Source organism: Ursus maritimus, unplaced genomic scaffold (assembly GCF_017311325.1).
Source record: "Ursus maritimus isolate PB19 unplaced genomic scaffold, ASM1731132v1 scaffold_19, whole genome shotgun sequence".
Lineage (NCBI taxonomy): Eukaryota > Metazoa > Chordata > Mammalia > Carnivora > Ursidae > Ursus > Ursus maritimus.
The window spans coordinates 29,075,204-29,145,317 of record NW_024424341.1 but is presented as its reverse complement, the minus strand read 5'-3'; the positions used below and the strand labels follow the sequence as shown (position 1 = coordinate 29,145,317).

General features: G+C 46.4%; 4 protein-coding genes across 7 annotated transcripts in view; 3 read left to right on the top strand and 1 right to left on the bottom strand.

Annotated features, from left to right (window-relative positions):
• Positions 1-915, top strand: part of ADAT1 (adenosine deaminase tRNA specific 1) — a 21,641-nt gene extending 20,726 nt beyond the window's left edge. For all 3 annotated transcript variants that reach the window (XM_008689721.2, XM_008689719.2, XM_040633607.1), the window contains one exon: positions 1-915. This exon is cut by the window's left edge and continues 338 nt beyond it. The gene's annotated coding sequence lies outside the window, so the exon portion shown is untranslated.
• Positions 916-18,721: 17,806 nt separating this feature from the next.
• Positions 18,722-29,141, bottom strand: GABARAPL2 (GABA type A receptor associated protein like 2). Its single transcript, XM_040633608.1, has 4 exons — positions 28,979-29,141; positions 28,599-28,654; positions 27,248-27,420; positions 18,722-19,322 (listed from the first exon to the last, which is right to left on the bottom strand). Exons 1-4 carry the CDS (start codon positions 29,010-29,012, stop codon positions 19,232-19,234), a joined length of 354 nt encoding a protein of 117 aa, XP_040489542.1. The 5' UTR covers positions 29,013-29,141; the 3' UTR covers positions 18,722-19,231.
• A 5,079-nt stretch (positions 29,142-34,220) lies between these two features.
• On the top strand, positions 34,221-51,087 carry TMEM231 (transmembrane protein 231). Of its 2 annotated transcripts, XM_040633606.1 has the most exons (8): positions 34,221-34,678; positions 34,777-34,946; positions 45,109-45,237; positions 45,574-45,717; positions 47,223-47,304; positions 48,691-48,796; positions 49,165-49,213; positions 49,316-51,087. In XM_040633606.1, the coding sequence occupies exons 1-8, from the start codon at positions 34,540-34,542 to the stop codon at positions 49,343-49,345; spliced, it is 849 nt and encodes a 282-aa protein (XP_040489540.1). In that variant the 5' UTR covers positions 34,221-34,539; the 3' UTR covers positions 49,346-51,087. The 2 variants fall into 2 exon arrangements, with proteins under 2 accessions (XP_040489540.1, XP_040489539.1); XM_040633605.1 differs by having other exon boundaries at positions 49,165-51,087.
• Positions 51,088-53,123: 2,036 nt separating this feature from the next.
• LOC103662067 (carbohydrate sulfotransferase 6) lies at positions 53,124-65,506 on the top strand. Its single transcript, XM_040633604.1, has 3 exons — positions 53,124-53,570; positions 62,152-62,226; positions 63,083-65,506. The coding sequence occupies exon 3, from the start codon at positions 63,098-63,100 to the stop codon at positions 64,277-64,279; it is 1,182 nt and encodes a 393-aa protein (XP_040489538.1). The 5' UTR covers positions 53,124-53,570; positions 62,152-62,226; positions 63,083-63,097; the 3' UTR covers positions 64,280-65,506.
• The last annotated feature ends 4,608 nt before the right edge of the window (positions 65,507-70,114 follow it).

Sequence of the window (70,114 nt, the reverse complement as noted above, 5' to 3'; positions counted from 1 at the left end):
TCTCTCTGCTAAAATGGCATCTGGCTGATGACCTTGGCGTCTTTCCTAACTTGTGTGTTATTGCTTCTCTAAAATATGGAATAAGAATTTGGAATGTGATACTTTGAAAGGACTCTGCAGTGGCTCCATTTTGTGTGTTCCTACATTGATTTGGCAAGTATTTATGGGGCTGAGCTGATGTTCGAAGAACTTCCTTTGTTGTGGCCGACATGTCTTATATACTCAGCCTTTCTTCCTTGGGAGAGCCACTCTTTCCTGCTCTACCTGTGGGACTGGGGTGAAGCAAACCTTACTCCCTGGCCGTAGGAACGGGAGCCAGCCCTGGACAGTTCCGGAACTGCTGCGAAAGCTAGCAAGAAAGAGTCTCTCTCCTCTTGTACCAGGCACAGTAAGGGCCACATAATCGTGGGACCGCCTGTGGCTGCCTTTGCCACCACACACAGACGGGCAGCTTGAGAATGAAGGCAATAAAGAAGGAAACCAGAATCTGCTCCCATGACCTTGTCTGGATGCCAGTTCCCACCCTGGACTCCCAAGTATGTGAGATAAAATTGTATTGTTGTTTCAGTTAAGCCTGTTTGAGTAGGTTTTCTGTGGCTTTCAGCTAAAAGAGTTCTGTCTAAAAAGGCCAAAAGTCCGTATAGCAGATCAGCAGTGACCTAGCAACCCATCCTGTTTTAACCAGTATCTAATATTTAACTCTCAACCTCTCCACACCCTAAATTACTGACGAAAGGAAAGCTCCCCCTGTTGGGATTATTCAAGATCCTTCTCAAAGTTCTTCAGCATTTTTGTATAGCTTTTTTTTTCTTAAGATTTTATTTTTAAAAATTTTTTATTTAAATTCATTTTAGTTAACATATCCTGTATTATTAGTTTCAGAGGTAGAATTTAGTGATTCATCAGTTACATAGAACACCCAGTGCTCTTCCATCAGGTTCCCTTCTTAATGCCCATCCCCCATTAACCCCTTTCCCCTACCCACCTCCTTAAGATTTTATTTTTAAGTAATCTTTGCACCCAGCATGGGGCTCAAACTCACAACCCCGAGATCAAGAGTCGTGTGCTCCACTGACTGAGCCAGCCAGGCACCCTGTCATTTTTGTATAGCTTTGAAAGTTTTTTTAATAACAGCTTTACTGGGATATAATTTACATTCCGTATAATTTACCCATTTAAAGTATACAATTTAGTGGCTTTCAGTATAGCCACAGAGTTGTACAGCCATCACCACAATCAATTTTAGAACATTTTTGTTCTAAATTTGGGGGGAGGGGACACTCATCAATCCAGTAGGGTACCCATTTGCAGCCACTCCCCATTTTCCCTCAACCCCACCCCCACCCCAGCCCTAGAGCAACCAGTAGTCTACTTTCTGTCTCCAGGGATTTGCCTATTCCGAACATTTCATATAAATGGAATCATATAATATGTGGTCTTTTGCGACTGGCTTCTTTCACTGAACATAATGTTTTCAAGATTCATGATGTTATTGCACAAATCAGTAGCACGGATCAGTACTGTATTCCTTTCTATGGAATAAAAGTAACATTCACTTGTATGAATGTGTTACAGCTTATTTATCCCATCGGTTGATGGGTACTTCGGTTGTTTGCACTTTTTGGCTTTTGTGAATAGTGCTGCTATGAACATTCTTGTACCAGTTTGTGTGTGAACATATGTTCTTGAATTTATTTTTTTTTTAAGATTTTATTTATTCATTTGAGACAGAGATACAGAGAGCGCGTGAGCAGGGCGAGAGGGAGAGGGAGAAGCAGACTCCCCGCTGAGCAGGGAACCAGATGTGGGGCTCGATCCCAGGACCCTGGGATCACGACCCAAGCCAAAGGCCGACACTCCACCATCTGAGCCACGCAGGCGCCCCTTAAATTTTTTTTTAATGACAGAAGTAATACATGTTTGTATTATCCTTCAATTTTTAACAAATTTAATTTTAACAAATTATCCTTCAATTTTTTTCCATAAGAAATCTTTTTATTTTTTTATTATTTTTTTAAAGATTTTATTTATTTATTTGAGACAGAGTAAATGTGAAGGAGAGAGGGGGGAGAGAGAATCTGAAGCAGACTCTGCCCTGAGCACAGAGCCCGACACAGGGCTCGATCCCACAGCCACGAGATGATGACCTGAGCTGAAACCAAGAGTTGGACGCTTAACCAACTGAGCTACCCAGGCACCCCAAGAAATCTTTTTAGATAGCAGGAAGGAAAGAAAGAAAGGCAAAAATACCACTCCCTGAAGGCCAGGCTCTCCCATATGCTGCTTTAATCAGGGAGATTCTTTGCCTGACCCCAAATCCCATGTTTATGCAGCAGTTCAGATAACAACTAGCGGGAGCTCTTATCCACAGAGGGTTATGCCTCTCTGTCTCTCTCATGAGATGCTCTTTAAAGGGTAAAGATTTGTATGAGACTGTAAGGAGGTAGCGTCTTTTTATTCTGAAGTTTTATGGTAAATTTGTCAAATCAATACCCAGAAAAACCCCTAAATACAAAACTACCCCTACATTTAGACTTCAGAGCAGAAACTGGGAAAACCCTGAAGGCCTCAGACAAAAGGCAGCTTCACCTTGGGCTCCACCTGTTTTCTCAAGACGTGATAGGGTTGCTCAGACATCCAGCTTCCTATATTTTAATTTAATCTCTTAAAACCCTTATAATCTCACCTATGCCTTAAACTCACCTCTCTGAAATATTGGCAGGTTCTCAAATTTCATACATTTAATTAGATCATGTGTTTTTACTCATGTTTCTTAACCCATATTTGACTGATAACTGCTTCTGATTTTTTTATTTTTATTTTTTTATTTAAATGCAGTTAATTAACATGGTATATTATTAGTTTCAGAGGTGGAGTTCAGTGATTCATCAATCATTTTTGTTTTTTTTTCAAGATTTTATTTATTTAAGAGAGAGCAAGAGTAGGGTGAGGGGTAAAGAGAGAAGCAGGCTCCCCACTGAGCAGGGAGCCCAACTCGGGGCTTGATCCCGGCCGGGATTCCGGGATCATGACCTGAGCTGAAGGCAGACACCCAATTGACTGAGCCACCCAGGTGCCCCTCAGAGTCTTATAAATACACAGTGCTCATTATATCACATGCCCTCCTTAATGCCCATCACCCGGTTACCCCATCCTCCCACCTCCTTCCTCTCCAGCAATCCTCAGTTTGTTTCCTATGATTAAGAAAGAGTCTTTTATGGTTTGTCTCCCTCTCTGATTTTGTCTTGTTTTATTTTTCCCTCCCTTCCCCCGTGATCCTCTGTTTTGTTTCTTAAATTCCACAAATGAGTGAGTAATGGTAATTGTCTTTCTCTGATTGACTTATTTCACTCAGCATTTCATCTCTAATTTCTCATTTCATCTACATCATTGCAAATGGTAAGATTTCATTTTTTGATGGCTGTGTAATATTCCATTGTGTATATATACCACATCTTCTTTATCCATTGTTGATGGACATCTGGGCTCTTTCCATAGGTTGGCTATTATGGACATTGCTGCTATAAATATTGGGGTGCAGGTGCCCCTTCACATCACTATGTTTGTATCTTTGGGGTAAATACCCAGTAGCATAATTGCTGGGTCATAGGGTAGCTCTATTTTCAACTTTTTGAGGAACCTCCATACTGTTTTCTAGAATGGCTGTACCAGCTTGCATTCCCACCAATGTTGTAAGAGGGTTTCCCTTTCTCCACATCCTCGCCAACATCTGTCATTTCCTGACTTGTTAATTTTAGCCATTCTGACTGCTGTGAGGTGGTATCTCGTTGTGGTTTTGATTTGTATTTCCCTGATGCCAAGTGATGCTGAGCATTTTTTCATGTGTCTGTTGGCCATTTGGATGTCGTCTTTGCAGAAATGTCTGTTCATATCTTCTGCCCATTTCTTGATTGGATTATTTGTTGAGTGTTGAGTTTGATAAGTTCTGTATAGATTTTGGATTCTAGCACTTTATCTGATAAAACATTTGCAAGTTTCTTCTCCCATCCTGTTGGTTGCCTTTTGGTTTTGTCTGCTATTTCCTTTGCTGTGCAAAAGCTTTTTATCTTGATGACAAGTCCCAATAGCTCATTTTTGCCTTTGTTTCCCTTGCCTTTAGAGACATGTCTAGCAAGAATTTGCGACCAGGGTCACAAAGGTTTGCTGCCTGTGTTCTCCTCTAGGATTTTGATGGATGCTTCTAATTTTTAAATTCATTTTTTCTAACCCTTTTAAAACGTGTTGTAGAAAATTTTAAAAGGACACAAAAATAGACCAGTGCAGCAGACCCCCATGTATACATCCCCAGGACTTAACAGTCACTGGCTTTTATGCTGTTGTTACCTGATCCGTTCTCCCCTGCCCCTTCCAGTTGTTTTTCTTGGAGCTTTCTAAAGCAAATCCTAACCATCCTATTTCACCCAATAAAATTAACAGCAATTCCTTAATATCTAATTTGCATTTTGTGTTTGCTTTTCCCCTATTGTTTCAAAAGCATCTTTTGACTACTCATCGGTTCAGATTAGGATCCAAAAAGAAAGTTCCACACAATGCATGTGGCTCATTTGTCTTTTGTCTCACTAAATCTGTAACAGTTCTCTTTCCTTCTTAGTTCAAGGAATGGGTAATTTGTCCTGTGTAATAGCTCACAGGCTGGATTTGGCTGCTTATTCCCTCCCAGTGTTGTTTAACAGGTTCCTCTATCCCCATATTTTCTCCAAACTTGTTATGTGTAGAGGCTTGATCAGATTCAAGTTCAGCTGATTTGACATGAAAACTTCTTGGGTGGGGCGCCTGGGGGCGGGGGCTTAGTCGGTTAAGCATCTGCCTTTGGCTCAGGTCATGATCCCAGGGTCCTGGGCTCGCGTCCTGCATCAGGCTCCTTGCTCAGTGGGGAGTCTGCTTTACCCTCTCCCTCTCCTTCTGCCCCAACGCCCCCCTCGTGCTCTCTCTCTCTCTCTCAAATAAATGAATAAAATCTTAAAAAAAAAAAAAAAGAAGAAAGAAAGAAAAGAAAACTACCTAGGTGATTCTGCACACTTCTGTTGCATAATATGAAGAGGAACATCTGGTTGCCCCACGATCAGTGACTGAGCAGTGGGTTCAGTGGTGTCAGCCTTATCTACCCCATCATGAAGTTCCCTATCACCCTTTTACCTCATGGTTTTAGCAGCTGAGTCAGGGATCCCCACGACCACCCTCAGGTTTGATGATTCACTGGACAGACTCACAGAGTGAAGCAAAACTGTTATAGTTCTTGTTATTTCAGTGACAGGGTACAGATTAAAGCTGGCAAAGAGAAAAGACACCCAGGCTAAGTCTAGGAGACAAGGGGTGCAAGAGTCCAGCTGTCTTCCCTGTGTTAATCATGTGCATCTGATGCTTTGACATCTGGGGCCTCACTTACCCTGAAGAGACTGCCCCCAGGAGTCTAGCCCACTCCCAGAGATAGTAAAAGATTCACACCATGCACTCCAGAGCTCGTTGCCCAGCCACCTGCTGTGTGGGGCTCTCATACTCTGGGCCGCTCTCCCCCTGCCCTCCCTCATCAACTGGGTCCAGGTACCAGAAAACTAGGGACAGCCCTTGTGCCTTAGACACCACCGAAATGAGTCAAACTAGCTAATCCTAAGTCTGCTTACCTTGCCCCATCCCTCCCTTCCCCCTTATAATAACACCTCTTGCCCACATGTCCTCACTCCCTCTGCCTCCTGACCAACCCTAGTGCTTCTCTGTAAGAAGGAAGGGCTCCTTGTGGCCCAGCTTGTCCTCTCCACCTACATTTTCAGACTCTCTCCCAGTGGACTTGCACACACGGCACTTAATTCGCCCAGCAATGACGCATAACAGTACAGGCAAAGTGTTGCTAGCCTGAGCCTCGGGTGCTGCTGACATGCTGCTTGCACAGGCCACGCCCCCGTCACAAAGAATGATCTGGCCCAAAATGTCAGTAGGGCTGAGGTTGAGAAACCCTCATCTAGGGATTGTGTTTTAAAGTCACTTGAAGGGTACCTGGTGGCTTAGTCGGTTCATCATCTGTCTTCAGCTCAGGCCATGATCTCAGGGTCCCGGGATCGAGCCCCACATCAGGCTTCCTGCTCAGCAGGGAGTCTGCTACTCCCCTTCCCTCTGCCCCTCCCCCTGTTCATGCTCTCTTGCTCACTCTTTCTCAAATAAATAAATACATAAAATCTTTAAAAATAAATAAAGTCACTTGAAGTCGTTCCTCTTGTAGTTATTGCTCCAAATCTATACACAGTTAACTTTGTTTCATTTTGCTTTTTTGGGGGGGGAGAGTGGCTTTTCAAAAAATCATGTAAAATATTTATATGATTCCAAAGTTAAAACAAGTAAAAAATCAGGGGAAAAACAAGGTACATTCAGAGAGGTCCCCCATCCTCCTCCCCTATTTGTCGCTTGGCCCAGCACTGACCAGCCATTTTTATAAGTTGTTAGTGGACATTTCATTCTTTCTTTTTAAAATGCTCTGTGAATAGCCTCCATGCAATATTTTGCATTTTTGCCAGGGTATCTTTTGGATAGATTAGAAGTGGGATTTGCTGGGTCAATGGGTAAATGAACATAATTTTTCCTTATTGAAATCCATTTTCAAGTTTCTGTTTCTAAATACAGTGAGTGCAAAAAAAAAAAATGCAGGACAGCGTTAATACATTCCGTTTCTACAAAAAAGAAGGGTGAGAAGTTTATATCTGTGTTTTGCTTGTATATGCCAAACTATCTCTGCCTCGATACAAGAAACCACTAACCACTAATGCGGGGCCCACAGGGGAGGGTAAGAGAATGCCTGGGGCCCAGGAGCGGGAGGGAGACTTCTCACTGAATACCCCTTATATTGTGTTATTTTAAAATTTTGAACCATGTTAATATCGTGCCTATTTTAGAAATTTAAAAAATAGAAAAATGTTTCTGTATTTTAAGCAGTCAAGACCCCAGGAAATACTCAGAAGTGACATTGTTTAGGGAAGAGAGACTCTCCAACCTATTTTAGGCAGCTCTGAGTGTAATTCTACAGAATCACCTAACAGACCATCTTCTGAAGTGTGGCTCCTGGGGAACATGTACATTCCAGCGTTGCTTCTTTGTTCTGGGTGCACAAGTGGATTCTAATGTTACATCTGTGTGCATAATTTTTATTCTTTTTCTTTAGAATTTTTAAAATTCTGGCTCGATTGAAATAATTGTGCGTATATATTCCATGCAGTCATTTCTGCCTGAAAGCACGGGGCTAACTGCCTCATTTTATGGAGTTTGCCGGTGCCAAGCATTAGCTCACTGTCTGGGGAAACGGAGCTGCTACGGAGAAAATGACCCGCCCTGGCAGCCAGCGCTCTGCTTGGAAGAGAAGCAGGCCCCGTCTGATTTGGTCGTGTCTGTGGCTGGTGGAAAGCTGCCTCCACCTGGACCTTGGCAACATTCGTTGGCTTGGAGACTGTTCTGAGGAAGCCTTCGCCCAACTTGTCCAGTTTCTAAAACCCAGTTTCCTAGCAAGCTGGTTCAGTGGCTTAGGACAACGTTAGGTTTTCAGCGACCACTGTCCTCTTGAGATGCTGTGTGGGGAGGCCAGATGAGCTGGGAAGAGGAGGCCCCGCACAGCAGGGAGGTGACCGGAACCAGGAGGTGACCTCTCAGTAGAAAATGCTTATGTGCTTGCTCGCAAGGGCTCGGGCAGTTCTTCCTGTAGATACAAAGGCAGCTATCCTGAAGGAGAGATGGGACACGGAAAGAGCCAAGAAAGCAGATATGTTGAAGAAAACTATTTTCCAGAAAGCAGTGTTCTTTTTGTATCGCATGCTGAGGAATCGTAGTTGGCCTTCGTATCTCGTAAAACGTGAATCCCTTTAAATCTAAATTTGTCTGTACTGGGGTTAAGACTGACTTCCTGGAAGGCTGTCCACATGGATCCCAGACAAATGTGAAGTCGTACTTGTGGTCCAAAAAGGGGAGGAAAATTTGCAGACACACTTCAGGGCTGCAGGCAAAGTTGCACGTGTTCTGTTTTTAGTTCTTAAAACTGGGGCCCCAAAACTAATCAAGGGGGATAGAAATCAAAGAGTGGTTGTTGCCTGGTGGGGGGAGATGAGGGATGGGGGTTGAGTGGAAAAAGACCTAAGGGGACTTCCTAGGATTATGGAACTTTTGATTGAAGTGTTGATTACATGGGTGTAAACATTTGTCAAAATTTATTAAACTGTACACTGAAGATCTGTGCATTTTATTGTATATCATTATACCTCAACTTAAAAATGTAAAAACAAACCCTAGTCCTATTATTTGGTATAGTAGAATAAACTTTGATCAGGATATTCCGGTAATTATGTTCTAGTACCAACTCTGCCACTACTTGCTATGTGGATGTGGGGAAAGTATTTAATCTGACTTCTAACCTGTCACCTGTTCTACCAAATGAGGTCCCAGCGATTAGCGTGCTTGGTTTTTTCAACTGTGACATAGGATTTCTCATAAAAATTCTTAATTGCGTCAATAATGCAAAAAGAAATTTTCTCCAGGAACCTGAGTCCATTGATGCTTTGAGATACATATGGCCTCAGTTATGTCGGTGAAAGAGAGAGATAGAAATAATTCTTGTCTTAGCCTGGTCACTTGGGTCCTGAATTTGGGTGTGGTCTTTTTGTCCCTTGTACTAATGAGCCAGCCAGAGGTAGAAACCAGCTTTTAGCAGTAAGCGTGTTCAGCACTGCGTTTCAATTTCCAAATTCAGCAAAGTCTTAATAGGAAAAAGGCAAAGACAGAGAGTCACTCCAAGTGGGGACCCAGGCTGCCAAATGTTGGTCTCAAGCACATGTTCCCTGAACTTGGGCTTGGCTCCAAGAGGAGAGGAGTTCACAATGGAAACAGTGATGGCTGTTTGCTCAGGCAGCCAAGAGAATGAAAAGCGCTTTGAAACCCAGCAATGTCTCCATGGGGAGAGGTACGGTGGGCTCCTTCGTGGTGAAACCAACCTGTCAACAGAGCAGGGTAACAGAGCCCATTCCCACCATCTTCCTTCGCTTCAACAACAAGATCTTTCTGTACAACCTCAGGAAATCTCTGAGAACTTCTGCTGTGGGCACCCCATGCTTTGCTCAACAATACTTGCACACTCAATCCAGTTCACCCTGTCTTGGTTGAATTACATTCTGTTAACTGAGAGAAAATAGCTCTTCTCGAGGTATATTCCCTCATCACCGCCAAGATTTCACCCAATTCCTTTTTTATTGCTACGACTCTGGGCTATTTTGACTGCCAGTGAATATCTTTTCATCTGGGATTACCCTTTTCTTTTAATATATTTTTTTTAATTTTAAGTAATCTCTAAGACCAACATGGGGCTCATACATCCCCAAGATCAAGAGGCCCATGCTCCACTGACTGAGCCCGCCAGGTGCTCCTCAGCTAATATTTTCATGCCATACTTTTTGTTCTTCGTTTATCCAGTGCCATTGTGAACACACTTCTGTCCTAACCCATCCGTAACTGCCAAGCCAAGAAACCAGCCGGCAGTGGGAGAAACAAGGCTTCGGGGTGATGGTGGCAGCACATTCTCAACCAGCTCCAGATGACAGCACCCACTCACCTGAGCTGACACAGGCCAACCAGACGGTGCTTCCCACCTCTTGGCCTCCTTCACGAAAGATGAAGGGCACCATGGGTTAGTATTTTGCTTGCCTCCACTTTGGGGGAATCCTGTTCTAAAGTAAAGGAATGTGCAGAAGCTATGGTGCAAGGGTTGCAAACCCAAGTATTTCCAGGGGTAGGAAACTTAAAATAAGTGGAGTGAACTGAGAAGTGTATTCCTTGTCCAACGAGGAGCCATTATTTTGTTCCAACTGATTGTCGTCAGATCTTAAGAATTTTTTTCAGGAGAAGCAGGAAAGTTGGATTGTTACATACATGTCTAGGGGCCACACAGAGACACGGGCCTTCAATGCGTATCCTCTGGTCTAGCAGACCATCGGCCTAAGTCGGAACTGTGGCTCCAGGATGTACTGGTGGTGTGATCTTGGATAGGTCAGTACATTCGCAGAGTGTCCGTGTCCTCGCCTTTGAAATGAAGGCCCCACTCCCCCAGACAATAGGGTTCAGGGATACGGTGAGATTGTGGGTAACACGGGTGTGGGGAGGACTGCCTGCCTGGCACACAGGGAACACCAGCCTTGGTATTTCAGCTTGTAAGTGACTCTTCAGTTCGCTGATCCTGATTCCCAGAGTTTGCTAATCAACACGAGAGACTGTCCATAGGAGAAGCCTACTGGGCGAGCCTTTGTGGAGCCTCAGTCTGCGTACCAGGCACTGGCACGTTCGCTTGCCTGCACCGTTCCCACATCTGGAAGCCACGGCCCGTCTCCAGCTGCGCAGGGGGCGAGGAAGCAAAGCTGTTGATCACAGAGGTATATATAGATCCTCCCACCTAACTCTCGTGGCTTTGCCTCCCTGATGTCAACCACCAGGATTGTTTTTTTTCCTCCCTAAGGAAATAAAGATGAAAAGGGGAACCAATTGCCCTTTTTAAAGTGTTCTAACCTTTGGTCTAATGAAGAGCAAGTCTTTTGAGATTAAGAAAATTGACACTGCCGGGGCGCCTGAGTGGCTCAGTTGGTTAAGCATCCGACTCTTGATTTTGGCTCAGGTCATGATCTCAGAGTTGAGAGATGGAGCCTGATGTTGGGGCTCCGCACTGGGTCTGGAGCCTAAGATTCTCTCTCTTGCTCTCCCTCTACCCTCCTCCTCACTCTCTCTCTCTAAAAAAAGAAAAGAAAAGAAAATTGATACGGCCTCCTTCCAAATTCTCCTTGGAGATCCCAGGCCACCTTTGGGACTAGTGCCTGGGTGCCCAAAACTGCCCCATGCCCTCCGCATGTGGCCACAGTGTGTTTCAACCACTGCAAAAAAATTAAGATGCGTTAGCGCTGGGGCGCCTGGGTGGCTCAGCCATTAAGCGTCTGCCTTCGGCTCAGGTCATGATCCCGGGGTCCTGGGATCGAGCCCTGCATCAGGCTCCCTGTGCGGCAGGAAGCCTGCTTCTGCCTCTCCCACTCCCCTTGCTTGTGTTCCCTCTCTGTCTCTCTCTGTCAAATAAATAAATGAATCTTTAAATTAAAAAAAAAAAAGATGCATTGGCGCTTAAGTAGGCTGTCAGCCCCAGGTCGACCAGTCATATGCCTTCTGAACACCATCACTATGCCAGCCATTATGCTATGCACCCGAGGTTCCGGGATAGGGGACAATCCTCTTGTTGCTCCTTGACTGATAGGGAAGATGGGCAAGTGCCATCACAGTGGAACAGCGAAGTGTGAAGGTGGCTGTGATCTAGTTTGAACACCCCACCTGGAAGAGGGGCGTGGGAAGATCTCACAGGCCCAGGTTCGCTTGAGCAAAGAGACAAAGGCAGAAGGAAGGATTACGGGTTAGGGAACAAAGAGAAATGGTGCGTGAGGGACAGTTTGAGAGAAGGGTATTTGGGGCCAAATCACCATACATGAAGGCTGGAGAAGACGGCAGGGCACGGCTGGGCTGGTGGAGTACGAGGGGCTAGAGAGGCACTTGGGCAAGTTAGGGAGGACTTTATACACCCCGCGAAGGCGAATGGTTTTCTCCTGATGACTCCGCCATTCAGGGATTATGAGAAAAGGGTGTTGGGATGGAAGATGCACTTTAGGAAGATTACTCTCTTCTGTGGCAGGGAGGCTGGAACGGCAGGGGCGGGGATGGTGATGGAGAGAACACAGTTGAGGGGTTACTGGAGTAATTCAAGGAGAAATGACGAGGCCCAGAAAATGCTGGTGTTGGGAGCCCTAGGGAGGGGACCAGGGAGCTGATCTGCTGGTTGCGGGTAGGGCATGAGGAGGAGGGAGTAGAGCATGCTCCCAGGTCACTGCGCAGTGACAGGACTGTGGCACCATGCATCAGGAAAGAGGACCCTGGGGAGAGGAGCTGCAGGTCAGGGACAATGGGCTCAGTTTCAGAGTGTAGGCTTTCTGTGCTACCTGAGGATGAGGACTGGGGGTGGACATTTGCAGGGGCTAGTTTGGGGCTCAGGAGAGATGGGCTGCAGCTAGAGATTTAGGGGCCATCTATTTGTAGGACATCCTTGAGGACATGAGTTAGGGTAAAATCATCCAGAGGAAATGTGGATGGAATGAGGAGAGAAGAAGGGGGGTGTGGACGGAGCCCTGGAGGCCATGGAGGCTCAGGAGCAAGTGGAGAAGATAGGAAAGAGTGTGACTGGGAGGCCAGAGGGAAAAGACAGGAGCTTCGAGGGGTGGGGGGAGTAATCTAAAGGGTAGACTATATTAATAGAAAGAGACAAGGAAGGTAAGAACTTAAGAACCTTGTTCCCCGCCTCCTCCCCCACGGAGGGTCGAGGTTATTTTTGGCATCCTCAGCAAGTGCAGGGTCAGGGAAGTAGGAGGCAGCCTCTCCTGGGCTGAGAAGGGAAGGGGAAGTGAGAAATGGAGGCACCCGTGTGTTCTTCCTTGAGAAGGACCCAGTCTCTGTTCTCACTGATGTAACTTAGAAATAAAAAGTTAGGAAATACTTTACACATAACGATAAAAAGAATTAACACCAACCACACAATTAACAGTAAACATTTTGCTGTATTGGCTTCATGTTTTTATTTTCTGGAGAAATAAAACAGGACTAGTAGTATTTGAAACCCCACATTTACCATCCCCCATGCCTCCCTGATACTCTTCCCCTCCCTCCATTAGGCAGTCACCATCCTCAATACATTTATTACATAAGTTTGTATCCTTAAGCAATACATATGGTTATTTTGCATGGTTTTACATTTTTTAAAGATTTTATTTTTTTAAGTAAACTACACCCATGATGGGGCTCAAACTCACGATCACAAGATTGAGTCGCTTGCTGTATGAATATACAACATATTACCCTACCCCTCCATTCTTCAGCTGGTGAACATTTAGCTGGTTTCCAGTTTTTTGCTCAGGCAAACAAGGCTGCAGTGATCATTCTTGGACGTGTCTCTTGTACATGAGTGGGACTATTTCTAGGATATACCTAGACATGGAATTTGCTAGGTCATAGGTTATCTGCATTTTTATCGGATATTGTGAAATTTCTTTCCAATGTGATGGTACCAATTTACACTCACAGAGGCAGTTTATAAGAATGCCAGATATTTCACATCTTCCCTACCATTTTTTTAAGTAGGCCAGCGAGGAGCCCAGTGTGGGGCCCATCGTGGGGCTTGAACTCACGACCCCAAGATCTTGCTGAGATCAAGAGTCATACGCTTAACCAACTGAGCCACCCAGGTGCCCCTTCCCTACCATTTTTAAATGTTACAATTTGGCCAATCTGATGAGTGTGAAATGGTATCCCATAGTTTACTCTCCTTTGCATTTTCACAGGGCCACCAACCATATAGTATAAGATTGTATCTTTTAGTATAGAGCTTGTGCGCTACACAACGCTAGGGGGCACTATTCACACTGTAGTCTGAAAAGCACACCGTGAGTTGGTGCAATGTGCAACATATACAGTGGCCTTGAGTAATGTTAAGGATTTTTCTGTTGTTCTCCTTGGCCCACTGTTCTGTTGGGTTGTTATGTCTTAATAATTGGAAGAGTTCTTTATTCTGGATATGAATTCTTTAATCTATATCTGTTGTGAGTACCTGGGTAGCTCAGTTGGTTAAGCATCTGCCTTCAGCACAGGTCATGATCCCAGAGTCCCAGGATCAAGTCCTGCATTGGGCTCCCCACTCAGCAGGGAGTCTGCTTCTCCCTCTGACCCTCCCCCCTCTCATGCTCTCTCTCAAATAAATCTTTTTAAAAAATTTGTATCTGTTGCATATATGTCCACCTAATCTGTAGCTCCTATTCTGTTTATAGTGACTTTTTCCTTATGCAAGTCTTTCATTTTTTAATTAAATTTAATTTTAATGTACTTAAATGTATCCGTTTTTTCCTTTATTGTATTAAGATTTTATTTATTTGAAAGAGAACAAGCAAGAGAGAGCATGGGCGGTGGTGGGGGGAGGGGCAGAGGGGCAGAGGGGCAGAGGGGCAGAGGGGCAGAGGGAGAGGAAGGGGGAGAAGCAGACTCCCTGCTGAGCAGGGAAGCCGAGATACGGAGATACGGAGATACCGGCTCGATCCCCAGACCCTGGGATCATGATCTGAGCCAAATGCAGACACTTAATGGACTGAGCCACCCAGGCGCCCTTATTGTATTTTTGTATCTTGTCTAAGAACTCCCTACCTATTCCAAGGTCATAGATATTCTTAATTTCTTCTCTAGATTTTTTTTAAGTTTTGCTTTTCCACATTTAGATCTTTAATTTATCTTGAAGTTATTTTATGCATGGTGTAATATGGGGATCTATTTTTTTAAATATTTATTTAACTAATCTCCACACCCAGCATGGAGCTTGAACTCACAACCCCAAGATCAAGAGTCACACGCTGTTCCGACTGACCCAGCCAGACACCCAGGATCTATTTTTTCCATATGTATAGCCAATTATAGAATTGTCGATTAACTAGTCCATCATTTCCTTTTTGATTTTCATGCTATCACTGTTATATCTTAAACATTGGTCTGTTTCTGGGTTTCTGTTGTGTTTCTTGATTTATCTGTCTGTCTCTAAGCCATATGGTGCAGTCTTAATTACTTAACTACTGCTAAGATAAGTTTCCCCAGCTTGTTTTTCTTCGCACGTCTTTGTTATTCTTGGCCTTTTGCTCTTCTAGCTGGATTTAGCATCAGTTGTCAGAGTCCACAAAACAAAACAAAAACTGGTTGGGATTTTTATTGGAATCGCATAACCGGGGGCAACATGCAGCTTTACAATATTGGGCGTTCTCATCCTTGAATATGGTGTATTAGTGTATCTTTTTTATTTAGGTCTTCTTTCATGTCCTTCAATAATGTTTTGTCATTTTCTCCATGAAGGTCTTGCATATCATATTAAAGTTATTCCTTTGCGCTTATAGATTTTTGCTCCTATTGAGATCTTTTTTCCTATTATATTCCCTAATTGGTTACAGCTGGGATGTAGAAACAACATCCATATTTGTAACTCCTCTGGTATCCAGCAACTGTGTTGAACTTTATTTATTTTAAGTTTCACAGATTCTCTTGGATTTTTCTGTGTGGACTATCACTGTCTATATATAAGAACAGTTTAGTCTTCCTGTCTCATTTTTATGCCTCTTGTTTACTTTTCCTCTTACTGTATTGGCTTTATGCCAGGACACCGTTGAGTAGAAGCAGTGATAGCCTTTTTTAACAGCTTTAATTGAGAATATTGAGATACAGTTCACATACCACGAAGTTCACCCTTCAGATTTCACAGTACCATTTATATTTGTTGGCTGGCTCTTCATTTCCCTACTGACTTGTCGTGCCACCTTTGACATAGGTTTTATATACAGATCTCCTTCTGGGTTCTGTCCCGGTACTGTATTTGTCTATCCCAGTATCACCACCACACCGCCTTCTTTACCGGAGCTTTAAATAGTATTTGCTCTGCATTTTTTAAGGATTCCCTTTATCAAGTTAAAGAAGTGCCCTTCTTAATTTGCTAAGAGGTTTTTTAAAAACTATGAATGGGTTTTAAGTTATTTCAGGTGTTTTTTTCTTCACCTATGAGATAATTATTTTAATTATTAATTTGGTATATTTTATTAGTAGACATAATGATGGACTATATGACCCATATATTTTTTTAAGATTTTATTTATTTATTTGACAGAGAGAGAGACAGCCAGCGAGAGAGGGAACACAAGCAAGGGGAGTGGGAGAGGAAGAAGCAGGCTCCCAGCAGAGCAGGGAGCCCAATGCGGGGCTCGATCCCAGGTCTCTGGGATCATGCCCTGAGCCGAAGGCAGATGCTTAACAACTAAGCCACCCAGGCGCCCCTATATGACCCATTCTTGAGCTAAGCTCTACCTGGTCATGATTAATTGACTGATTTGAGAGAAAGTGAATTAGAGAGAGAGCGTAAGAGGGAGGAGGGTCAGAGAGAGAAGCAGACACCCTGCTAAGCAGGGAGCTCCATGTAGCACTCGATCCTGGGACCTGAGCCAAAGGCAGACGCTTAACCAGCTGAGCCACCCAGGCGCCCCAGTCATGATTATTTTAGTACACTGCTAAATTTCATTTACTAGTATTTTATTTAAGATTTTTCTGTGTTGATAAATAAGATCAGTCTATAATTTTTCTCTTACAAAGTTTTGGCATTGGGATTTTCGGTGTCAAAATGAATTTGTGATTCCCTTTTTCTTATCTCTAAAAGTTTAAGAAAGGGTTAAGGATTCCTTACATAGTTTGATACAATTCATCTGTAAAGTCTTGCTACTGTCTTTTAAGGACTAGAGTTGGGGGAAACTAGATGCTACTTTTTTTTTTAACTTTTCAAACCTTCGTTCAGATGCTACATTTAAAGGCAAGATTGACAAATCCATTTTTATTGGTATTACAAATAGGGCTGCTTTCCTCAATAGTTTGTTTTATAGATAACGGCTGTTCCCTCCCCTGTTCCAATAATACTTTCTAATATCACATTGTAATTATATTATGTGTAGGTTTACCCCATACCGTGAGCTTCTGGAGGACGGGGTCATGTTTTATTCTTGTTTGTTCCTCAGTGTCCATTAGTGTGAAGCACACCGTAAATAGAAAAAACAAACATCATGATGTGATTTCACACTGCCAACTGTCTTTCCTCTTAAATCTCAAGTTTGGTGTCTCAGCTGTCACTTGGTAGCGGTGTAGCTATGACAATTACACAACCTATATCTCATGAGTGCCTTTTGAAAACTAATCGTAGTAACAGATATAAATCATCTGATATCCAATGAGTGTTCGCTAAAAACTATAAATTACTTTTTTAAATTTATTTTTTAATTAAAAACATTAAGTGACTTCTATGCCCAACATGGGGCTCAAACTCAAGACCCAGAGATCAAGAGTCACATGCTGTACCAACTGAGCCAGCCAGACGCCCCTATAAATTACTTTTAAGAGAAAGGAAAACACAGCTGCCTTCGGTGACCCTTGCTTTTTTATTGTCCTCTTCCCTCTACTATTTCTGTTCACAGTTGCATTTGTGGGTTTGTGGTTGTGAAACAAACAGATCAAAGTGCCTTTGGAAAGCTATCCCTCCCCCATTTCTCTATAATCCTAGTCTGTTCACACTGTTAGGGAGGGTTTTACCATTCCTTCCCACCAGTCCCTGCCTCAGGCAGGCAGGGTGAGGGGCTAGCTGGTAATTCAAGTGAGGCCAGAGTCCTCCTGGGGACTTTTAACATTGTCCTCAGAAGAAATGCTCTTCCACTGGATTTGCTAAACTGATGGGGCCACTCTGCCATCACGTGAGAGGAATCTGCCTGAGAATGAAGTCAACACAGAGGGAAACAAAACCAAAAGGAAGAGTTTTGATGTTATCATTCGATCTCTGGCTCGAGCTGTGTGTGAAGCCAGTGAACTATCCCTGCACAGTAACCGAAATAATAAATAGCCTCTTCAGAGCTTTAAGCCAGTTTTGAGTTGGGTGTATGTCACTGCAGACAAGATTCAACAAAGAACTTGTTCCTTCCCTTTCCCTTGCTCACTCAGAGGTCAGCTTGTACCTGCTTCTAGTTCGAAACTACCAGCAAAGAGACCACAGATTCTATTGAGTCAGGTTTGGGAAAGACCAACAGGATGCTTAATGACACGTGAGTCCTCTGATCCTGACTGGGAAGCTGACCTCAGTAGACAGCTTTGACAGGTCGCTTCTGTAACCCGGTGAAGACAAAGCTAAAGCTCTTGGTTTCTTCCCTAGTAGAAAGTTTAAGGCAGTCATTTTAACTACATGTTCCTAGATCCTGGGGGTGACCCCTAGTTTCTTTATCCTGATTATCTCTGTAGGGCTCTAGCCTCCAACACAGGCTATCTGAGGAGGTAATGAAGCTTTCCTCTTAGATGTATTTGTGTTCTGGCAAGCCTACATATTTATAGTAATTTGTGAGAAATCATGAAACTCGTGGGCATGGGAAAATCTAATTGTGATTTCTAGGAAGAGGACTTGGAGAGCAGCCCCAGGAAGAATGCATATAGGTACATATGAATAAGAGGCCGTGTTTGTACAGTTATCATCCCAACACGGTATGTAATGGTGAAAGGCTGCAAATAACCCAAACGCCATTGATAGGGCCCACGCACTAGGTACGTAATAATGACATACTCACATACCGTTTAGCTGTAAAAATGAACAAAAAGGCTCCCTATGAACTGGTATGGAAAAGTCAGCAGGATATACTGTTAAATGGGAAAAAAAGCAACATACATAAATATATATGTTTTCTTTTGTAGGAAAAAAAACAGAAGAAAATAAGGACATATATATATATATTCATATTTAATTATACTTCCAAAAATAAACACTGCAAAGAAACAAGATACTAGTTAAAGTAGTGTCCCATAAGGCAGAAGGTTAGGAAGTCAGAAAACAGTAGTGGGAGGACTTCTCAATGTCTACCTTTTTATAATCTTTGTATCTGAACCACGTGCATATATTAACCATTAAAAAAAAAAAAAAAGCCCCTCTTATGACACAGATCACTGCTTCCTGTCCCAGGCGGTGCAGCCAGGGGCCCCACATGCCCTCCTACTGGCCTAGCAGATGCAGAACCACTGCTATGACCCTTCTGGAAGAAAGTAAATAAAGGACATGGTCACACTGCAATGCCTTCATAAGAGGAAGTTTTATTGTTAATTATTTACCTTAATAGCTTCATAAAGAGGAACAGATTAGCTCAGTCCAACATGATTGGCAGTTGGCAAAATCTAGTGAAGCAAGTGTCTGATTGCTAAGGATTTAATTTGGGTGCTTTTAATACTTAGCCATCTTTAACACTTCAAACATAATCCAGAAGAAATGCATCATCTCCCTCCCTTTCACTTTAATACCCCACCTACCTCACTTAATACGGAAATATCTTCATTAAATAATGATCCTCAGGGAACAAGTTCCCTGGAAAGTACAGCCATGAAGACAGTGCACAAAAAAGAAAACTCAAAATAAAACTCTGTATGATAATTTACTAATCTAAGGAAACAAAACCTTCCAATATATTAAGAAATCCAGTTACAAATGCACTAATTAGGTCTATGTGAAGAGGTCTGGTAACTGAAAACGGCCGGCTATTTACAAGATACACAAGCGGGAACGGTGCACCTAGCCCAGCGCTGGCCCTCAGAAGCCAAAAGTGTTCTCTCCACTGTAGGCCACATACAAGAATCCATCTTCATCTTTTTCCTTCTCGTAAAGCTGTCCCATAGTTAGGCTTGAAAGAAAAGAGAAAACAACATTGAGAATTGGGTGTGGTCACTGAGTCTAGGTGTTTGAAGAAAGCTGATTTGAGGATAAGGGACGTGACTGCTGAAACCAGCTCCTCTGCCATACTGTGAGTGGTAGATATAATGAAAATGAAAGTAACTCCAATCTCAGCACTGCCCTGTGCCAACAATCCTGTGTTACAGAAGGGACATGGAGCCACAAAAGGTTAAGATAAATTAGGCCTTTGGCAATCAGTAAATAAGAATAGAATCAAATCTCCATCCTCCTGCCCCGAGGCAAGGCCATTTGCCGCACCCTCACCAAATGACTCCTTCAGAGGCCAGCGCTGGTTCCTTGAGTGGGCTTGCCTGGTTAGTACCTGAATTCTTTCTGGATGCCAAGGGCAAGAGGAAAAACCTAAGCAAAATTAAGAGCCTAAGAGGCCCATCCCTGTGTGGGTGGAGGACTAAGGTAAAGAAGACTACGTGGGGCTTGCTTCTCCTTCAGGCTCATGTGAAGGTTTATAATCCGTACCTAACACAGTAAATATAAGTGGGTTCAATCTTGTGGAAGCCCCCCCCCCACCAAAACCCCTGAAACCTAGCAACTGGCATCAGGGCCATCAAAGAGAAGTTCTTTTCCTCACATGTAATGCCAAAAGCTCTCAGATTGTATCTGGGATCAAAAGAAACCCTGCCCAACGCTCCTGAGAACCATCCAGAAATAGATACTGCTCAACCTAAACGTGTGGGGGGGAAAGCTGGTTTTCCCGAAGCCACAGAACAGCCTGCGGAACAGGAGACCTCGTCTAGTGTTCTGCCACGGAACTGAGCTGTACTGGCTCCAGAGTTAAGACTAGTAATACGGGGAACCCCAGGCGAGCTCTGGCCACGTGACTGTACTATGCGAGGAGCAGGAGGCACAGACACGTGCTGAACGTCCATGTGCCCACACGTGTGGGGCCAACGAGCACCAGCAGTAAGACAGTGGTCTGAGAGGGAGGCAGCCGAAGACATCAGAGGTCCCTAGCTGCACAGGCCACAGCAGATGCTTCCATGCGGGACTCGGTACAAGGGCCAGAGGGCTTCGAGCCGCTGAAACAGGGACTGCCCCACTCTGCTGGCGTGCTCTCGGCAGGCGGCGTGGGACCTCCACGTAAACAGGGATATGGGCCGCATGTATAAGGGGGGGGAGTTTCCCTTTCCTATTCTTCCTGCCCAACTGCCAGCTTGGCCTGGATGGCTGCGTGGGCAGATGAGAATTCTTAAGAAACAACATGGGGGTGGAAGAGTCTGAATACAAATGACCTGTCATCAGCATCTGGTAAATAACACAGTGCTCCTGAGCTCTTAACCTGGAATGTGTACAATAAGGACTCCCTGGAACAGCACTGTCCACTCGTGCTATTTCTGCTATGAGAGAAACGTCCTGCAGTTTGGCTGTCCAGGACCGCAGTCACTGGCTACAGGCGCCCGTGAAATGAGGCTCGTCTGAACTGGGATGTGTTGTAAGTGTAAAACACACACAAGATTTCAAGCCTGCTGTGAAAAAAGGGATGTAAAAACCTCAATTTTTATTACATGTTGAAATGACATTTTGGAAAAACTGGATACATAAAATATATTACTAAAATTCATTTCACCGGTTTCTTTTTTAATGTACTAGAACACTTTAAATTACAAATGTGGCACGCGTGCATTTGTCATTGCCCTGGAACATGTGACAACCTGAGGGACGGTGGGTAGAAGGAACTCCTGCATGAGGCCCCCTAGAGCGGAGGGTCTCAGCCTCAGCTATACAACAGAATCACAGGGGAGCTTTAAGACATCTCCAGCCTCAGCCCCACCCCAGACCAATTAAATTAGAATCTCTGAAGGTAGGATCCAGGCATCAGTATGTTTTAAAATGCCCAAGATGATTCCAGGTGCAGCCAGGTGGGATCATCTCTGATGACGCCTCTGCCGAAGGGAGACAGGAGCTCGCCTTTTTAATTTATTTTCTTTTCTTATTTTAAGTAGGCTACATAAAGCTTGAACTCAGGACCCTGAGATCAAGATTTTCATGCTCTACTGACGTCTGTCTTTTTTGTTTGTTTCAGATACTTATCTTTAAGAACCACGTGATTAGGAAGTGCAGTGAGGAGCCAGCAACCAGCCAAAGGCTTAACACATAGCTGCATCTCTCAAGACCTCTACCCAGTGGTTGGGAAGGCTCCGATGACTCCTGCTTTTCTTTGAGAAGCCTCGGAATGAGGCGACAGGGAAAACAGCTACAGCTATTGCACAACTCTCTTAGCCCCACTTCATCCACATGCCCAGGATGGCCTTGATGAGCACCTGTCCCACCATCTCCCCACGACCATTACCAGAGGGATTTAGAGGCAGAAGTAAAAGACACTGTGTGCGATTCAAAGGCAGCCACTCCGTGATACCAATGTCACGTCCAGTTCCATCTGACAGACTAAGTGCGCTCGGTTCCCAGCAAGTGAGAAGCCCCAGTCCAATGACTCCAAATCCCACCGCTGAATTAGAAATACTTAAGGAGGGGCGCTTGGGTGGCTCAGTTGGTTGAACATCTGACTCTTGGTTTCCTCTCAGGCTGTGATCTCACGGTCATGGGATCAAGCCCTGCGTCGGGCTCTGTGCTCACTGGGAAGTCTGCTTCAGATTCTCTCTCCCTCTCTAATAAATACATAAAATCTCTATTTACTTGAGAGAGAGAGCACGCAGGGGGAGAGTGAGAGGGAGAAGCAGGCTCCCCACTGAGCAGGGAGCCCGATGCGGGACTCAATCCCAGGACCCTGGGATCATGACCTGAGCTGAAGGCAGACGCTTAACCGAATGAGCCACCCAGGCATCCTAAATAAATAAAAGCTTTAAAAAAAAAAAAAAAAAAGGGAAAAGAAATACTTGAGGGGCTCCATAAATACTGGTGGCCCCCCAGACTCCCCGCGGTGAACAGCACTGCTGGAGCCCCCGCTGCCTAAGGCTGAGACTCTAGGCGGAGGCCCGTCATCACGTGGCTCTGGGTCCTCCCTGTCTTTAGACTGCAGTCTTTTAAGCAGAACTTGGGTTTAGAAATTTGTTTCACCAGTGCCTCAGCAGCTATAGAGGGTGATCATAAAATTCCTAATTATAATAGCACTTCTGTGCCAAGCACTGTTCTGTTTACATTCATTTTTTTTTTATCCTCATAGCAATCTTCTAAGGCAATATAATCCTCACAAGGATCACAATCCACAGTTTATAGATAATATTAAAGTGAGGCAATAACAAAAGTGAGGCACGGAGAAGTTAAATGATTCACTCCAGATCACAAAGCGAGGACACATGCTTAGCACTGAGCCGTGCCGCCTCCAAGTGAATACAGACCTGTCCTACTGCCCGCACGGCCCCACCTTGTGCCTTCCGCACAGCTCTCCCCGAGAACAGCGCTTCTCTCTCTCTCTCTCACACGCACGCACACGCACGCATCTGAAATCACTCGCACATTTGGCCCCAGTGCCTCTCTGGATTCAGGTCAGAGCGGGGCCTGAGATTCTACGTTTGGAACTGATGCGCGAGGAAGGCCGCCACTGCCAGCCTCCGTGTCACAGAGTGCTCTCCCTCAGATCCTGTAATGCGACAACCAGCTGCTTGTGCCCTGACTCTAAGAGTCCTCTCGCTGGTCTCCTTTTCTGTCAAGCAGCCTCGTGTGGAAACCTGACTCAGCTGGCAGCAGTACTGGGTCCTTACACTCAGGACAGCCCTTGGGCAGAAACCTGGAAACTGACGCTACTCAAGGCTGGGAGCCGCACACGCCATTCAGCAGCCTGTGACCGAAGGCCCGATCCTGAGTGTCGCCGAGTGTCACTGAGTGCCACGAAAGAAGACTGAGACGTCTGTACAGTATGACTTCAAAATAGCTCTTACGGGATCGGGCCACACACATACAAGGTCCGAAAAATTTGGTCTGGAGCCAAAAAGAGCCGGCCACAAACACAGTTTACACTTTAAGTCCCATTAAAGAGGTAAATGGAAGTGCAGGGGGACAAAACTCGACCCTTGTTGGCGGGCAGTCTCCAGCAGGAAGCTGGCATGTCAGTTTAGGGCAAGTTCCACAAGCCTCTGAGAAACGAGTTTCCCTCTCAGAGGTCACAGAGGCCCAAGCCACATGGCGCCGGGCAGGCCGCAGTCGGGACGGCCGAGGAGCCTCCCGCACACCGGTGGCTCCAACGCGCCTGCCGGGCTAAGCCGCACAGGCCTCCCGGACGGCCTGACAACTCGCAACACCGCAACTCCAAGGCTTCCTGCCTAAGTTACTGGTTAAGACTCACTCCCGGAGATGACCTCCAGACCCAAAAGCCCACCACTGTGGCATCAGCTAGACATGCACTCATCCCAGAAGGGTGGCCAAGCGCCAGGAGCACTGCCACCTTCCAAACCCATGAGTCTAACAAGGAAAGAAATGGGAAAAGCCAATGGCAGCTTCAAGCCACGGAGCCAATCTAAGGTGTGGTGGGACCTCAAGTACTGAGTCTAGTGAACCTAAACTGACCGCTAAAACTCTGTCACTCACCCCTCCATTCAGGGTCACACAGACTCAGACAAGCCAACCAATAATCACGGCACCTTTCAGAAGGGTCCACATCCAGGAATGGCTGTGCTGCTGATGAGGGTGAACAATCGCTTTAAGCTACTCGAGAGCACATGCACTAGGGGAGGCCGACCCAGAACTGTGTGGGTGCCTAATCCCCGCAGAACCTTCCCGTAGCCCCTGACCAAGGTCAGGTTGGGAAGGCTGTGGGCTCCAGCCTGACTCATGAATTGGCTGGACTGACGGGCACACACCTGGTCACCCATCTGCTTTGGAGCCCACGTGCTTCCACTGGACCTGGATTTCTCTCTTTCCCAGCAGGAAGGACGGTGGGGGAGGGGTGGACAATGGTCACTGCTGTGGACCCTGGAAAAGCAACCACCTCAAAGTGAAAGGTAATGTAGCCATGAAAGCTCCCAACATTCTAAAAAATAAAAACACTGGCTATTCCTTTTGTCAGATTTTTCTCTGCTATAAATAAACCCTATTCCGTTACTGCTAGAATAAACCCTTGAAGAGGTATTTACCTAGAAATGATCAAAACTGCTTAACCTAAGCACATTTCTAAATAAAGGATGGACTGTAAGATCTCACAACTTCCTTTTACTATCTCTTTAAGATCAAAGCAGCAGCTAAGCACCACAATCTTAAACAACACCGGTTTCCAAATGTAACATTCGCAAATTATCACATCTTAGAGAGGTTTTCTTTAATAATATACTACTGTTTCTATTTTAAACGGGGATTCACAAGACTCGTCTGTGTTCTAAACAAAGACCAAAGGTAGATACCATTGCCAGGTCTGGATTCCCCTCTAATGCCATGACTGGGAAGCTTGTACACTGATATTCTTTCTCGAGTTCTGTCTTCACCAAGGCACAATTCTTTTGTTTTTGGCCTGATTCTGGATGCAGGAACCTAGGCAGAGAATTCAACTTTCCAATGCTAAATGCAAAAAGGGAGTTGAGATCCTACCCCCTCTGCCCTACTTTAAAATATATATACAACTCAGAAAGAATTTAGGAAATAAAACTCTCTGGGACTTGCCTTGGTCTCTATATCTAGAATCAGTATTTAATACTCACTACTCCAAACAATAACCACATTTTTACATGATTATCACTTGTGTTCCAGAACACTTTCCCAAAGTTCCACTGCAAGGTAAGAATAACTGAAGCTACTTGGCTCCGCCTCCCACCTCGCAAGTGATCCTCTTGAAGATCTGTCTGTTATGCGATGGGAGAGGGCTCCCACAGGCCTGGATTCACCCCTTCCCAACTCCAGTTTCGCCAGCTACCCTCTGAAGGCTGCAAGCACTGCTGGAAGGTTAAGGGAGGCCCCGCACTTCCCTAAGGAGGCTGGAAGGAGCTGAGGAAGAGGCTGCTGCTCTAGTGCCTTGGGGAGGATATGGCAGGGCTGAGTCACACTCCAGCTTTAACCGGAGACCCTGTGGCAATTCTGTGTGCTGCCGTCAGGTGATCAGCATTTGCATAAGGCCCAATGATGTCACACACCACTTTGGTTTAGAAACAATTTTTCTTAATAAAACCAAACTGCTGCATCAAGTGGGGGACAGAAAGCCATTAGCTGGGGCCAAAGGCCTGGGCAGAGGAAGCCCGGTTAGGGATCCTCTAAAATCCTGACTTGGGTCACTGGTGTCATCTGCTTTAGGGCAAATTCTTACCAGGGTGGAAAGGCAAATGGGACTGGGAGAGAAAAGGAAGCAGCCTCTGCGGCCCTGAGAATCACTTCTCATTTCCAATTCTATTTATAACTCAGGGATAATGGAGGGAGGGGGCAGTTACTAATCTGCAGCCATTTTAATTGCTAGATTAACATGGAGCCTTCAGAGTAACAATGTCTCCAGAAGCCTTCTTGTTTCCTTTAAGAAATATCAGAGGATCAGAACTGATCGAATAAATTCAATGCCACAGGTCGTAGTTGCCTACTTCCTTCACTAAGAATCCACCTCCAGGAAGGAGGGAAGACAGGGTCACCAAGACTGTGCAGAAGCTGCAGGTGGAATGAGTGCAGATTTACCTCCCCACCACCTTAAGAGAAGCTGAGTGTGACCACAGATGCCCAGGGCTTCCCACCCTGACGAAAAGTGCAGGCAGCACCACAATGCCTGGAGGCCTGGGAAGGAAAGCTGGAAGAGCCCCAAGAGGCGGCAGGACTGCCTCTACCAACACCGCAGCTTCCTGAACTAAAGCTGTAGTAGACCAACGACACCTAGCAGGCAGGCCAGGCCTCTCTCCTCAGGCAGAACCTTTCATTTCCCCCCTAGCCTGCTACTCTGCCAAACAGAGGAAATGCAGGTGGTGGAGATTGGGAAAGCAAGAAATCAGACCAAAAAGTAGCCAGAGCTCTCTACCTTTCACAGGAGAAGGACTGGCATTTGGCTTATACCTTTTCTGGAGCTTTCAAGGATTTTCAAAGGGATATTTTGGCCACACTGTACTAGTTCCCAGGGCTTCTGAAAGCCTTAGCTTTCAGAAGTACTACTTTTGGGGGATAACAGATGAGACCTAGTTTGGGTCTCCAAGATGAGATGTAGCCAGGAACTCACACTCAGGGGATAGGGACTAGCATCTGGCTCAGGGGCTACTACTCAACCAGTAATGGCAGAGGGCTGACCAGGAATTTAGAAGGAGACAATCCAACTTCTTTTTTCCACAGGGGACTAAAGCTGGGCTGTCAACTACACAGAATAAGGGAGTTGTAATGCCCCTGCCTAGATTCAGGCCCCAAGTTATCCCAAAGAATGCTTCCAGGCAGCACAACAGCTAGGGCAAGGGGGGCAATTACTCTGACAGTCGGAGCAGGTGGTACCAGGGAGGTGTAAGTCTGTAAAGAGACCTCAGAGCATTGTGCTGGACAGCAGCCATTTCAGCATACCTGAGGATCAGGCAGCTACAGACTCGCACGGTGGCATAGAAGTGACTAAGTTTGGAGAGCAAGCAGCAGGGTGATTAACTAAAGCTGAGCCTCAGCAGTGCCCACAAGCTCCCAGTGGAGAATGACAGGACTTATTTCATGGATCATTTGAAAAAAGCCTCATTTTAGGTTTCAGTTCTACTGATGGCTTAAGCCTAAGTAAATCCTCAACTGTTTTAAAGGATTCATGAGGGTCTGAGGCTAGATGTCATTTTTTTTTTAAGTCCAACTCTGTTCTATTTTCTTGATCCAAAGCACATTCCCATGTACTACAGCCCTTTCTTATTTTCCTTGAGCTCCTCATGTCAGGGAGCACAAAATCCAGATTTCCAGTCAGGACCTCTAAGAGTTTTCTGACCTCCAAAATTTGGAGTTCTGTAAACAGCCAGCAGATGGCCAATGCCAGTAAACACCTCTCACCTGGACTGTGGGACTGTCTTATCCACAAACAGGAAGATTGCCTTTTCAGAAGGAAGCTGGATCCTTTTCCTGATGATCCACATGAACTGAGCCACAGTGATGTCAGATGGAACCAGATACTTCCGTTTGTCAATGTCAACAATCTGAGAGCCTGAGACTTTTTCCACAATCACCTAGGAAAGCAAAGAGAGATCAGGACTGGATTTCTAAGGTGAGGCTCTGGCCTTGCATTGTTCTGGCCTTGCATTGTCAGGGAGCTGATGAATAGTATGTGGGCAAGGAGGTGGGTGGGAAACTGCACAACACTGGAAAATATGCCCCTGATTTAATAAACCACAAACTCTTAACTCTGGAGGTTAAGAACTGACATCAATGTATGATACGGAAACAGAAAGTGTTCTTCTGTGGTCAATTATGTTTATCATCCTGGATCTCAGCAAGCGTAAGAGAAACCCTTACTGCAAAGCTTTTCAACATTTTGTCTGGGCAGACCTGAGAATATCTGGTGAGGGTTTCATCTACAGCCAGTTACTCCAGGATGCCAGAATGGATCTGCCTTCACACTACAGGGGAAGTAAGACCCCAAGGACACAGAAAACAGGAAAGGATGGACTAACAGGAATGAATGGCAATCCCAGCCAGCCAAGAACCAAACTCCTCATCTGGCCTGTTGCTTCTCCCTGAACTAGGTTTCAAATGTGTCTCTCCTAATCCCTCCTCAAAGGAATTGTTCAAACAAAAAGCTACAATGACAGGCATGGATGTCCTTTAAAAATCGGTAAGGATTATAGAAACTTTATCCCCTACCACCAAAGAAATACAGGATCATATTTATTACTGATTAAGGAGAAACCACGAGAGAAGGGGTTCTCAGAGGCTTCTCAGATTTTTTTGGTCAGGAAAGGATGACAGGATCAGAGTGAGGAAAGGGAGCTAGAAGTCAAGTAAAGATAGAGGCTCAAAGTTAAAAGATGAGTGTCCTGAGACTAAAGTACCACTTCTAAGACCAAAGTGACAGTCTCCCTCCACCGCTGTTCCCAAAAGTGGTGGTGACCTGTTGCCCTGTCCTAGAACATCGTTCCTTACATAATTGGCGAGGGAGCCCAGAGGCTGCAGACAGCTCGCTGGCCTAGATCGGGAGATTCAGCACTGAGGCACCCTGAACAGCACCAGCTCAAGCCCCTCACGCCACGGCCCCGGAAGTCCCCTAACCCACTCTGGCCTGTCTGCTACTGTACTGGGACTGGAACCTCAACTTGTCAACTGTTGAATGGCCCGGGGCCCTATCACGAGTCCTAGACGACGGGGTGACAGCGAGGCGAGGGGGCGGGGGGGCGGGGAGTGCACTCACCGGAACCCTGTCGGGATATTTCGCTCGGATCTTCGCAGATTCCACGCATCTGTGTTCTGTGGGAGACACAGACCCGGCTGACGGTCGCGCCTGCCCGACCTCCAGTTCCCGGGCCCCGTCTCTCTTCCCCCAGCGACCTGCGCACGCCCCGGGCCCTTGTTTCGGCGTCTCAGCGGCCTCGGCCCTCGGCCCCTGCCTCCCGGCAGAAGAGCGAAGGGCGGTACAGCGTTCGTGGGCAGCCGCCGGGGGCGCCGGGGCCTCAGCGACCCGAGGCCAGAGCACAGCATCCGCCCCGCCCGGCCCAGCCCAGGGCGGCCCGAGTGGGGGAGGGGGCCCACCCGCCCCGACCCCCAGCACCCAGCCTCTGACGGAGCCCTTACCCAGCGAGTGGTCCTCCTTGAACATCCACTTCATGGCGGCGGCGGGGAAGGGATGCAGCCGGCTCTCGGAGCCGCGGAGTTCAGCGAACCAACCACAACAACAACGACGGCAGCGGCGGCGGCAGCAGCGACTACACGGCAGGCGGGATTTCCGGCTGCCGGAGCCTAGCAACCGGTCGGGGGCGGGGCTTCCGGCGCCACTCGCCGGGACGCCGCGTCAGGGGGCGGGGACCACACGCAAAGGGGCAAGGGCAGGAGAAGGCGCCACTAGGGGCTACGGAGGGGAAGTAGGGATGATGATGTTCGCTGCGCGGTCTCTGTGAGGGGTTTTGGTGACTGGGAAGGGGATGCTGTCGGGAGCTGGTAACAGGAGTGGGGTCTCGGTGAACGTTGGTAACGGGAAGAGGAGTTTGAGGGTATGGCTGATAGGATAGGGCTTTTATAGAGGGCTTTTCTTGAGGGAAGTCTCGGTGACAAGGGGAATTTTGGAGGTATGATGACGGAAGAGGGGTCTTTCGTGGTTGGTGATGGCGGGGGGAATCTGTTTATGGCATTGACAGTTGGGGAGTATTGCTTGAGGTGGTAATAGGTTAGGGGCGCAATACAGAGGGTGTGACTAGTTTGAGGGGACTGTATGGGGAGAGGTACTGATGACAAGCGGGAGTTCAGTATTGGAGACAGCCATAACAGGTTGCTTGGACCTAGAAATTGAATGTAAACAAATTCTATTTCCTTTCTTTTTTCGTGAATAAATGTTTGACTAAACATACAAGAAAAGGTATCACAAATACGCATTTGAGGAGCGTAACATCGCACTTATCACAAAGAGACCCCTTAAGCTTAACTGCAGAGGAGTTAGAGGTGATTGTCAGGCTGAGAGAATTCCCCTGAGAGTTGGTCATAAGACAGGTTTCTTTGGCAGTCAGCATGGATTTCAGCAATCACAGCCTAGGCTGCGTGTGCGTGTGTGTCACCTGCCTGAGCATATGCCTTGAGATTCTCCAGTGATGTCTCTCCTTTCCTTCTAGCACAGTCATCAGGACAGTCTGCTCTGGGTCAACATCTGTTTATGAGCTGGTGAATACATAACAAGAATATTCATTTAATTGGGCACATGATCCTTGCCATGTGCTTGTGATTCTGATGCATCTGAAAGGCTTGCACGTTTGAACATTGCCATTCATCATTTCCTATAGTTGTAATTCCTGATAGATGCTGTGGAATCTAGCTTCATTCTAGAAGTATTTTGGTTATTTTAAGATTGTCTGAGCAAACAAAGTAGGTTTTTGTTTGCTTGCTTGTTTTTAATGAAGTGAAAAATCCTTTGAATTTCATACCTGGAAATTATCACTGCTGCATACAGGAGCTCTGTTCTAGGTATTGGGGGAAAGCAGTGAACAGAACAGACAACACCTCTGCTGTCGTGGAGTTTGCATTCTAGTGGGACAAGGTGAAAAATAAAGATGTCAGGTAATGGGAGGTTCTCTCTAGAAAGTAAAGCAGGATTGGTGATGAGTGATGGTGCGATAGAATGCTAATTAGGTAAAGTAGTTGACATAGGGACAGGAAGGGATCTAGAGATAAGAAGGAACCCCTTGTGGCTGGAGCTGAATAAACAAGGGGGAGTATGTTAGAAGATGAGATCAAAGAGATGTATAACAAAACTATGGAGCTTTGAATTCCATGTGAAGAACTTTGGGTCTTATTTAGAATGACATGAGAAGTCAGTGGAGGATTTTAAGCAGAGGTGTGACATGGTATGGCTTTCCTTTTGAAGTGAGTAGGCTAGCTTCTTTGTAGGCAGACTATAAGGGGTTGAGAATGGAGGCCAGGGGAACAGTTAAGAAACTGTTGTGATAATCCAAGTGGAAGATGATGTTGGCCTAGACCAAGATAGTGTCTGTGGGGGTGGTGGGAAGCAGTTGTACTCTAGATACATTTTGAAGGTAGAGCCAACAAAATTTGATGATAGATTGGGTATGAAGTACGAGGAACAAGTCAAAGTCAGGGTTTTTGGAAGGATGGAATTGCCATTTACTGAAATAGGGTGGAGCCAGCTTGGGGGAGTGAGAATCAAAGTTTGGTTTGGATATATTGAGTCTGAGATTCCCAAGAGACACATCCAAATGAAGATGTGGAGTAAGTGAATAGGTCTATGAGTCTCAAATTCAAGAGAGAAGTATTTAAAGCTATTGAACTGGATGAGATCAGCTAAACAGTAAGTGAAAATTGAAAATACCTATTTTGCAAATAGAATTAAACACTGAGGCATCAAGGGGGGTGTTTACCATCGGACAGTCAGTGAATCAGTGGAGGAGTTTGAAATTGGACTGAAGATCCCTGCTTCCTTTTACAGAACTGGTCATTGTATCCTGATCCAAGGCATGTGTACACCACCTTGCACCTGAAAGACCTTCGTATACTTCTCAGGGGAAAGATCCCGTCAGTCACCCACTTACAGGCATGTAACCTGATGGTCTCAATATGGTGCAGTGTCTTTCTGTCTTCTATCTTTACCTACTTTCTTGATGTCTTTTTCCAGCTCACCATTCTAATTGGTTTCTCTGATCTGTCCTGATGATATGCATCATCTTCTTTACTTATGGGGTCATTATATTTAGCTTACTGAAGGTTCTAAAGAAACCAAATGCCTTCCTTGAGGGGGTGGCTAGTTGAAAAGGTGAGTCAGAAGAAAAAATAGGATAATAAAAGTATTCAATTACATATTAGCAGACTTATAAAACATGCAGAATAAATTTCAAATGTTGGAGAGGTCTGTGAACATGGACACTGAGGGATGGTTAGGGCAATGGGGGCTGACACCAAACCAAGTGAGGTTTATCAAGAAAGACTTCACAGAGAATGTGAATCTTATGCTTCAGAGAGAAGAGTACATTTTCCAAAGGATAAACTTCCCTTAATAGATAGAAACAAAGGCTGGGGGGCGCCTGGGTGGCGCAGTCGTTAAGTGTCTGCCTTTGGCTCAGGGCGTGATCCCGGTGTTCTGGGATCGAGCCCCACATCAGGCTCCTCCGCTGGGAGCCTGCTTCCTCCTCTCCCACTCCCTCTGCTTGTGTTCCCTCTCTCCCTGGCTGTCTCTATCTCTGTCAAATAAATAAATAAAATCTTAAAAAAAAAAAAAAAAGAAACAAAGGCTGGGATTGGAAGAGGGAACTGGGAAGCGATGTAGAAATGCTGTTAAGCCCTGATGCAAACATTCAGGTATTCTAAACTGATTGAAGATACCCTGAATGGGAGCTTCTAGAAAGGAAAAGAACATGATAAAAATGTGTAGTTTTAAGAGAACAACTCTCTTTGTCCTTAAAAGTAAATTGTATGAAGGGGTGCCTGGGTGACTCAGTCCATTAACTGTCTAACTTGGTTTTGGCTCAGCGAGGAGTCTGCTTGTCTCCCTCTCTCTCTCTCTCTCCTTGCTCGCACGCTCTCTTTCTCTCGAAAATAGATAAATCTTTTTAAAAAGTAAATTGTAAATTACGGAAATGGAAACTAAGAAGTAAGTTCTCAGTTATGTATATATTAAAATGACACAGAGACACCTGGGTGGTTAGTCAGTTAAGCGTCTGCCGTCAGCTCAGGTCATGATCCCAGGGTCCAGGGATCAAGCCCTGCATGGGGCTCCTTGCTCAGCAGGGAGGCTGCTTCTCCCCATGCCTCTGCCCCTCACCCCTGCTTGTGCTCTCTCTCTCTCCCTCTGGCAAATAAAAAAAAAATTTTTTAATGACACACTATACACAGATCTTTAGCATTTTTGAAAACTAATGTTCCCTCTTAAAGAATCAAAATAAAACCACAAAGACTAGCTTCTTCAAATCATGGGAGCGAAGAATAGATATTAATAACCATTATTATTACTTTTGCAAAGCTCATGGCATCTCAGGGGAGGCACTTCATACACCTAAATTCTTAGCAGTCACCATCCTGTGTCTCAGCAGTACAGTATGTGTTTCCTTTTGCTGAAAGAAGGAACTTTGAAGGCAAACACCTCCTTCCTCCAGTGTAGAGCTACTCTCAGGAGGCGACACTAGAACCATCCATTCTGGAATCTTATTTTAATGGTTGTTTATTTTTTAATTTTTATTTCAGTGTAGTTAACATACAGTGTTATATTAGTTTCAGGTGTACAATATACTGATTCAACAATTCCATATATTACTCAGTGCTCATCAAGATAAGTGCACTCTTAATCCCCTTTGCCTATTTCACCCATACCCCGCCCACCTCCCCCCGGTAACCATCTGTTTGTTCTATATATGTTCTATATAGTAATATATAGTCTGTTTTCTAGTTTGTCTTTTTTTCCCCTTTGCTCATTTGTTTTCTTAAGTTCCACATATGAGTGAAATCATACGGTTTTAATAGTATTTCAATAAATGAAAGTCATTCACTTAAATCATAGATACGGTGTAATGTCAGAATCAAAATATAGATTTAAGCCTAACAATTGCTGTATTTAAAAGCTGTGTTGCCACCCCAGAAAAGCTTTAAAGCAAGGATGAGTAGTACTGGACCTGATATGTCAAAATCGTATAGCTGATATTGTCATCTTGAACTGTGGTGAGGACCCTGGATGATTTTCCCAAATGGTCAGGTCTTGACCCCTCAAGCACCTGTATTGTTAGGATCTCAGCTTTATTCTTCATCTAAAAGCCATTCCTAGGTTGCCTTCAAAATAGAGGCATCACCTCCTAGATTCCACTCTGACCACAAACCTCACACTATCGTTTGGCACTGCAATGTGATCCTTCAGGGCTTTCTGGTAAAGAACTTGGCTGTTGCCCATGGTAAAAAACAAAACAAAACACCTCCTTCTGCCATGTTCAAAATTCCGGTTTGGATGTGGTGGTGGTGGTGGTGGAGGAAGCATTCATTTAAGTGATAAGGCCACAGCTTTCCCTAAAACCGGTAGCCAAGTTTGTACCCCGCATAAGGTGATGAAATATAGCAGAGAGAGCCATGTGGTAATTATCCTTTATCCCTCCAAGAGCTGGGGGATTGGTGCCCTGTTTCTGTGTCTGTCCTGCTATGGCGGATAGTGAAAGCAACAGAAATTTGGAGACAAAGGGACCGGGGTTTGGTCTTAGCCCGGGCCAGGGCCAGGAGCACAGACACACTTAACGTTTTGTGTTTTCCTGCAGTGGAAGGTGTGCTGTAACTGGTTGGATTTAAGTATGAACCACATTGCGGATTAACAGATGACACATAAGCAGGTTACGACTTTAAGTCACTTTTTAGGAAAATCTTATTTTACACAGATGTTAACACAGGAAATGGTTACGATGCTAGATACAGAAACCTATTTCCATTTAGCCTTTGGAAAACGCACGTAACGCGTAAAGCGAGGACGAACGCCCACCAGCGGGCACCGCCCCCGCTTAGCCCCACCCCTGCCAGGACCCTGCGTCCTCGCTATTGGTTCCTTTCCCTGCGCCGTCGGTTGCCGTGGAGACCAAGGCTATGGCAACCAGGAGAAGCCAAACTTGGTCCTTCCTCTGGAATCGCGTAGGGGTCCCGGGCAAGCGGCCGGAATCCGCGCGGCGTTCATGGCGCTTTACGAGCTCTTCTCTCACCCGGTGGAGCGCGGCTACCGCGCGGGGCTCTGCTCCAAGGCCGCGCTGTTCCTGCTGCTGGCCGCCGCGCTCACGTACATCCCGCCGCTGCTGGTGGCCTTCCGGAGCCACGGTGAGCCTGCTCGCGGCCGTTGCGCGCACAGCTCCCCAAGGCCAGCTGCGCCGGTGCCCGCCTTCCTGACCTCCTCCCCACCGCCCTCTCTACCTCAGGGTTTTGGCTGAAGCGGAGCAGTTACGAGGAGCAGCCGACCGTGCGCTTCCAGCACCAGGTGCTGCTCGTGGCCTTACTGGGACCCGAGCCCGGCGGGTTCCTCGCCTGGAGCACGTTCCCCGCCTTCAACCGGCTGCAGGGGGATCACCTGCGCGTCCCGCTCGTTTCGGTGCGTGGTTCCCCTCCGGGCTTCGAGGCCCACCGGGACTGGGCGGGGGTGGCTGGGGGTGGCGGGGAGAGCGCGAGCGGCCCCGGCCGGGGGAAGCCCAGGTTGGGTCTTAAGGAAGGGTTCGTGAACCCACGGAAGTTGTGTACACAGGCGCATTGGCCTGAGCATGCGTTTAATTTCCCGGGAAGTGACTCTTGTTTCATTCGACTTCTCCAAGCGGTCCACGGCCCCAAGAATGTTAGCCAGTGCTGTCAGCATGTGTCCTACAGAAACTTGGGGAGGTCCTGTCTCTGGTCCCCCATCCTGTCCGTGGGCCTGTCCTGATGGATGCGTGGTCTCGAAAGTTTCTTTGAGTCACGAAGGCCGAGCGCTGTTCTTAGAAATTAACCCAGTGTGTCGCTGCGGTTGTGCATCGTAGCAGGGACCGCCGTTAAGGGCATGCATTTTCAAGCAGACCTGACATGTGGAAGCCGAGGCGCTGATTGGTTAAGCGACCCATCCACAATATGCTGGGGTCGCAGTCCCGCCTCCCTGGGCTTGTAGGATTAGATGCTACTTCATCTAGCAGTTGTCCAGGATGAAAAGGAAGCATTTTACTGTCTCTAATTTAGTATTTGGCTCAGGATGAGTGAGTGCTTTCTTTACAATCATTCCATTTCTGCTCATTTTCTGAAAACATTGTCCTTTAGAAGTACAAAAATTCTATTTTTTCTTCTTCCAAAGTTGAATCGCTTTACACATCTCAGAGATGATTGGCCTACAAGCCAACTTGTGTAGCTGGGAAAAAAATTTCAGACCTTCTTCCAGCAACTAAATAAAATGAAAAAAAAATTTTACATCTGATTGGTCTAACGAATAACTACAAACAAAATATAATTCATATTACTTTTTTCCGATTAATTTTTTTCTGATTGTAAAAATGCATGCTCATTGTAAAATATTAAAGAGTTACAGGTATACATAATGACACAAAATTAAAGGCTGAGTTTGGGACATGTACCTTTGTTAATCAACCTTATTCTTTTTAAGATCTACATAAAATTTTCATGATATGGAAAAGCTGATAGATTTAACTAGTTCCCTGTTGGTGGATATTTGATGGGCTTTTACTTTTTCACTAGTAGAGAGAATACTGCAGTGAACAAGATTTTGAGTAAATCTTACACCTTTAAACAGCAAATTGTGAGGAACTGGAGTGCAAGCTGTTTGTCGACATTGTACCAGTAAATAGAAAACTAAGCAAGCAAATAACTATTAAATCCAGAGAAATAAAAAGTAAGGAAAAGGGAGAAAGGAATAGAATTCACGTAGTCATAAATATGTGAACCCTGAATATTGATTAACTAACCAAAATGAGAGTTTAACTCAATTGGGAGGGGGGGTGGAGGCAGGAAAACTAAACCTTCATCTCTCCTCGTGGGAAGTCAGTAAAGAATGCCTGAAACTGAGAATTCCAGAATTGCCAGTGCACAGGTTATTTAAAGACTAGGATGGAGATAGATTTCTAAATAGTCAGGCAAATGAGATGAAAATATTTGCCATGGGGCTGGAAGTCTTCTGGGTTTTGTAACAAACATTGTTGAACACTTTTCATTCTTAAATGATCAGGTCTTTCAAATTGATTTTGAAAAGTAGAACTGGAGTAGGAGACAGATTTCCATCAATAACTCCTCACTAATCATGACATGTTGCCTAATTTTATTCTTTTTTTTTTTTTTAAGATTTTATGTATTTATTTGACAGAGTACAAGCAGGGGGAGAGGCAGGCAGAGGGAGAGGAAGAAGCAGGCTTCCTGCTGAATGGGGAGGGAGCCTGATGCAGGACTCAGTTCAAGGACCCTGGGATCGTGACCTAAGCCGAAGGCAGACGCTTAACCGACTGAGCCACCCAGGCGCCCCTGCCTATTTTTATTCTTATTTGAGATGATAATGCATGTGGGGAATGGTGACTGTGGATGAGAGGCCGTGTCAAGGTACCCTTACTTTTCACTGTATACCCACTGTATTTCTGGTGCTCTGCATGCACGTGTTTCCTTTCCACAAGCAGAAACAAAATGGTTTTTTTATTCCAAACAAAATATTAACTTCGTTAGTTTTTTTTTGAGAGAGAGAGAGTACTAGGTGGGGGGGTGGCTGGTGTTCGGAGCAGAGGGACAGAGGTGGGAGAGAGAGGATCTTAATCAGGCTCCATGCTAGGAGACAGTGTTCACTCCCCTGACCCTGAGATCATGACCCGCGTGGAAGTCAAGAGTCTGATGCTCAACCAACTGAGCCACCCAGGAGCCCCTTGTTAGTTTTACTTTAGGTTAACATTACCTGTCTTTTAAGTTTTGGGTAGATGTTTTTCGTTTTCATTACATCTGTGTATTCCTCTCTATCATACTCTCTCGTTACTTAAGTCTAAGACATAATCATGAAAAGTTGAAGTGAAAGCAACGAGATAGCATTAGGTTTCATTCATTTGTTCTTTTCATTTGTTCATCCACTACAACGGATTGGCTCTCCAGTGGACTGCTAGTTAGTTTGGCTCTTATCTCAGTGACCAGGAACTATTCCCTCGAGAGCACTGCCCATGTTCCCTCTGCTTCTTGTGTGTGTGTGTGTGTGTGTGTGTCAATTTTTGATCCATGAAACCAAGACTGCCTCTATTTTTATGGTGCCCAGAGTGATTAATCCTTTTTAACACTGGGTAATTTTATACTATAAAACACAAAACCAAATCTCCTTTTTCCTATTCCTTTTCCCCCCTCCATTCTAGACCAGAGTCTGTAAGAAATCTATGAACTATGTCATCTGCGTTCTTTTTCAGTAAATGATTTGCTTCCTTTCCAGCTGAGCTCTTCGTTTAAGAATAGTTTGAAATCAGGAGATACAAATAAATGAGCTAGAAGATATGGTGAAAGTACAGATCTCAACAGCAACCCCAAAAGATAAACTTATTAGGAATAAGCTTAACAAGAAATGTATACTTAAAAAAATTTCTTTTAAAAAGTGGGGGCTCCTGGGTGGCTCAGTCAGTTAAGCATCCAACTCTTAATTCAGCTCAGGTCTTGATCTCACAGTTGTGAGTTCAACCCAGCATTGGGCTCCAGGCTGGGCATGGAACCTACTTTATAAATAAATAAATAAATAAATGTGAATAAATAAATAAATATTTAGAAAAAGAAATGTGCAAGATCTATATGAGTAAAACTTTAAGTAGACTGATGAATGACACAAAGGAGATAAAAAATGGTACTCTGTCATATTCTTGGGTAGGAAAATTCAACATCATAGAGCTATCTCTTCTCCCTTGGTTGATCTATAATTTTAATGCATTCTCGGTGAAAACATGACAATTTGGGGGGACAGACTGCCATATGGAAAAAGAAGGAAATATTCTAGGAGAAAGAGAAGGGTAAGAGGAGAATAGCACCCCCAGATATGAAACTATACCTTAAAGCCATAATAAATAAAGCAGTGTGGCTTGGGGGACTTGCATAAAAAGTATAGAAAAGGACTTAAATATGATGAAGGTGGCATTTTAAATCAGTGGTGAAAGATGACTTATACAATAAAATGGTATAGGGACAACTGGAAAGCCATCTGGAAAAAGTTAAAATGAAGCCAGTGTTCAGACCGTACACCAGAATTAACGTCCGGATAGATCAAGATTCAATTTAAAATACGGAATAGGGGCACCTGCGTGGCTCAGTCGGTTAAGCATCTGATTTTGGCCCACATCATGATCTCAGGTTCCTGGGATCGAGCCCTGCTTCAGGCTCCCCTCTCAGTGGGGAATCTGCGTATCTCTCTGCTCATAGACCCGCTTGTGCACACGCGCACACTCTCTCTCTCAAATAAATAAATAAGATCTTGAAAAAAATTATTGGCATGTTAAAACCATAAGCACAAATCAAAACACTAATACAACTAGGAAAAAAGTTTTATCATTTGTATCATTTGTAAAAAGCTCATTTTCCTAACAGAAAGTGCCTACAGATCTATAAATAAAAGACTAACCACCTAATAGAAAAACGGGCAAAGTATGTAAACAGTTCAAAGAAGAAAAAACACATGTGACTCTTAAACATAGGAAGTCACACTCATGTTTAGAGGAATGCAACGAATATATTGAGATGCCTTTTTTTAATCTCTCACTGCTGAGCAGAGAGCCTGTCATCACAGGACTCTATCCCAGGACTCCAGGGTCATGACCTGAGCTGAAGGCAGACGCTTAACTGACTGAGCCACCCAGGTGCCCCAATATTTGTCCATATTTATCAGAATTACAAATGCATGTGCCTGCTTCCACTTCTAGTAAGGTATCCTAAGGTTTGTGCACACACGTGAAATGACATACATAGAAAGTTGCATTTTGCAGCACTGTAATAAGGTAAACAACCATGTAGTAATAGAAGACTCATCAGAGAAATTGTGGTACATGGGGCGCCTGGGTGGCTCAGTCGTTAAGTGTCTGCCTTAGGCTCAGGACGTGATCCCAGCGTTCTGGGATCGAGCCCCACGTCAGGCTCCTCCAGTAGGAGCCTGCTTCTTCCTCTCCCACTCCCCCTGCTTGTGTTCCCTCTCTCGCTGGCTGTCTCTGTCAAAAAACTAAATAAAATCTTCAAAAAAAAAAAAAAGAGAGAGAGAGAAATTGTGGTACATAAACCCAGTGGAATGTTGCACAGCTGTTTTTTTTAAATAAAGCAGATCTCTATATATTGATGTGGAATTACCTCCAAAAGAAATTGATAAGTAGAAAAAACAAAAATCGTATATAATATGCTTCCTTTCACATAAAAATAGAAAAAATATCAAAGAATATATGTTTGGGTGTGTATACATAAACGTACATGAATGCTCTTACTCACTCTGGAAGGATTCAAAAGACAACACTGATTGCTCTGGGGAGGGAACTAAGTGGCTGAGGTTAGGGTGGGAGAGAAGCTTTTTTTACTCTATATCCTTTTGTACCTTTTAAATTTTGTATCATGAAAACGTAATATACGTTCAAGATTTTTAGATTATAGTGACAATTTTTAAAGATTTATTTGTTTATTTTAGAGAGAGTACATCAGCAGGGGGAAGGGCAGAGAGAGAGAGAGAATCTCAAGCACACTCCCCACTGAGCCACGGAGCCCCATGTGAGGCTCGATCTGGCAACCCTGAGATCATGACCTGAGCGAAGCCAAGAGTCAGACGCTCAACCGATTGCACCACCCGGGTACCCCATAATGACAATAATTTTTAAAGGAAAATTTAGAAAGGGCCCAAGTAAGGCAAAAACAAACCAAAAAATAAAAATTTAAAAGCAGGTAGGTACATAAAATGACAGGGCAGCTTTGGAAAATAGTTTGCAGTTCCTCAAAAGGTAAAACGTAGAATTACCGTATTTCCCAGCACCTCCCCTCCTAGGTATATGTGTACCCAAGAGAACTGAAGAGTTATGTCTACACAAAAACTCATACACAAGTGTTCATAGCAGCTTTATTCCTAATAGCAAAAAAGGGGAAACAACCCAGATGTCCATCAGCAAATGAATGGATAAACAAAATGTGTTGTAGCCGTATAACGGAATGTTATTCCGCCACCAAAAGGAATGGAGTCATGATACATGCTACAGCATGGATGAATCTTGAAAACATGCTAAGTGAAAGGATCCAGCCACAAGACAGCACAGTGTCTGATTGCATTTATATGAAATGTTCAGAAGAGGCCCATCTGTAGAGATAAGAACGTAGGGGCTCCAGGGGCTGGGGGAATGTGGGGTGGGGAGAGATGGGTAGTGGCTGCTGATGGGCATAGGGTTTCTGTTTTGGATGATGAAAACATTTTGAAATTGGAGTTAGGTAGGGGTGATAGCTGCACAACTTCATGACTATCCTAAAATCTACCAAACTCTATATTTTAGGTAATTTAATGGTATGTGAATTATGTCTCAGTTTTGTTTTAAAGCAGGTAGGTGATCCCCTGGTGATATACTTATGAGCCATAGAATAAAAATTACTGTTGATTTACTATGTTTTAGGCATATGCTTAGCATTTCATCATTAAATAATACATTTAAAGTCCTTTACATAGTACTTGGCCTGTGATAATCACTTGAGTGTTAACTCTTAATTTTTTTTTTTTTACATACATTACGTCTTTAATCCTTATAGTAACCATGTGATGTAGAGGTTATACCCCTGTTTTACGGGTAAAGAAACCAAGACTCAGCGAAGTGATATCGTTTGCTTAGTTCTTTTTTTTTTAAATATAGTATTATTTGTTTCAGGGGTACAGGTCTGTGATTCGTCAGTCTTACACAATACACTCATTTGCTTTGTTGTTAACCAAATAGTCAAGACTGCCACACAAGTGTTTGTCATTCTGTATCATATACTCTTTTTATTTTATTTTATTTTATTTTATTTTATTTTATTTTATTTTATTTATTTGACAGAGAGAGCGAGAGAGGGAACACAAGCAAGGGGAGTGGGAGAGGGAGAAGCAGGCTCCCCACTGAGCAGGGAGCCTGATGCGGGGCTTGATCCCAGGACCTTCGGATCATGACCTGAGCCAAAGGCAGACACTTAACAGCTGAGCCACCCAGGCACCCCTGTATCATATACTCTTAACCCTTATTGCAACAAAATACTTTTTTTCCCAACTCCCAAGGTAAAGCTAGACTAACTACAGCCTGTCTGAGAAACTGCGCAGGAGACTGGAGAAGCAGTGGTTTCAGGTCAAGGTTTGACCAAATGCTGGGGGGTGGTTTTGTGATTGCTAATTTGGGAAAATGGCTCAGAAGCCAGAAACGGCCTTGCTGCTTCTTTGGTCAGCTCACCTTGAACGGTGTCTCTAAAGTCCCTGTGGTTTTAATGCTTTATAAGTCCGAGTTTCTTGTTGCTATTGTTGTTAAGGACAGAAGGAACAAGCACAGGGTGAACTCTCCCTTCAACGAGCCTCACTTAGCTCTTTAAGACATGTGTGGACCCAGAGTCTATGGGGTCTGAAGGCAATAGGAGGTGCAGGAAAATGAGTGGAGAGCATTGTAGTGTCTGAGATACAGTTTTCACATCTCTGAAGTCACAATGTGTCCTCTCTGGGTATCTTAAAATAGCTGCTGTGGAGCCCTGGGTGGCTCAGTTGGTTAAGTGTCTGCCTTCGGCTTGGGTCATCACCCCGGGGTCCTGGGATCAAGGCCCACGTTGGGGCTCCCTGCTCAGTGGGGAGCCTGCTTCTCCCTCTCCCCCCTCTTGTACTCTCATTCTCTCTCTCAATTAAGTAAATAAAATCGTATTTACTTATTTGAGAGAGACAGATAGCAAGAGAGCACGAGCAAGAGACCACCTCCCTTCTTCTCACTCACTCGGCTGCACCGGCCTCGTTGCTCCCGTAAGCACTGACCCACTTCATGTGGAGCGCAGAGCAGGTGCGGTTTGTCAGCAGGGATCGTCCTTCCCCTAGATATTTCTGTGCCTCTCCGCCTCACTTCATTCTGGCCTCCCACAGTCAGATTTCCTTAATATTTTCTATAAAAATGGTTGTGAAATCCTTCCCTGTCGTTCTGTAATTAAAGCCTGCTTCATTTCTCTTTGTGGTTCTTACCACATTTATTTGTTTATTGATTTATTTTCTGCCTCCCTGGCTGGGAATGTAAGCCTGATTAGGGTAAGGAGTTTGTCTATTTTGTTTGCCATTATATTTCCAGCACCTGACAGTGCCTGGCACATAGTGATGAGGTTGGGGAATATAAGTGAGGTTCAGTGGGGTTGAGTCCAGAGCCGACGACCAAGAAAGAATTCTTGAGGCGTCTTTGATGCAAAATGGTGGTTTATTAAAGCACGGGGACAGGACCCGTGGGCAGAAAGAGCTCCTGCCCCGGGGTTGTGAGGAATGGCCCATTATATACCCTCAAGTTGGGAGGGGGTTAGGGATAGCATAAGTGTCTAAGGAATTTTGGAAGCAAGGTTTCCAGGACCTTGAGGGGGCTAGCTGTTGTTAGGAAAAGGTCATTTATTACTGTCTTAAAGTAGACTTACAGGATCTTGGTGGAGGGGAGGGGGTCAGGCTAGGGCTGCCTTTTGCCCTTAGCAAAGTATTAACATCCAGGCAGCTGAACTCCTAGAGGAATGTCACTGTGCCTGTTTCAAGGACTTGTCAATGGGCTGTAGGTAGTAAGGACTGTTTCTTTGTCCTTTAGGGCAGCCAGGAGTGCCTGAGGAATGTCACATACATCCCATGGGGGGGGGGTGCAGGGTGTCAGCTTCTGCTTTGTCTTCAGCTTGCCTTCCGTTCCCTCATCACATAGTAGACCCCTAAAAAAAAAATACTTGACAGAATAATGAGTGAATTTAACAAGCAGACACTAATTATGGTGCTGTGCCAGGTTTCTATCCTGTGTGAACATAGAGTAAAAATGTGTGCACGAACAGTGTACTGACTTGCTTTCAAACTTTTGATGCGGCTCTTTGCAAAAAGATTTATCTTAAAGCCACCATTTTCTCCTTGAGGGTTTTTTTGGTTTGGGTTTTGTTTTTTAAGTCTGGACATTTTAGTCCTGGAAAGAGGACCAGATTTGAAGTCAGACATGGTTTCAAATCTTTACCATTACTAGCCACACCCAATAAATCCATCAATCTCCCTGAACCTCAATTTTCTCGTCTGTGCAGTGGGGATAATACTTGCTTTGCTTAGCTCAGGCTTTGTTGTAAAGATCCAGTGAAAAAATGCATTTTTCTCCCTCCCACACTGTGTTGGGGTCTGGATTCTTCTGGCAATTCCGCCCAGCCAGTATCCTGCCTGTCTCGCAAATTTAGACATTTGATCTTTGTCTTCCTCTCCAACCCTAAAGATCCAGAAGGTACGGGTCTACTACAGAGAGTGAATCCGACTTTGTCTTGCAAGTCTTCCCAACTGAAGAAAATTCACAGGAAGACAAGGCAGCCTCTTTTCCGTTCTACTCATAATTGCTAATACATAATTGCCTCAGTAACTTGATCGTCAGCCCTGGTAACAGATAGCCCTCCCCTACACCTGTGAAGCTGATGGAACAGGACAGAGAAAACAGAATCCAACAGAAGAGAAAGGGTAGGTTTCTCTATAACAAGGCCTAGGATAAGGACATTATTGTCTGAAGGAAAGACATGATTGAAAGCTTCTGAAAACTGAGATAGCTTCATCTCAATCAACCTTAGGAGCCTGAAAAAGAACAAAGAATCTCTTCCTCGCATAATAATGACAGTGGAAAGCAAAAGGAACCTGTTCCCGGAGCATGCCAGTGGGAATGTTGATATGCCATGGTAGAATCCTTCTGGGAACCTACAGGGGAAAAGGATCGCTTGTAGCAACAAGATCCAGAGCTGTCCCAAGGAATCATGTCCCCAGTGATCCTACTTCAGTGCCAGCTTTCCCGTTAGTCATTTTAGGGTCAGCATAAGTTCAGACTATGGGCGGCAAGACTGGATTCTGGTGTTTTTTTATGAGCTGTCATTTGTCTTTTTCCCTCCTTAGATCTCTGTTTTCCCTACTTTTGTGTCCATAATTTATAAACTATCTGTGTAGCTTTAATGATTTGCTGATTATTTTAGCTTCCTTTTTCACTCTATTGATTGGCACTGAAAGATGCAGGAGGCTTTCAAGCCCCGACGGCAATGATAGGAGTGACTTCAAGTGTCGATAGTCTGAAGCAAAGACACTTGTGGTTGAAGAAAGGATAGAGTTTGGTGTTTTTCTCCTGAGTCTGTTTGGGGAATGAATGCATAATGATGAGGATCCGTTTCTTTTCTATTAAAAAAAAAAAAAAAAAAAAAGGATTCCTGGAGAGGAAGTCAATTCTAACGTGCTATTTAAATATTCCGTCCAAACTCAGACGTGTTTCTAAAGAAGAAAAAGGAAACACCAGCAACAAAACTAAAAAGATCAAAGGAGACAACAACAACAAAATGCCATCCGGGTGTTCCTGTTCAGTGTGGCCCTTGAATATTTGAGAAGCACGAGTGTGAAGGGGCCAGCACATCGGGTCTCTTTCCCCTCTACTGATCCCCTTATACCTATTTATCTTCCTTTTTTCTTCCGGTGAGGGAGCTAAATCCCGTGTATAGCAGAACAGTGGGTCATTGTGTTACGGCAGGGACACGGATTCTTCCCAGACGTGTTAAGGACCAGGACCACTGGCTGTCTTTGGGTTTCCTAGACTCGAGAAGAAGACAGGAACCAGGATGGGAAAATGGATATGTTACATTTTAAACTAGAGCTTCCCCTGCAGTCCACGGAGCACGTTCTGGGTGTGCAGCTGATCTTGACTTTCTCCTACCAATTGCACGTGAGTCGGTTCCTTAGGGAAGCCCCTCCCCTCCTTTCTGTGCTTTCATAGAACTGAGCCCTGCCTGATTCCTAGGAAAACCCACGCTGCAGAAGGCTCTCCTCTGAGGTGTAGTTCGGGATTTAATGGAGGCAAATGGCACGTTTCTCGTTGGGGCCATATTAATGAATTTGAGCTATCGATAGCTCAGAGGGTTCGGGCAGAGAGCTTCCTGCATGGCCAGCCGGGGGGTTGGAGGGACTAGGAGGCTGCCACCACAGACGGGGAGGGGGCCAGTGCTGAGGACCCAGAGCCTTCAGATCTGCCCGAAACTGTCTCTCCTTCTAACGATTTCAGAGGATGTCCACGTTCGTGATGCAGAGCATGGCGTTTCTCCAGTCCTCCTTCGCTGTTCCAGGGTCCCAGCTCTCTGTGAACGGGGACCTGAGGCTGCAGCAGAAGCAGCCCCTGAGCTGCGGTGGCCTCGATGTCCGATACAATGTAAGGAGGCTCCGAACTGTCCATCTCTCTTGTTTCTCTATGTTACTGTTCATCAGGCTCTTTGAAAAGGGAGACGTGAAAGTTGGAAATAGCATTTTTCTGTGGGTGGCACAGAAGAGGATTTCTGAGGAATTCTTGCCATGAATTCTTTCCAAATATAGAGACAGATACACCTGTATTTGCATCTAAAAAGAGAACAAAAACCTGTCTTGAAGAACTGAATTTTTTATTGTTTGCGGGTGTGCCCGTGTGCACACACACGTGACTTATGTATAACACTGGGGAAGTCATAAGTCACCTCCGCTCACTAAGCATGTCACGTATGCCAGCCCTGAGTGAAGGGGTAGGGATTTGTCATCTCATTCGGCCGTCAAGGCTGCCTCAGAGATGCCGGCTCCTGTCATTCCCCAGCTCTCCGGCCGCTCATCCTGTCACGGGCCCCCCGTGCTCCTTTTGAGCCAAACCAGCCCTTTTGCTGTTCCTCAAACCCACAGAGCAGCTCCTGCCCCCCCACCCCGAGTTTTTGCCGTTGGCCTTTCCCTCTGCCACGTATCCACATAGCTTGCTCTCCCATTCCACTCGGGTCCCTGTCTAAATGTCCCTGAACACAGTCCTTTCCTGATGCTTCTTTCTAAAGAGCATTCTCCTCCCTGCCCATCATCCTTCATCCAGATTGATTTTCCTTACTTCTACTGGAAATGGTAAAGATAAGTTTTCGGTTTGTTTGCTTACTGTCTCCCCCAGTGCTAAAAGCACTGACATCTTCTCCACTGTCACCCCGGAGTCTAAAACCAGGCCTGGCACATTGTAAGCACTCAGACGTGTTGAAAGAATGAACTCTCGTTTTACACATAAGGAAACTGAGGCAGACAGAGATTAAGTAATTTTCCCAATGTCCTGGCACTTGAAGGTAACAGAGCCATAAATCATCTGTCCAATGCTAGAACTCGTGCTTGTGGTCACTCATCACTAACCTTTCTTTTATCCCAAGAGAGCCCATGTAAGTTGGGGTGGGCTACTTTTGAAAATGAAAGAGTGATATTATCAGTTACTACAGGCATAAACCAGGACTGTTCCAGATAAACTTAGGGGTGCCTGGGTTGAGCATCCAGCTCTTGGTTTTGGCTCAGGTCGTGATCTCAGGGTCACGAGATCGAGCCCCGTGTTGGACTCCGTGCTCAGCCCAGAGGCTGCTTGAGGTTCTCTCTCCCTCTCCCTCTGCCCTTTTCACTCATGCTTCTGCTCTCTGTCGCTCTAAAGTAAGTAAATCTTTTTTTTTTTTTTTTAAGGGAAGACTGAATGTAGATGATTTAAATTGTTGCAAGGCGGCCCGGGGCAGGGGTGGTCACCATCCATCCATCCTTGAAAAAAGGATTACTGATGCTGGAGTAGGTCACCAAGCACAAAAGGGTGGTCCTTGAGATCAGCATGGGTGGGCGGAGGGGTGGAAAGAGGAGTGGAGAAGTGGCTGGGGGCTTACTCCATGGCCTCCTGCCATTTCCCAGGTGTCTGTAATTAACGGGACCAGCCCTTTTGCCTCTGACTACGACCTCACCCGCATTGTTGCTGCTTACCAGGAAAGGAATGGTGAGTCATAGGTATAGTTCATTCAGCCGCTTCTCAAGGACCTTCCAGGTTAGTGGGACCATTGGACAAAAACCGAATTGGAGCCCTTGGGGCGCCTGGGTGGCTTGGTCGGTTAAGCGTCTGCCTTCGGCTCAGGTCATGATCCTGGGGTCCTGAGGTCTAGTCCCACATCGGGCTCTCTGCTCAGTGGTGAGCTTGCTTTCCCCCCACTTGTGCTCACTCTCTCTGACAATAAATAAAATCTTTAAAAAAAAAGAATCGGAGCCCTTGAAAATATCAGTACTAGTGAATACTCAGTAATGGGAGGGGAACAGGCTGCCGGGATTTGTCCTTTCCCTCCTGATCTAAAGACCCACACCCCACCCCACCCCACCATACCACTACTCTTAGAGTCCAGCAGGTGAGTGCTGAGTTATGTGCTGTATTTATTAAGTGCCATATTTATCCCACCACTGGCTTGATAGATTTCCTTTTTTATATAAACACCTAATTGAGTTGGTCCCCACTACCACACTTATAAAAGAAGCCAAAGACAAATTGCTATCCCTAGTTTTCAGGTAGAACTGAGGAATGCGAGTGACTTACCCCATATAAGAGTTGTGGTAGAACAGAGGGCCCAAGGTTCTGGCTGAAGGCAGCGTGTGTCCATCCCTTATGGAGGAAAGGCTGTCAGGCCAGCCCAATGTACTTGACTCAGCACATTTGGCTGGTTGGTGGTCTGAGGTTTTCTCTAAAGGCATCTGAAGCATTACTTGGCAACCAGACATCATGAAAACTATATATACATATTTATCAAATAGGAGGACTGCAATTCCAGTATTTCTTCCTGATTTTTTAGTAATACACTGGTGGCATTACTCCAAACCTGACGGTATTTTAAGACAAAAACCACTCATCTACAACTTTTCTTTCTTTATTCCTTCTAGTCTTTGTCCATAGCAGGTTTTTTTTTTTATACAGCTCTTATCATAGTTTAGAAATATTTTAGGATCCGATTTTTTTTTGTATTTTTTTTTAAGATTTTATTTATTTGTTTGAGAAAGAGAGCGCATGGAGCGGGGGAGAGGCAGAGGGAGAAGCAGACTACCCGCTGAGCCAAGAGCCCAATGCAGGGCTCAATCCTAGGACTCCAGGATCATGACCTAAACCGAGGGCAGACGCTTAACCAACTGAGCCACCCAGACACCCCCTAACATAAATATTTTGACAAGTATTTTAATGAATAATTTGTGAGCAGATTTGCACATCAGTTCTCTCTCCTTTTGAATCATTTCTTTGGAATAAGTTCTGCCGTGCGGAATTTGCTGAGCGGTTATAGAGTACTTTTCTAGCCCTCATTACCTTATTGAGAGAGCATTCATGGACTAACTCCTGCTTGTATTACAGTAACCACCGTCCTGATAGACCCCCACCCCATCTGGCTGGTGGGAAGGGCTGCTGAAGCTCCATTTGTGATTCACGCTGTCATCCGATACCCGATGGAAGTCATTTCATATCCTTTCTGTTAAAGAGCCACAGTAGCTCAGTTTTGAAAAAGGAGGGTTCCTCCATCATCCCAAGAAGGAAGAAGGAACAGATGTGGGAGGCCTTCGACTGGGAATGGCTACAGTGTTGTGGCCCCACTCAAATGACTCCGTCTGCTGTTCATTTAGGGGAAAAAAATTACTTATTTCCTCTTCATATTTCTTTCTGGGCAATTCTCCCAGGTCAAAATCATCCATATTTATGCCTTAATAATCTTTTATCATCCTTTTTATCTTAAGAGTATTTGAAACATTTTTGCCATTTCCCGTCTAAACTAAGCCTTTGGTTTAACTTCCACTTAGAAAATACCATCTGTGGCTCCTTAACTGTCTATACATATCTACCCGGATTCTGGGAAATGATCAAGTTTGCCTGGATCCAGTATGTTAGTATCCTGCTTATCTTCCTCTGGGTGTTTGAAAGAATCAAAAGATTTGTGTTTCAAAATCAGGTGGTGACCACAATCCCTGTCACGGTAATGCCCCAGGGAGAAGTGTATAAGGAGCACTTATCATAAGAAGACGGCTTCTGGGAACTAAGCAGGATCCTGCCTACCTCGTTGTTGTCTTCTGAGAACTGCCATCCTAAGAAGTTTTTGCAAAGAGCCCAAGGACACGTGCCGGTGTGTGTGTTTTTCCTATCAGAGACAAAGGACAATCCTTTCTCATTTTTCTCTACACAAATCCATATCTTCTAAGCACCTACAAACTCATCAGGGACTAGTTTGTGGAAACATCCAAGGGTTCTCGAAGGCTATAATTTGCTACTTTTTTCTTTTCTTTTTTTTCTTTTTCTTTTTCTTTTTTTTTTTTTTTTGCCTTAGGCTTGAATTTCAGGAGAAAACTACAATCAGTTCAGAAGTCTTGGAAAGAGTCCCATCTCTGGTCAAGGAAAGACTTTTCCTCTCTTGAACTGAGAAACATGCTATGCATTTCTTCCCACTATTGTAAACCACTTTTTACTCTTTTTCAGGGCTCTCCTGAGAGAGATATGCAAATCAGTAGCACTTTCCAGTCCTGAGCATCTAAATTTCCCATTCAGAACTTCGGTTTCCAGCACCGAGAGGCCTTGAAGGGGAGAATGGGAGCGAGAGTAAGGGAGCGCTCGAGAGCACATGCATGCACACGTGTGCGGGTGGGCGACTCGGGCACGAGGACCACCTGCCCTCGGTCTAACAGACAGTCGTCTGTCATCAGCTCAGCTGAGTGGCCCTTTATCCCTGCCCTGCTGTGGCTGGCTTGTTGCCCTGCCTTTCGCCCTGTCTGTGCCCCTGGAACAGCAGGCTTCGGCCAGACTGCTGTTTTGTTCACAATCCCCTCAGCAACAGTGGGGGAAGTAAGGATGGTAACCACAGTCTCTTTCTCTCAGCCCTCCTCCAACAGCCTGGACACTTGCCACTTCTCCTCCTTGACAGCCCTCCCCCTTCTTGAAAAGGACGTGGGTGACAGAGGAGCTGTTGTTGGTATTGGCTCCCTCTGCCAACCCCCACAGAGTATATTTGGAAGGCTAGCGGGAAACGCAGCTACTTGTATTTCCCTTGATGAAGGAACAGGGTGGCCATCAGAGTGAGCAGCTTTGGGATGGACACACAAGGTGAGTGAGGGGATAGAGGGGATGCTCGCCCAGCCCACCTTATCTGGCCTGGCCATTAGCAAAATGACAAGAAGTCTAGCAGGTTCTTGCTTAAGTGAGCGTCGGCAGGATGGGATGGCTGAAACGGGCCTCTCTTGCACATGGAAGACGAGTTCTCCATTCTTGGCCTGAGCAGAAGAGCTGTCCTCAAAGGACAAATGGATCTACTTTATGATCCCAAGATATCATTGGCACTGGAGACACGCCTGCTGTGATCCATAGGTCATGCCCACTCACAAACACACTCCTCACTTATGCCTCAGTTTACCTTGGAGATTCAGTTCTCATTTCCAAAGCACCTTTTCTTTCAGGCTGACCAAAATAAGAGCTGACCAAAATAACAGCTCTTTTGAAGTATTCAAGCACATAGATAGCTTACCCCTGGCCCCTCTGCCTTTTCTTTTAATATCTAGGGCTGTTTATATACCTAAGCATTTTTTCTTGGATATAAATGAAAAAAAAAAAAAACGGTTTCTGGTTTGAATCACAAAAAGGTAATGAATATGGAAAGATAGCTAAAGATGTGAATAAACACTGCTCTGCATTTTGTGAAATTATTTTAATGCAAAATTTGTATAAAGAACCATGACGTTTTGTACCTTTTTAATTAAAATATTGAAAATGGAAGGCTGCGTGTGGCTTTTTCAAGAAGAGTTTGGAAAGGGGGCGGGGAGGGCAGCGGTTGCACACACTTCTCCGAGTTACTCACCGGAGGCCTTGCCTTGCCAGGGCTCTGCCCAAAGACCTTAGAGCTTTTGTTAGCTCTTTGGCAAAGTCCCCTGGTCCAGCCCCAAGTACATGTGAGTTTTCGGTGGAATCCACATGGCATGTGGAAACCACAGGCTGGAAAATTACAACTGTGTTTGGCAAATATCAAATTATTTACAGATCAGATGTTGGTAGCTCTTGAACCTGAATGACACAGTGTAGTAGCAAGAGGGAAAAAGGTGAGAAATGCACAGGATTTTATCAACTGAGCTGTAACTCATAGCTAAGGGTTTGAGACAATTTCACAATATTTGGGATGGAGGAGATCTCTAATTTTGCGAAATGATTATCCAGTTTCTGTGTGAGTCAAGTAAGGCCCCTAAGACCTTAATTAGGTCCCATCAACTAAAAAGCAATTCTCTGTCTTCTTTTTTTCTTTCTCCTCATATTCATGCTTTTTAGTTTTTTAAAGACTTTTTAATTTATTTTGAGAGAATGAGCACAGAGGGAGGGGAGGGTCAGAGGGAGAGGAGAAGCAGACTCCCCACTGAGCAGGGAGCCCCCCCCCCACCCCCGGGCTCTATCTAGAGACCCCAGGATCATGACCTGAGCAGAAGGCAAACTCTCAACCGACTGAACCACCCAGGGGCCCCATAATGTTCATGGTCTTTAAGATGTCTTATTTCTTTCTCACCAGATAAATTCTAAATGCCTATTGGGGAAGATGTATAATTATGGTAACCTAAAGAAAATCAGTTGTCCTTAAATGTCCTATTGGCATTCTGGTACACATCTTTCTAATCTTTAGTAGTTTCGAATTTTTTCACTATCATAACTTCTATGAACTTTGTGTATAAATCCTTGTTGCCAGTTATTTCCTTAAGATATATCCCAGACGGGCGCCTGGGTGGCTCAATCAGTTAAGCATCGGACTCTTGATCTCAGCTCAGGTCTTGATCTCAGGGTCTTCATCTCAGGGTGGTAAGTTCAAGACCCATGTTGGCCTCCATGCTGGGCCTGGAGCCTACTTAAAAAAAAAAAAAAAAAAAAAAGATAAATCCTAGAAAGGAATTGCTAATTCAAAAAGCTTATGGCTGTTCTTAAGGATTTAAATTCATCTTGCCAAACCGCATCCTGGAAAGAATGCACTAATTTATACTCCCAGCAGCAGAGACTTCTTTTAGATCCCACCACGGATTACAAGAAGTCAGAATCCTCTTTTTCAGATGCCTGGACTCTGTTGTTATCTGGGCGGGGGAGGGGGTGCGGACTGCTTTACTCATTGAAACATACCCTGTATTTATCCGGACCTGCTATCAAGCCTGGGCCTCTGGATTGATGCTAAAACAGGGAGGGGGACAGCCAGCTCTGGGCCCAGCCCCTGAGTGTTTCGGCCCTAGGTGTCTCGGCCCCTCCCGGCTCGGCTACTGCTTGGGGAGGCCGCGTGTGTGTCCGCCTGGCATCAAGATGCCTTGCATTTGGCTTAGGTCTGAGGCTGGGGGCTTGGGAAGGGGCTTGGATTCCAAGTTACTTCGCTACAAGGATGCCACCGAGAGCGAGGAGGGCTAAGATTAAGATTTGATTTCCCTCGCAAGGGCCTTTTGTGCTCCCGGGAGGCTTCCTTCTCCGCGAACGGAGGAGGAGGCAACTTTTTTGGCCAATTAGTAGGATGAGAGGGGAGTGCGAGCGCCCTTCGACATCCTCCCGCGGCCCCCGGGCCCACCTGTGCCCGCCCTCACCCGGTCCTCTCGTGCCCGCCCCTGGGAGGCCGCCCCTCCCCCGACGTGGGGAGGGTAGCGAGAGCCGGGGGCCAACCGGCTCCTTCCTTCCTTCGTCCCTCCCGCCCCGGCTCCCGCCCGCCGCCTTCGGGACCGCAGCCACGTCTGAAAGCGCCTCATTGTGTGCGCTCTTCTCCCGCCCGCAGCGCGGAGCAGCGGCACCCACAGCGCAGAGCTCGCGCGCAGGGGCGCGGGGACGCAGGGGCGCGGCGCCTGGCCCGGGTGGGCTCCGGGACAAGGGTGCCCGAGTGTGTGTCTGGCCGTTGCCCCACGACTGCCCCCACACACATACATCCCGTTCTTAAGACGCCTCTCCTTTTCCAGGACACTCCTGCCCTGTTTCCAGGTTCCCTTCGCCTTGGGTCTCCAGGTGCCTCCAATATCTGGGTATCTGCTGGTCTGCGCCCATGCCTCTCAGAGCCTTCTCCCCGGTGCCACCGGGTGCCCCTAACTAGCGGGGGGGCTTACAGAGCACGGCAGCCCCTGCGGACTCTCCCAGTGAAGACGCGGCCGGCTGCGGACTGGAACTTGCAAGAGGAGACGTCAGGGAGCCTCTGCGGAGCCTCGGGACAGTGGTGTCCGCCTCCCCGCCGCGCCAGCTCGGGCAGGGACGCCAGCTTTGGGGTACGTTGGTTGGTCCTCTCTCGGCACGGAATGCCCCCAGTCAGGGGCATGGGTCTTGTAGCCGGGGAGACGGTCTGGGGAGAAGGGCTGAGGGCGGTGGTTGTATCAGAACGCGGAAAGGCCATGGTAGTCCCAGGCGCTGGTTAGAAAGTGCCTTCCTGCGGCTTCAACCCCAGATCACTGCTGGGGATCCCTAAACTCTTGAAACGTGAGAGCCAAAGGGCATGTGTTAATCTAGAAAGCTTCCACCACCACCACCACCCGCCCACGGAACTGTGGAGGAAAGACAGCTTGGTGTGTGACTTTGGAACCATATACAGCTGAATGGGAGTCTGGCGGCCCCTGTTTCTGCGGCGGGATCTTGGGCAACCGGAAAGACCTTTCTTGGCCCAGCATAGTGCCCGGTACAAGTTAACTCTCTTTTCTCTCCCCATCCCCATCTTGGACCGGAGGCATGAGGGTGGGAAAACTGAGGCCTGAAGAGCAGAAAGGACTCGGCTGCCCTGGGGCCGAGAGTGAGCGAGCTAAGCACCAGAGCGAACGGGAATGGTGTGTGGCTTCTTGCGCGTTGGCTGTGCTAAGAGTTATACGGTTCCACTTAACTCCTGTCCAACCCGTGTGCTAGGCGCTGTGGCAGCGGCCTTTACAAAGGAGCCAGCTGAAGCACCAAGACTTTAGGGGGGCCCTGCTCAAAGGCACACACCTCACTGGTGTAGAGGCAGAATTTGAACCCAGTGTGGCTCCAGAAGCCAGGCTTCTAGGCATTTTTCGCTGCTGCTTTGCGTGTCCGTGTTCTGCCCCTGCCTGGGCTTGCCAAATTCTGTTGCAAGGGTGCTAGGTCACCTGAACCAGGCCAGGCTGTTCTTGAGTGTTCCTTATGAAGAGGCTTTCGCTTGGATCCATAGATTATAGTTGTAACCCAGGAGTCGGAGGATTTCTGAACAGATACAACTGTGCTATGTGCCATTGTTCTAAGTGTTTTAGCAATATTAACTCATTGAATCTTCACATCAAGTCCTGACTTGGATTATATTATTTCCCCCATTTTATTTTATTTTTTTTAAAGCAAGCTCTGGGCCGAACGTGGAGCTTGAACTCATGAGCGAGAGATCAAGCGTCACATGCTCAAGGGACGGAGCCAGCCAGTCGAATTTCCCCCATTTTATAGATTAAATAACAATAGGCACAGAGAGATTAAGTAACTTGCCTAAGATCACACAGTAAATGATCAAATGGAGTTTGTTAGCCACTGTGCTACCCCTGCTCCCTGTCATGAGACAGAATCCTGCTTCTAGTCTACTAAGGGGAGATAGGTACAGAAATGCAGGAAAAAGAATACGGCACGTGGTGACATTGTAGCATTGACAATGATTTCTGGATTGTCACCGAGTACTCAGGGCGTGTTGAAATTTTCTATTGCCTCGAAGATACCTTCTTGTGCTTGGTTTGTTTGAATCAGAATCCAAACAATGTCCACACACTGTGTCTGGCTGTTACATGTTTTGAGTTATTTTCTTCTAAAACAGCCCCTTCCTTTTTTTTTTTAATGTCATTAAATTCTAAGAATGATTTGCTTTTCACATATAATAATCAAAATAAAAGGTTAAAAAAAAAACCACCAGCGAACATTCCATATTATCCCTGTAATAAGAGGGCTCAGTCAACACTTGGGGGAACACAGGGTATGTGCTAAATGTGCACTCCCTACCCCCATCCCCTGCATGTCTTGCTTCAGAAAAGAGGTGGGAGCCGCCAGACTTCAGGTCTCCCCAGCTGTAAGTTTCTGTGATTGGGTCCTGTGCAAAGTGCATTTTGAGGATTCCCCAAAGTTCAGAGCCAGGGAAAGATGTTATGTGTGATCTGCTTATTTGCTTTGAAATGCCCCCAGGGTAGCTCTGAGCCAGGGAGACTTAAGGCTCCTTTCCCGAACAATTTTATTTCATTTCCCAATAGATTCCTGCAGGCCAATATGTTTCCTCCAGCAGCATCTGGGCTGTGTGACTCCAGCTTCCCTGCCTCTAGCCGAGGCCACGAAGCTGCTCATTAGGACTGGCAGAGAGATAGCAGATGTGGCCCGGGCTTGGGGCCCGGACTGTCTCTGCTGCAGCCTGGCCCCGCCCACAGCCCCGAGGCTGACCGTGGGCTTGGGGATCTTGATATCTTTGAGTGCATAGGAGGTAATTCTCCAGCCAATGCCCCTGCCCTGCTCCGGCCAACTGGTACTCAGGTCAGCTGGGAGATGGGTTTGCAGGCACTTCTCTTCCCGCAGTGAGAGCTGGAGCAGGCAAACTCCACCTGTGCCTCCTGTAACCAAATTTATGATTACCAAAGTAGTACAAGTCTATCATAGACTGCCTGGAAAATTCAGCAAAGCACTAAGAAGAAAAAAATTACCTGTACCTGGCCATAGATAACTACTAATATTCAGGGGCGCCTGGGGGCGGTGCTCAGTGGGTTAAGCGTCTACATTCGGCTCAGGTCATGATCCCAGAGTCCTGGATCTAATCCAGAGTCAGGCTCCCTGCTCAGCAGGGAGTCTGCTTCTCCCTCTGCCCCTCCCTCTGCCTGCCACTCCCCCTGCTTGTGCTCTCTCTCTCAAATAAATAAATAAGATCTTTAAAAAAAAAAAGATTACTAATATTCAGTATGCATCCTTCGAGATTTCTTTTATATGTTTTTGCGTTTTCTTTCTTTCTTTCTTTCTTTTTTTTTTTTGTTTATTTGACAGAGACAGACAGCCAGCGAGAGGGAACACAAGCAGGGGGAGTGGGAGAGGAAGAAGCAGGCTTCCAGCAGAGGAGCCTGATGTGGGGCTTGATCCCGGAACTCCGGGATCACGCCCTGAGCCGAAGGCAGACGCTTAACGACTGCGCCACCCAGGCGCCTCTTTGCGGTTTTCTTTTAAAAGATTTTATTTGAGAGAGAGGGTGAGTGAGAGAGAGCATGAATGGGGGTGGGGGGGCAGTGGGAGAAGGAGAAGCAGACTCCCCACTTAGCAGGGAGCCCTATTCGGGGCTCAACCCCTGGGACCCTGAGATCATGACCTGAGCCAGAGACAGACGCTTAGGCGTAAGCCACCAGACGCCCTTGGACATGGATTTTAGAGTGGCATTGCTGTATCACATGGTAACCTTATGTTTAACCGTTGAAGAACTACCACTTTGCATCCCCCACAGCAGTGTACCAGGGTTCTGATTTCCCCACCTTCTCACTAATACTGGTTATCTTCTACCTTTTTTATTTTAACCATCCTAGCTGATGGGATGTGGTCTCTCATTCTAGTTTTGATTGGCATTTCCCTAATGACTAAAATTGTCAAGCATCGTTTCTTGCACTTGTAGGCAATTTGTATATCTTTGGAAGAATGTCTAGTCAAAGCTTTTGCCCATTTTTAAGTTGGGTTGTTTGTCTTCTATTATTGAATTATAAGAGCTCTTTATATATCTGGGTCCCTTGCTACATACGATTTGCAAGTATTTTCTCCCACCTGGGGGTGTCCTTTCATGTTCTTGTTGATGTCCTTTGGTATTTGTGTTTTTTTAATATTTGTGCATTTTTAACACTACTGTATGTCTTAGTACTTGTGGTTTTTCCACTGGACACTATGTAGTTAAAAGCTCTAAAGTTAAAAGGTTAGGACTTAAATTCTGACTCAGCTGCTGTGTGTGTCCTTGAGGCAAGTTTCTTATCTTTCTAAATCTTAGTTTCCTTCTCTGTAAAATAGGGAGGAGTGTCAGGTGTGTCACATCATAGAGTTGTCATAAGGATTAAGTCAGAAAATGGGCCGAAAAGTCTTGGCATATAGGAAGCCCTTAACAGATGGTATTTACTGGTATTCCATGTTTCCAGCCCACCTTAAACATTCATCTTGCTCCTCCTCTCTTTCCTTTCCTCCCTTGCTCCCCCCCCCCCTTGTTTTTTTTCTTTTCTCTTTCCCTCTTTTTGAGCCTTCTCCCTAACAGATGCTCCGGGCTCCATTAGAGCTGGTTTCCCCCAGGGGTGACCCTTGATGCCAAGAATCCACTGATCCCTCATCTGGAATCTGTTTTCTCTAGTCTTTGGGGTTCCTGGACAGGGATGGCCTCCAGCTGATGCCAAACTGAGAGAAATCTGAGCCATGAATTTGTACCTAGGATTACATTTCACTCCCTTAGATACCCTGCCAGGGCTGGGAGAGGCTGCTGAGTAAGGGGCACGCAGAGCTGGGGTCCAGGGGAGGGTTTCCCAGAGAGCTGGGTTCCTGGGCTCAGGCTCTCCCCCTGCTACGTCCCGCCCTGTAGCTCAGATTTCCCATCTGCCAATCAGATAGAACAATAGCTCCTTCCTGTGTCTCCCAGGCCAACAAATAATCAGGGATGTGTAGAAGGTACTGTCACTTTAAAATGCTCAGCAAGGGGGTGCCTGAGTGGCTCAGTCATTGGAGCATCAGACTCATGATCACAGCTCAGATCTTGATCTCAGGGTTGTGGGTTTGAGCCCTGTGTTGGGCTCCATGGAGAGCCTCCTTAAAAAAAAAAAAAAAAAAAGTAAAATGCTTAGCAGGAAGAAATGTGGGCTACGTGGGGAACTCCTCCCTTTGCATCTGGATCAGAGTATCTGACTTCAATTAGGCAAATGTTTATTAATATCACCTACTCGTTCAGTCTTTGGGACATTCCCGGACATGACACTTACTGTCTGTCTTAGTCAGGAATCTTGACTCTTTTGAAATATAACATACATACAGAAAAGAGCACCAGTCATAAAAATACAGCTTGATGACACACCCAGGTGTTTAGCCCCGAATCAAGGAACACAGCGTGACCAGCCCCCAGAACTCCATCCGTGCTCCTGACAGTTCTGCCCTCACCCCACCCCACCAGGGGGACCCACTCTGTAATCAAAACACTTGGTTGTAAATGGCAGAAACTGAACTCACGCTGGCTTGACGAAAAACAGAGCAGTTTCCCCATCTGGGAAGTCCATGAGTCAATTCTTGCCCAGATGGATCCAGATGCTGCCAGCTGCTCACGGGCTCTCAAACTTTCCTTCTCTGTTCAGTTCTCTTCTGCGTTGGCTTTATACCCAGGCAGTTTCCCTCTTCCCCGCAGATATACAAAAATCCTGGGATTGGACTTGGGGCAACGCGAGGTCCGGGTATAGTGTATGGAATATAGAGTTGAGCCAGGCTTGAGACACATGTCTCCCTAAGAACCATGAAGTGGGCGGTCAGCCCCATGCAAACCACACACACTTTGTGTGAGTGACGGTGGTTGCTGAAAGAAAAATCTAGAGGCCGTTAGCAGAATAAGGAGGAACAGGTATCGAGTGGACCCAAGCAAACCCTGTCTAGTGCACCTGTGCAGGGCTGAGCCCCTCCCTGGGTGCCTGGGAACAGACACTTGCAAAAAAGCCACAGTCTCGACCCTCAGGTTCCTCACAGGCGAGAAGGGGTGGCAAAGTGTCACTCAGGGCAGTGTGGTACATGCCTTGAGAGAGGCACAGGTGAGGTGTCTTGGGAGGAAGCTGAGATGACTCCTGGGGGGAGGCGGGGCTGGGCACTTAGAGCAGAGCAGAGGGGAACACGGAGTAATGATTCCACCTGATCTGACACACGGGACGCTGGGGGGGAATTATGGGAAGTGAGGTTGGAAAGCGGAAGGTTGCTGAGTAGGAGAATGACAGGATCAAATATGGTGTAGGCAGCTCCGGTGGCTCTGTGCAATATGAAATGCAGGGAGACCGGCTGGGGGATTTGTCTAGAATCTAGGAGAGAAGGATGCATGCCCGGGCTAGCATGACCCTCCCCTGGCACTGGATAGTTGGGCCACTCACTTGGAACACCGTCTGGTCCCTTGGCCACTTCATGGATGTGTCTTTGAGGTTCCTAGCTAGATTGTCAGCTCTGCTAGGATAGGACGTTGGACGTTGGACCTCCTGGATCTATCCCCTTGCTTTCTTATCTTTTATCTATTTTCCATCTTTTGTCCATCAATGATCTTTTTGTTCTACCTTCTCCACTTCAATTTTATCTGTACAATTTTAATCTGTAGGGCAGTTTAACTCCGGGGAAAACAAAGGGTTATACAACAAAGGACATGTACTCCTAGTGCACCGTGTGCTTCAGCTGTGTGCTATTTTACAAATGATGTCAATTTTGAATATTGACTTTACGACAAAAAAAAAAAAAAAACAACCTTTCAGTGACGTGACAAAGACTACTCTATAAAGTGGTCCTGGGTAGCAGGGTAGGAGGGGGAACTTTTTGTTCCCTCTGTGGTCTCTTGTACTTTATTCCCACCTCCCTCCCCCAAAATACGGATTATTTTTATCACTATCATCAAAAACTTTGTGGAAGTTAGAGGCACAGTTGCCTCTGAGGAGGACCTGGGGGAAGCATAGGGGCAGACAATGTTACTTCCTTTTGACTCGGTGGCCCTTGCACTCTGGTGTGGGGCTGTATCTGCCAAGCCATGGGCTCTCCTTTCTAATTTTCACAAAGAAAACATGAGTCCACGATAACCTCATCTGTACCTTCAGAGGTTTGCACCACCTCTATGTACTACCTTTTTCTAAAATTAAACATAAATAATAAATATATGCCCTCCAAAGGAATTTTAAAATTAAAAAATTTGTAGGGGAGGGGGCTAGGCCTTCCAAGATGGGGGACTTCATTGGGGAAAGGCTGAGGAGTGAGAGAGACCCACCCCAGAGTTCTATTCTGGGTGTCTGGCACTTGGATTTAAGCCTCTGCCCTAGGGGCGCCTGGGTGGCTCAGTTGGTTGAGTGTCTGACTCTTGATTTCAGCTCAGGTCATCGTCTCAGGGTCGTTGAGCTCGAGCCCTGCATGGGGCTCTGCACTGAGCGTGGAGTCTACTTAAGATTCTAGGGGCGCCTGGGTGGCATAGTCGTTAAGCGTCTGCCTTCAGCTCAGGGTGTGTTCCCAGCGTTCTGGGATCGAGTCCCACATCAGGCTCCTCCGCTGCGAGCCTGCTTCTTTCTCTCCCACTCCCCCTGCTTGTGTTCCCTCTCTTGCTGGCTGTCTCTGTCAAATAAATAAATAAAATCTTAAAAAAAAAAAAAAAAGATTCTTTCTCCCTCTCCCTCTCCCTCTGCCCCTCCCCCTCTCCCTGCTTGTGCTCTCTCTCAAGCTCTTGCTTTCTCTCAAATAAATAAATTAATTAATTAATTAATTAATAAATAAAATCTTTCCTACCTCCCAGGAATGTTGGAAAGATGCAGTTCAATCATGAAGATAAAGTGCTTACCCTGGTGTCTCCCTGACCTGCGGTTGGGTGTCCTGTACCTAAGGCTCCTTATCAGAAAACTCTCCCGTAGGACCTGGACTTCTCTGGACACTCTGCATAGGGCAGCATGTGTCAATCCCCTTCCTAGTTCTCAAGTTCCAATAATAGGATCAGGTATCAGTTCCGTGTTGTGTGAGTCACCTAAGAAAACATCTGGAGGGCAGGTAACAACACACATTGGTGGCTTATGGTCAAGACCCTCCCTGGCCGGGAAAGGGCTGGGCTGGCCAGGGCAGCTATGTTTGGGCCAAACACCAGGGTCTAGTGCTCTGCAGGGATTTCCCAGGAATGGGAGAGGCTACCTGACTATAATTGGAAAGTGCCAGAAACTTAGAGATGGAAGTCCTGGGTTGGGGTCCCTCTTTACCTGCTATCTCTCCAAGCCTTGGGTCCTTCATGTAAAAAAGGGAAAACATAATGTCCACTGAAGGGGCCATTGAGTTAAATCATAGCATCTAGCACTTGTGGGTCAGGAGGCAGTGCTGGTCACCAGATGACAGAGCTGCTGGGTGTCCTCCACCCACTCTGGCAGCCTCCAGATAAGTGGGATCTGCTCACGATTTACACCTGGTGTCTCCTGGTGGTGACATGGGCAGGGAGGGGGCTTTGAGGGGAGCAAATGCTGTGAAAGCAAAGAGGAAACTTTCAGGCCCCTCCCTTCCAAAGCAGCTCTTCCTTGAGATCATGGCAAGAGCAACAGGTGCAAGGAGGGAAAAACTCTAGGACCTCAGGGTGCGCGAGCTTGGCTCAGTGTCCCTTTCACTCTGCTGGACAAGTGCGATATTCTTAAGATCCAGTAAAGGACCCAGGGTGGGCTCAGGAGATGCTGGGATTCCAGATGTAGGTGACCTCAGGGTGTCTCATCTGGGTGGTGACCTCCCCTGCTTCCTCCTCTCCCACCACAGCACCAGCAGCAGCACAGGGCGGACGTTTGGCACTAGCGAGCCCTTCCTCATCTGTGTTGGTAGCAGCTCCTTCATGACAAAGCCCAAGAGGCTAAATGTGACCATCCTCACTTTACAGGGGAGGAAACTGAGCCTTGGAGAAGTCAAGTCGTTTGCCCCAGGTTTCATAGCCCCTAAGTGGCATCAGAGGGCTCACTGCCGCCCTCTCTTCTCCGACTAGCAGGAGACACCATCAGGTCACACATACTTGGAAAAATGTGCTCAGGGGCTGGGCAGCTATTTCCCACCTGCAGGGAACTTTCTGTCCGTCTGGGAATGCAAAGCCCTCCCGCTGTGCAGGGCTATCTCCTCCTGTGAGACTCTGACCCAGCCTCCCTCCTGCTTTCTCAGGTCCTGAAAAACCTGCAGGCATCTTCCATGGATTGTGATTAAGGTGGGCAGCTCTCCCAGCAGCCCAGGACTACAGTGAGTAACCTCAGCATGGAAAAGGGCAAGTGGTGGCCAGGAGCCTGACTGCTGTCACCTCTCCCTTTACTGCTTTCTTCTGCACATTCCCACAGCTCCAGAAGGGTACCCTCCCTCTGGAGTTCATGTATCCCGTAGCACTTTACTCTCTGTAGATAGCTACAGTTAGTGTTCTTTGTCTATGTCATTTATTCACTTTTAATAATGAAATCTGCATCAGCTTGTTTAAAAGAAGTCAGACAACACAGAAACACACTGTGTGGAAAGGGCAAGTTATCAGTTATGGGATTTACGACATGCCCTGCCCCCCAAGCTCATTCCATTACTCCAGTACCCCTATGAATCCCCTTTTTACAGATGGGTAAACTGAGTTACAGACAGATTAAGAATTTGGTCCAGGATCACAGGCTAGGAAGTGGCTGAGCCTGGTAAGGGAGTCAAATCACCCATCAAGCTGTTGAGCTCAACAATCTAAACTTGTCTCCCTGAAAGGAATTCTTAAGCAAAAGGTGGGAATTGTGTTTTTAAAATATTTCCCTTTCCAGAAAAAAAGAGAGAAAGACAGGGGAGGGGAAGAGGGAGGGAGGAAGTAACGACGAGCATACATTTCCCACAGCATTCTGCAACTGGCCTCTTGCTCTGCATACACTAGATCTTGGCTGATGTCTCAAAGTCGTATTCCCGGGAGAGTCCCCCACTGGGACGGCCATAGTCTGGGGAGGCCCCACAGGTCGGGTGGTCTAGTCGGGGGTGCGGGGGAAGGGGGAGGGCTGCTCCCTGCAAGCGCTGGACAAACGTTGGGGTGTGGCATGGCCAGTGGGCCGCGGTCCCTAACGGCTGCCCTCTCCTCCCGCAGGCCCCAGCCGGAGGCATGTGGCTGCCCCGCATCTCCAGCACGGCGGTGACCGTGCTCCTGCTGGCGCAGACTGGCATCCTGCTTTTCCTGGTCTCCTGGCCCAGGCCGCCGTCCCCAGCCGGCGGCAAAGAGCGGGTGCACCTGCTGGTGCTGTCCTCATGGCGCTCAGGCTCGTCCTTCGTGGGCCAGCTTTTCAGCCAGCACCCCGATGTCTTCTACCTGATGGAGCCCGGGTGGCACGTGTGGACCACCCTGTCCCAGGGGAGCGCGCCGGCGCTGCACATGGCCGTGCGCGACGTGGTGCGCTCCGTCTTCCTGTGTGACATGGACGTGTTCGACGCCTACCTGCCGTGGCGCCGCAACCTGTCGGACCTCTTCCAGTACGCGGTGAGCCGCGCGCTGTGCTCGCCGCCCGCCTGCAGCGCCTTCCCGCGCGGCGCTATCAGCAGCGAGGCGGTGTGCAAGCCGCTGTGCGCGCGGCAGCCCTTCCGCCTGGCCCAGGAGGCCTGCCGCACCTACAGCCACGTGGTGCTCAAGGAGGTGCGCTTCTTCAACCTGCAGGTGCTCTACCAGCTGCTCAACGATCCCGCGCTCAACCTGCGCATCGTGCACCTGGTGCGCGACCCGCGGGCCGTGCTGAGGTCGCGCGAGCAGACGGCCAAGGCGCTGGCGCGCGACAACGGCATCGTACTGGGCACCAATGGCACGTGGGTGGAGGCCGACCCCGGCCTACGCGTGGTGCGCGAGGTGTGCCGCAGCCACGTGCGCATTGCGGAGGCAGCCACGCAGAAGCCGCCGCCCTTCCTGCGGGGCCGCTACCGCCTGGTGCGTTTCGAGGATCTGGCGCGGGCGCCGCTGCCCGAGATCCGCGCGCTCTATGCCTTTGCGGGCCTGAGCCTCACGCCGCAGCTCGAGGCCTGGATCCACAACATCACGCACGGGTCCGGGCCCGGCGCGCGCCGCGAGGCCTTCAAGACCTCGTCCAGGGACGCGGTCAATGTCTCCCAGGCCTGGCGCCACGCACTGCCCTTCGCCAAGATCCGCCGCGTGCAGGAGCTGTGTGCCGGCGCGCTGCAGCTGCTGGGCTACCGGCCCGTCTTCTCCGAGAGCGAGCAGCGCAACCTCGCCCTGGACCTCGTGCTGCCGCGCGGCCCTAGCAGCTTCAGCTGGGCGTCATCCACTGCTGCGCACCCCTAACCTTAGCGGAGGCCCCTAGTTGTGGCGCTGGGGAGGGAGCCGGGCACACGGGGCGCAGGCCGCTATTGGAGGGGCCAGGAGTTTGGAAGTCCTCCTCTGTAGAATGAATGGACTGAGTCCCCAAAGCGCCATGTTTCTTCTTGCTTGTGAATTTTATTTTGAGTCCTCCTTAGCAGCTGGGTTCCCGTCAGGCGCACACTTCAAGGAAAGCAAAACTGTCCACACTTCCTCTGGGCACAGGGAATAAGCTCCTCACCCGCTTTCTTCCAAAGTCTCCTTTCATTTTGGGTGCATCATCCAGCAGCTGAGAAGGGGGTCCCAGCCCTTCCTGGGAGTAGAGAGGCACTGTGGTGAGCTGGCCCTTGAAGTCTGTACACCCCCACCAACACACACACACACACACACACACACACACACACACACTCCCGACTTCGTTCCCCACCCCCCATGTCCCACCACCACACTATCAGAGCTGTTGGCATTTATATTCACTCGTTTCTTTCAGAAAGAAATCAGACAGGATGCCTCTTATCTTGTGGTCTCCTTGTAGCCATTCTGTGCCCCATCTCCTGGGGGCCCACATACCCCCATCCCCTGCACAGTTACCTGGGGCGAACGTTTGATTTGTCCTGACAGTAACATCCTACCCTGAGAAATAGACATAATAATTAATCTTGTAATACTAGAGTTTACAGTCTAAAGTTTGACAAGCAAAACGCAAAGCTGAAGGGACAATGAGGAGGACGGGGGGGGGTTGTTTTGCTCTGAGGTTACAGTTGGAAGGAGAGGGTGAATCAGGCTTGCAGAGACCCATCTCCTTCATGAAGGATGGTCAGATTTTCCCGTCTGCACAAGGGAAGAGCAAGCAGTGGTGGCTGGGGCTGCAGCTGCAGGGTACAGGAGATGATGAGATATCTGGGCCCAGAGTGCAGAACCTTAGAGAATCTCCTGGATAACCCTGGAGGGAGGCAGTGAGGGGGAAAGGTAGAGTGAGAAAGGAAGGAGGAGGGGAGGAGCAGAGAGATATTGACCTTGGAGCTGAAGCTTCAGGACACCTCACTTGAGGATTTGTCAAGCTGTAGAAGGTTCAGGCCTCATAAAACCTGAGCCTGCCGCTTCACAGTAGTGTGGGGAAGGTATTTCAATCCCTGAATTTATTGGGGCTCCTGGGCAGCTCAGTAGGTTAAGCGCCCGACTTTGGCTCAGGTCATGATCTCAGGGTCCTGGGATCAAGCCCTGCATTGGGGCTTCCAGCTCAGTGGGGAGTCTGCTTCTCCCTCTGCCCCTCCCCCTGCTCATGCTCTCTCTCAAATAAATGAATAAAATCTTTAATAAATATGTAAATAATAAAAAACCCCTGAGTTTATCAATAGGGACTCTGCGACTTAGAAAGGCTCAGGTCACATAGCTTAATATATGGTATAGACCTCAAACTCACATCTCTGACTTCAGTGCTTAGGGTTCTAACAAACTGAACTGGGGATGAAGTAAAGGACTCCACTACAGGCTTGGAAAGCCAGATCATTTCCCCCCAGTAATGACAGGGCTTTTTAGGTGCTAGAGAGCGAGCCATCCTGGCATTTGGCTGCAAACATCTCAAGGACCAGAATGTTGAAGGGTATGGTATGCAGTGGGCTGGGGCACTGGGGCCCCTGCTTTGACCCCTTTTCTCCCTGCCTGCCCCTCCCTGTGCTGGCCACTGGGGTTAACAGTAGCCTGCTGGCCTGCCTGGAAGGAGTGCATTGTCAAGTGGAGGAGTCAGCCTAGGGATGGTCCTGGACAATGTGGTATGTTCAGGCAAAGAGGGATAAGCAAGAGGTTCATGGTGCCAGAGGCCAAGAATAGGGAGATACTGATCCCTTGTGGGGTCCAGGAAGGCTGAGCTGGATAGTGGCATCACACAAGTTTCATTTGCCCCTGCTCCGGTCACAGATTGTATCGATGGCCACAATTAATGGTCTTTGCTCTGTGATTCATCCATTCTGGTTGGACACCTGAGGTCCCAGAAAGGGGATGACGGGCTCCCAGACTTCACGTCCTGTATACAGTGGACTCTGGGCACGCCTCTGGGTGAGGTTCCTGGCATGTCTGGTTCTAAGCAAGCCTAGGTGTGAACCCAGATCAGGTTTCCGGACATTGACAGGCAGTGCCCAGTTGAGTGCTTCAGTGGGTCAGGCCAGTTCAGACCCTGGGGACATACTGTGGGACAGAGCAGTCACGGACCTTGCTCTTGTGGGGAGTGCAGACCCAAAATAAGTAGTCCCGCAGATAAACATGCAAACGTAAATGTCGGTTGTGCTCTACGAAGAAACAATCAGAATGGAGAGAGGATGACCTCCTTTAGTATGGGGAGTCAGGAGGACCTCTTTGGAGAGGAAGCGTTGATTTGAATACATGAAGGATGAACGGGAACTCATCAAGCACAGGTGAAGAAAAGGAGCCAGAGAAAGAGTGAGGGATCGGTCCCCTTAGAATCAAGTTTCCTCGACAAAATTGAAAACTCCTGGGAATCTAGGCTCATGAGAGAAGCCGCCAAGAGGTGACCATGTTTGTGTGCCTCTAGAAGATTCCTAGAAGTAGAACTGCTGGATCAAAGAGCATGTCTTTAAGTGTGAAACTGCCAAATTATTCTAAAGACGGAGTAACAACTTACACCCTCCAGAAGGGGGTCAAGAATGCCCTTCCCATCCCTCTCCTACTAACTACCCCCACCCCACCACCATCACCTGTACAGGGTAAATCAGTCTTTGCATTTTTACCTACCTGATGGAATATTATTCTGTGCTAAAAAGAAATGAGCTATCAAGCCGTGAAAAGACATGGAGGAAACTGAAATGTCTGTTACTAAGTGGGGAAAAAAAAAGTCAATGTGAAGAAGTTACATCCTGTACAATTCCAACTATATGACATTCTGGAAAAGGCAAAAACCATAGAGACTGTAAAAAGATAAGTGGTTGCCAGGGGATGGGGAGGGGAGGGTTTTGGGGGCAATGAGAATACTCTCTATGATACCATAATGATGGGGATATGGCATTGACTATTTGTCCAAACCCACAGAATGCACAACACCAAAAGCAAATTCTGAGGAGCACTAGGGACTTTGGGTGATATGATGTGTGCATGTAGGTTCAACCTTGGTAACAAATGTACCTCTCTGGTGAGTGATGCTGATAATGGGAGAGGCCATGAATGTGTGAGGGTAGCAGGTGTATGGGACATCTCTGTACCTCTCTCTCTCAATTTTGTTATAAACCTAAAACTGCTCTAAAAAGGTGAAGTCTTTTTAAAAAACTGGAGCAAAAGCATTGGTAGCCTCAGGAGGGTGTGAGAGTCGGCTGATGAAATGAGAGGGTTTGGCCAACCACAGAGACCCTGAAACCTCAGACTGGACTTTGAACTTCCCTGTGGTGGCAAGTCCTTCAGCCAATGAAGGGGGTTCTCCCTTGGGGTTAAGACTGGAGAACGTGTTTGGCCCTATAGTTCTGGTGCCATTCTGATCCCAGTCTGCAAGTCCTCCCCACTGCCGTTCATTTGTTCAACACACATTATGAATTGAGCACTGACCAGTGCAAAAGTAGGGAACAATTACTGGGATGAGGAATGTATGTGCCTAGGGGTGTGAGTTGCAATTTTTAATGGGGTGATCAGGGTAGGTCTTATTGAGAAAGTGACATTTGAGCAAAGTCTTAAAGAAAGTGAGGCAGTTAATTAACGAGTAACTACAGGTAGAATGTCCCAGAGGAGGAAAAAGACAATACAAAAATCGTAAGGAGGGAACCCATTTGGTACATTGGAAGCACAGCAAGGGGCTAGTGGGTCTGATGTGGTGGGCCAAAGGAAGAGTGCTAGGAGATGAGAAGGTAAGAAAGGGGGTCAGACCATGTAGGACTTTGTAGGCTTTGCTGAGGATTTCAGCTTTTACTCGGAATGAGATAGAGGGTGGCCAAGGCCACTCTTGCTCTGTGGCACTCCTTTGTTAAACAAATGTGCATATAATATCATATATGTATATAATATGTCAGTTATCTTCAAAATAATAGAAGTAACCAGTTAAATATTTCATTATAATTTCACTGTCTATGTTAGCATCCTGAATTAGTGTATTGTTAGTTTTGCAAGTTTTTGAACTGGATTTAAATTAATCACACTGGGGGGGCACCTGGCTGGCTCAGTTGAAAGAGCATGCGACTCCTAATCTCGGGGTGATGAGTTCGAGCCCCACACTGGGTGTAGAGATTACTTACATAAAAAATAAAACTTAAAAAAATTAATCACGTAAAAAAATTAATCACACTGTGGCTTTCTTCTGCAACTTAGATTTTTCTCCTCACCTTTATATTCCTGGGACTCGTGATGTTGCCTGCAGGTTTAAGTCATTTATTTCTACTACTGAACATTATTTTATTATAAATTATATCACGGTTTTATTTACCCATTCTTGTCCTGACCGGCACCTGGCTTGTTTTCAGTTGCTTGTTACCCTGCTGCTAGGAACCATCTTGTATGGATCCCCTGCTACAAATGCTGTGGGATATTCTTCTGGGAGTGGCTTGCTGGATTGTGAGAATCTTCATCCAACATTAGTCCAGAATGGTTGTCAGTTCACCCCTTCGGAGTTCCATTTGCTCTATACCCTCACCAACAACTGGCATTCTCAGACTTTAAAATTTTTGGCTATTGGGTGGTTGATAAATGATCTCATGGAGATTTCATTTTGTGTTTGACCGATTAATAATGAGGTGAAGTGTCTTTTCCTATCTTTGTTGGCAATTTGTATTCTGAGTTTGATGAAGTACCTATTCAGGTCTTTTGTCTCTTGGTCATTTTCTTTTTTTTTTTTTTAATTTTATTTATTTATTCGACAGAGATAGAGACAGCCAGCGAGAGAGGAAACACAAGCAGGGGAGTGGGAGAGGAAGAAGCAGGCTCACAGCGGAGGAGCCTGATGTGGGGCTCGATCTCATAACGCCGGGATCACGCCCTGAGCTGAAGGCAGACGCTTAACCGCTGTGCCACCCAGGCGCCCTCTTGGTCATTTTCTTACTGAGTTTTAGGAGTGTTTTATAGATTCTGGATACTACTCCTTTGCTGGTTACATGTACTGCAAGCATCTTTTCCCAGTTTGTGGCTTGTCTTTTGCTGTTTTTATAATAACACTCGAATAACACAAGTCCTTAGTTAAATTTATCAAGCCTTTCCTTTATAATCTTCGCATTTTCTGTCTAGGGTAAGACCTCCTTCACTATTATGAGGACATAACGATATTCAATATTGTCTTCTAAAAGTTTAATAGTTCCGCATCTCACTACAAGTGAAACAAGTGAGACAGGTGCTGGAGTTCTAAAAAGAAAACAAACAAAAAACCTAATTACTTCATAATTTTCTTGCAGGCTTATGTTTTTCTAGAACTTTGTATTGCCTTTCAGTTTTTTCCCATTAAGAGAAGAAATAGGTACCCTCTTCACCCTGTCATTAATAATTTGAGCTTCTTAACCATTTTGTCTATAGCTTGAAATCAATTTCACTATTTGTCCTGAGGACATTCTTCTTTCTGTTCTAATCTGGTTAGGTGGCTGCTTGGACTTGTGCACAGAAGTCAGGCTAACACTCCTGGTTAAATCCATCATTTCTTGTATTGCACATCCTCTTTCTTGGTATCACTCCTTAACTTCACTGGAGGACATAATCAACTTTCTTAGAGCATATAAAACATTTTCTTTTTTAAAAGATTTTTATTTATTCATTTGAGACAGAGAGATACACAGAGAGAGCATGAGCAGGGGGAGAGGCAGAGGAAGAGGGAGAAGCAGACTCCCTGCCGAGCTGGGAGCCTGA

Bases quoted from the DNA above. Each gene is read 5' to 3' on its own strand.
- TMEM231 (XM_040633605.1), top strand. From the start codon at position 34,540: ATGGCGCTTTACGAGCTCTTCTCTCACCCGGTGGAGCGCGGCTACCGC. The intron at 45,718-47,222 runs GTAAGGAGGCTC...GCCATTTCCCAG, and splicing joins GCCTCGATGTCCGATACAAT to GTGTCTGTAATTAACGGGAC. The intron at 48,797-49,164 runs ATATCCTTTCTG...AACTGTCTATAC, and splicing joins TACCCGATGGAAGTCATTTC to ATATCTACCCGGATTCTGGG.
- LOC103662067 (XM_040633604.1), top strand. From the start codon at position 63,098: ATGTGGCTGCCCCGCATCTCCAGCACGGCGGTGACCGTGCTCCTGCTG.
- GABARAPL2 (XM_040633608.1), bottom strand. From the start codon at position 29,012: ATGAAGTGGATGTTCAAGGAGGACCACTCGCTGG. The intron at 28,655-28,978 runs GTAAGGGCTCCG...TGTCTCCCACAG, and splicing joins CAAGGAGGACCACTCGCTGG to AACACAGATGCGTGGAATCT. The intron at 19,323-27,247 runs GTGAGAGGTGTT...TTTTCTTTCAAG, and splicing joins AAGACAGTCCCACAGTCCAG to CCTAACTATGGGACAGCTTT.